Source organism: Cricetulus griseus, chromosome 2 (genome assembly GCF_003668045.3).
Source record: "Cricetulus griseus strain 17A/GY chromosome 2, alternate assembly CriGri-PICRH-1.0, whole genome shotgun sequence".
Lineage (NCBI taxonomy): Eukaryota > Metazoa > Chordata > Mammalia > Rodentia > Cricetidae > Cricetulus > Cricetulus griseus.
This window is the reverse complement of record NC_048595.1, coordinates 166,466,142-166,538,230: the sequence shown is the minus strand read 5'-3', so window position 1 is coordinate 166,538,230 and position 72,089 is coordinate 166,466,142.

Genomic DNA, 72,089 nt, shown 5'->3' with positions numbered 1-72,089 from the left:
ACAGCTGCAAATACCTTATTCTCAAAAGTGGTCACATTCACAGAGACAAGACATCTACAGACATTTGGAGAAACAATTCCACCTCCAACAACTAACACATACATCTCATCTTATGGTTTCCCAAACCTGATGTCCTATGACCTAATCTAACAGCAAAGCTTGGGCTCAGTCTTGAAATAAGTTTCAGACCTTAGTCTCTTGCACATGGCTCCTAGGCTGTTTTTCTCTTGCATTCTCTCAGAACTTGCCCCAGCACCTCCAATCAGAGCAATCCATCCCATCTATCCGAAGACCCCCTAGGTACAGACTCCATCTCTAGATATCAGCCTTCTGCTTACTGCAGAGTGGCCACCTGAGACTGACAGCCCAATCATCTACCCATACACACTACTGCCAGTGGACAGGATTTCCAGTTTGATAAACTATCCCTATGGCCAGTTTCTCATCCAAGAAGAAAAATGTGTTTCTGATCTGAGAAAGAAGTCAGTATACAAAGGAGATTCTATCCCCAGGAAGGTTTGAATAGCTGGTAAAGCTTATCCAGCAGAGCCTAGGATTTGCTACCAGAATGGAAAGTATTATGTAGACACCAGAGTTGGTGTCTGGGTAATTGCCATGAAGCCACAGGGTCTGGCACTAGTAATGGATATATAATTACTAGAGGCCCAAACATACTGTTCTGAAATTCAGGAGATCCATCTCAGACATGGGAGAAGGCCGGTATCTGTGTTAATACTGAGAAAGAGGTTGGGAGTATAGGAACAATATGTCACCAATTTAGATTTTCATACCCAATCATATCCTCAGACAAATCTGGTATGAAGCTGGTTTCCTGTTCAATTTCTTATGCCCTTATATTTGGAGAAAAGATGCATAGATTCCAAATAATAGGCATCTTAAGCCCAGGGAAAAAGACATACATATGAATGGTATCTATTAAAATAGATTCAATTGAGAGTTAACCTAGAAATTATCTTCAACCTCCTTTTTGCACAAATAAAAGACCTACTTCCACCTGTCTCTTATAGTCCAAGAAGAGATATGTTGGCAACAGAAACAGAAATGTTAAGTGAGACGAGAGAGGGAGTGATAGAGAGAGGGAGTATTTTTAATCACCTTCCCGCCTAGGAACAACACACAGATAGAATCCCAGAGTCATGATTTGTTCTCACTGTGGAATGTCCAAGTCCAGATAGTCCAAATATCTGGGGGAGTGAAGCTACATCTTTTACTAGCAGTTGGCCCAACTGCACCTTCCACCTGCACTCTACGAAATCACTATTTCCAAATTATTAGGAAACCATTTAAAGCAAAGACTGAATTATCAATAACAACAAGCCGAAGCCCCTTGACTTGATTGGCCTAGATGCCTCTGAACTCAGTACTGCTTTCCAAGATTCACTCAAAGCAGAAGAATCCCCCAAATAGAGGCAACAGGCCAGCCTCAGAGGTTGAGCTATAGCCAGCCCAACCCTGAGGACTGTTGGAGCCAAGGAATTTTCAGGCTCCAATCTGTATTGCCTGTCCTGTTTAGCAATCACTAGGACAAGGTTGTTAGATTCTCCATCACAGTGGGGCTAAAGCTGGCTGCACCAAATCCTTCTTGTGAGGAACATCTGCAAAAAGAAAAAGGCAAAATAAGGAAACAAAACCTAGCAAACTGTGTCAGTACCAACAATACACAACCACTTGTAACTGAGGGCTGCTTTTCAGAAGTAAAATGAGGAGGTATGCCAAGTCACTCCTCAAGTCTGGCTCTTGGAGCCCCTGAGGCAACCTGCCACCTGCTCTTGAAAGAAATGTGGCATTCCCATAGTCCATATACTTTGCACAACTGTGTTTATTACACTATTCACAATAGCTGAAAAATGCAACCAGTCTAGTTCTCCATCAGCATGTGGGAAATATGGTATACACACAATGAAAAATTTTCAACTGAAAGGAAAACTGAAATCAGTGCATTTGTATGAAAATGGATGAAACTAGAAATCATTATGTTAAGCAAAATAAGCTGGACTCAGAAACACAAACAATTTCTGGGTTTTTCTTATATGCAGAACCCAAATTTAACATTATAGGGGCTGGGGAGATAGATGGCTTAGTGGCTAAAGTGCTTGCCATATAATCTTGAGGACCAGAGATCATATCCCCAGTAACTATGTAATACTGGGTGGTTCAGCTGTTAATTCCAGCTTTGGAAGATAGAGACACTGCAAGCTGGCTAGCAAGACTAGTCTTATCAGTGAGATCTTGGTTGGATTGAGAGCCCCTGACTCAATGAATAAGGATGATTCCATACATTAAACTTAAGCTCGCTCTCTCTCTGTCTCTGTCTCTGTCTCTGTCTCTGTCTCTCTCTCTCTCTCTCTCTCTCTCTCTCTCTCTCACACACACACACACACACACCTATACACATGCACACACACACACACATGTATAAACATGTACACCATGCACACAATAATGGAAAAAGGAAAATAAATAAATAGAAGTACAGGTGTTCTGTGCACAAGCGTATGTGTGCATATGAATTATAAAACAACAACAAAAAAAGATCATGAGAATGAAGAAAACAACCTTAAGGTAGGGGTGGAGAAGAGCAGGGAAGTAATGGGGAAGACGACAGCCAGCTGACACAGTGAGAGCCATTACTTTGTGTGTTAACTCAAAACAAATTTTTAAAAAGAGAGCTGTGGTGAGCCTAGCCTTTAACGGCTGAAACACCAATGATAGTTTATGCTGGAGAGGATGTAGAGAAAGGGGAACACTTCTCCAATGCTGGTAGGAGTGCCAACTTGTACAGCCACTTTGGAAATCAGTATGGTGACTCCTCAAGAAAATGGGAATCAGTCTACCACAAGATCCAGAAATTCCACTCTTAGACATATACCCAAAAGAAGCACATTCATACAAGGACATCTGATCAACGATGTTCACAGCAGCACTATTTGTAATAGCCAGAAACTGGAAGCGGCCTAGATGCCCCCTCTAACGAAGAATGGATAGAGAAAATTTTCACAATGGAGTACTACTCAGTGGAAAAAAACAATGGAATCTTGAAATTTGCAGGAAAATGGATGGAACTAGAAGAAACCATTCTGAGCGAGGAAACCCAATCACAAAAAGACAAACATGGTAAGTACTCACTCATATGTGGATTTTAGACATAGAGTAAAGGATTACCAGCCTATAATCCACACTGCCAGAGAAACTAGTAAACAAGGAGGACCCTAAGAGAGACATACATGGTCCCTTGGAGAAGGGGAAAGGTCAAGATCCCCTGAACAAATTGAGAGCCTGGGAAGAGGGGGAAGGGAGCTACGTGAATGAGAAGGGAAGAAGAGGAAGGATGCAGAGGTCATGAAGGAGCAGAAAGGTTGAGTCAGATGAAGAATAGAAGAAAGGATTTGTGATAGGTAGGGTTTTAGTTGGGGGGGTGGTAGGGGAGGAAGGGAGGGAGAAGGGAACTGGGATTGTCATGTAAATCAATCTTGTTTCTAATTCAAATAAAAAAATGATGAGAGAGAGAGAGAGAGAGAGAGAGAGAGAGAGAGAGAGAGAGAGAGAGAGAGAGAGAGAGAGAGAGCTGTGGTAATCAAACATGCTGTACTCCTCCGGGAGGCATACCTAGATGAAGGCACCCTACCATCTCTGCACAGGATGGACCCTTCAAATGCTGACTCCTCACCATGTGACCAACAACCCTGCATCCAATGATATTCAGTTTCCTGGGAGCACTGTTTGAAACTAGTCACTCTGCAGATCCTTGATTTCATTTCTAACAAACACCATTCCAGAATTTTGCTATGGTGAGTAGTAGGATCAGAGGACCTGCAAAATGAGCCTTTGCATCAAGTTCAGCCCCAGCATTTCTGAGAAGAGAAAAATCAGAATACTATCTTGAGTGTTAAATCCATGTGAAAAGCCTATTATACTATATATCATATTAAAACCATAACTCTAAAATAATAATAGTGATACAAAAGTTGGTTGCTAATACTACCTTATGACCTTTGGCTATAAAAGGAAGGTACTGTGACAGTTATATATGGTTTGTCACCTAAAGGTTTATGCAATAGAAACTTGCCCCTGCCCTATGATGGAGCAACCTCTAAGAGGTGGAGCTAGTAAAAGCTAGGTCAGATTTCCACCTTCATGAATACATTAATGCCAGTCTGGTGACATGGGTTGTGTTGTATTTACTGGAGCAGGATGTTACAAAAAGTGCAGGTCTGGCTACTCCCCGACCTTGCTTCTTTGTTCCTGTTCCTGCCACTTCTGCACACTACAGGCTTCCTTTACACTTCTCTGCCACGTTGTGACCCAGCCACAGGTCCTTCAGAAATCTCATGATTTGGGACCTTCCAACCAACAGAACCATGATCTAAATTAATTTCTCTATAAAGTTCCTGGTCTCAAATATTAAATTACGCACCTCAAAACAGATGAAGACAGTTATAATATTCAGTTTTCTAGGACTGCCTGATGAAGTACCACAAACGGGGCATCTTGGAATACCAGAAATGTGTTACTTTGCAATTCTGGAGGCTTAAAGTCTGAAAAAAAATGTGGCCACGGGACACAATATTGTTTCTCTCTCAGGGCTGTGAGGGAGGGTCTGTTGTGTGCCTCTCTCCATCTATTCTCGTGATAGCTGGCAGCTCCTTTCTTACAGGATTCAACCAATCCCTGTATCCATGGTCACTTGGTGTTTCCCAGTGTCTTTTCATGTGTCTCTCCCTCTGTGCATGACTCTCCTCCCTTCACACCAGAACAGCAGTTGTATTGGATTTAGAGTCCCAGCCTAATCAAATGTGACCTCATTTGCACTTGGTTACATCTGCAAAGATCCTGTTTTTCAATAAGCAGACATTCATGGAAACCACAGGTCAAGATACTAGCACATCTTTTGGGGGACAAAAGTTCAACCCACTGTACACAATGATCTCTTTTTGTCTACTTACTCTTGAGGATAACAGAATGTAAAGAGTTCTGAAAAGGATCGCTTATACACAAATGCTTAAACTATGCATAAAGCTTGTTTCAAAATGTTTTAATACATTTTTTTCTTAAAAAGAAATATAAAACATATGCTCTGAGCCCCATTCCAGCCCCTCTCCAGAATCTGTTATTTCTTCTGAAACCCAAGCTGTGCAAATGTCATGACCAGCTGTGTCTGGAGAACAGCTCTCCTGAGGACAAATGTAAACATCACATTTCTCCAAACTCACAGCAAGCAGAACTATTCTTCTCTACCCCACCCCCACCTAGTAGGGTGTATGTATTCATCCTCTCTCTCTCTCTCTCTCTCTCTCTCTCTCTCTCTCTCTCTCTCTCTGTGTGTGTGTGTGTGGTGTGTGGTGTGTGTGTGTGTGTGTGTGTGTGTGTGTGTGTGTGGTGTGGTGTGGTGTGGTGTGAAATAATGGAGAGGAATCCAAAGAAGCTGGGAGTAAATTTTTAAGAACTTTAAAAGATAGACTATCCTAGTCACCATACTCTTGTGATATCTCACCCTCAACCCTGAATCTAAGTCCCAATATAGCTTCTATGATAAAATTGCTGAATCTCAGAGGCCACCTCCCTCACTCAAGATTACTCAAAGTTCTGCTCCCCAAAGCACAACTCAAGTGCTTGTAGAATGTCCACTGTTGATATCTAGAGCTCTTTCACATGTCTCAACCTTGAAGAGAGCTAAAAATTCCAAGAGATGTCATTGGAAAGGTGAGGTTGGGCTGGTTTCTGGTTCTAAAATGTTTTGAGGTCTACAGAGAGCCTATGCCCAGGAGATGAGCAAAGAGATCTTGTAACGTGTTCGGTGAGTCTATTATCTATGAGTTTGTGTTTTAGCTTACAGATTTTCTGGCCACACAATGAAGCCTTTCTTAGATGGAGCAAAATCTAAGATCCAGTCTCTGTCATTTCCCAGAGCAAACAAGGCCTGGAACATCAGGTTTAATTGAAAGATCAGGAAGCTACATGCTACACCTAATTCTTATGTACAGACCACCCAGCAACCAGCATCCCTGTCCCATGAGAACTGTAAAAGTGAAAAGCAGCAACCTGGGATATGCTTCTCCCCTCCAGAATTTCAGAATGATACCATAAGGGGCATATTTTGACCTTGAAACAAAGACTTTGGGCATATATATATAGGGTCTACCATTCAAGCCATTGCACTTGGTCACCTGACAAACATGTTAGCCCTTTGCAGAGTTTATTCCTATGTGTTCAATATGGATAGATTCTCAAATCCACAGAAATTGCAGCCACCTCATTAGATGGAACACTGTGGTCAAAAGACTACTTTATGTGGCCAACCACGAGGAGCAACACCCGTGGATAACAGCACCAAGAAGATCAAGTTTCAGGATCATGGGCATTTGCTCATGTCATTTGGAAAATAATGTCTTAAAGTGCTTTTCTGGAAATAGCCAATTTTTTTTTTCATTTTCCCAGTGGGTTGTCTCGTGGAGGCATAAGGCATTAAAATGCCAATAAAGGAAGACGGACCCTGAAAAGTGAGAAGCGTTTGAAAAATGAGAGGATGAGTGAGCAGGTAGTTCAGCACCGAGTCCTTTCATCTGCTCACAATGGCAGGCAGTAAGGTCCGCTCTGCAGTTCTGTGAGAACCAGGGGAGCATCTGTCTCATGTGACTCAAAATTCCTGGGATGCTGTACTCTGACACTGAAAAAAAAAATCCCTCCATAAAATTAAAAAGTGCTATTGACTTCTTTCAAAGATCATTTCATCTGAAGAGTCTTTCTCTGTGTTCTATGAAGAGGCATTGGGGCCTGCCTATTCTCCCTGCCAGGGACAAGGCTCTGCACACGAGCCTGTGCTGTGACCTGACTTTGTAGCACAGGCCAGCAGAGACACAGTGTAAAGCAAATGGCTGCATGATTGTTATTCTGCATCACATTGTTTGAATTTCAGAATGAGTACATTTTGCAATCTCAATAATCTATTCCGTGTTTACTATACATTGAGCCTGGAAGCCTCTGATAATGAATGGACACTGACTGCTGAATACTGAACAAAGGAAAATAGCCTTAGTGAATCCTCAGATTGCTGGTAGTTGAAAAAAAGCTGTAGTTTTTCATTTGTCCAGCTGACAGTTTCCATAAGTAAATGACGTTCATTCCCTGGGTTTCTGAACCACTTACATTAGCTTTATGGGGCCCTTTTCTTTCATAAAATGCAATAGCCACCTAAGATGTGCAACATTTGCCTTGGAAATGCTTCCACCCTGCTCCTCCTGACTGGTCATTTGCAGTGTTGCAAAGTGATACAAATAACACAGCAGGAGTGAAGTCAGCTTTGACACTGAAGGTATGGATTTGCATCTGGGGCTTTTCACCTGCTATCTGATAAACCTTGACTGGCCACTTGGCTGCCCTCAGAGCATCTGCTTTCTCACTATAATCTAAGAATAATACCAAACTTGGATTTACTAGGAAAGTTAAGTGAGAAAATTCAAATCATTTACTGAACAACAGTTGTGTGCCAGGCACAGCTCTCATCAATACAGTACATTGAGCAAGCCATCTAAAATAGTCTAGGCCACAATGAGATTACTTTTTAGTGACAGAGCTCTGTAACAAACTGCAAATATACTAAATTAATGCATATTAAAAAGTGCTAGAATGATAAAACTTGAGCTCACAGGACCAACATTTTACAATACCTGTATCTTCTTTTTCTTCCCATCTTATTTCCTTCTCTCACTTCCTGCTATCAAAGTTCTCACAACTTCATTAATGAACAATTAATGAACAAATGCCATTCATTCATTTGTTCAGCAGATGTTACATAATTATTAGTTGTATCCAAGGTTTTGAAAACCGAATAAAACAACGTCAGCTATGTTCTTGAAAATCTAACAATACAGCAAAGAGATTGGCTCATAAACCAATTCCATGCAACAGAACAAGTGACATAAACGAGAAAATGCACAACTATCCATGCGGCTCAGAAAGTAGGCTGAGCTTCAGATTAGGACAGTATATTAGTGGCTTTTCTATTGTGATAAAACACCACAGCCAAGGCAATTTATAGAAGAAAGTGTTTATTTGGGCTTGTAGTTCCAGATAGATAAGAGTTTATCACGGCATGGTGGCAGGCATGATAGATGGGGCAGAAAGATGAGAACTCACATCTTGAAGCACAAGCAGGAAGCCAAGAGACAACACTGAAAATGGTCCAAGGCTTTGAAACTTAAAAGCCTAATCCTAGCAACATACTTCCTTCTTCAAGGCCACACCTTCTAAAACTAGACAAACACTGCCAACAACTAGGGACTAAGTATTCTAACATTTGAGACTATGGAGAAAATTCTCATTTTAGATTAACATCTTGATTCACAATAGGAATCTTTCCCTTTGATCAAAGGGCCCTGTATTTTTCTCATGCTCAAGTACAGAAAAATAAAATCATCTGGACTGTAAATTTAGAGTAACCAAAGGATAGTTTTGTACTAAACTTGTTGACTTAAGCATTGAAAACAATAAACACTCCTCCCCATGAGTAAGCATCTCACATCCAAGGAGGAGAACAATGAGGAGTGAGTCTTTAGATTTGGCACCCTGTAACCCAGTGAAGCTTCACTCTATATCCTTGGGGGAATACTAGTCTCTAAATGTTTAGGTGTGCTATAATACATTATTTATTTGCAAACAAATGGTTTATTAAATAAATAAATAAAACACTACAAGAAGGAGCATTAATATAGAAGGGCAGAGCTAAAAGAGAATCTCAAATGGTAGAAATTTAGAATAGACAAAATAAAGTACAATGCAGATGCCATGCAAGAAACTATAAGAATTTGAAAGAAAGGCTATTCAAAGGAAGCAGAAGCAGTTAAAGATGCTGAGAGTACAAGAATAGCAAAGTCTGTCGGAACCTGCAGAATGACTGGGAGGCAATAGCCAATATATGACTGCCGGAAAAGATAGGTATAGAATTCACTAGTTTCATAGCAATTGGTAAGGGAGATTGTCCAAGGAGTTACATGTAAGATCAAATGGGGAGACCATGAAAATTAAATCACTGGGCATGAAGAGATTGAATGGAAAATCAGATACATGGTTATCCCTGGTGGGTAACTGAATGTCAACAAACCTCTGGGCTCCACGTAGAACAAACACAAAAGTGGATTACTGAGATTATAATACTGTTTGTGTACATGTGCTTTATTTTTTAGGACAGAGAAAGAGCATGAAGTTGGGAGAGTACGAAGGTGAAGGAGGATCTGGAAGAAGTTGAGGTGGGGGAGAATATGATAAAAATACACTATATGGAATTGTTGAAAAATAAAAAATAACAAAAATTAAAACCTTCATGGGTCATTAGACTAACAGTAAAATATTCATGTGTTTATCAGAAAATGGCTACTTTGTAAATGACAAAATACAGGTGTTGATGAAAAAACAGTGTCACAAGTCAAGAAAGTCAGGAAATGGCAGGATAAGAAAATACGGAATTACAGTGGGAACAGTCATCATGAAACTGCCTAAGATAGGAATTAATAGTATGTTTTAGATGTGGGTCATCCCTGATGCTCTCTAGTAGTAGTGGTGGCGAAAACTTATTTTAGTAACAATAAAATAGAACAAACTGTGGATGTCATACAAGAAACCATTTATAAGAATCTGACTATAAAAGGAGGCAAGAGTATGTTCTACCAGGTCATTACAAAGCACAGTTACATTTTTCAAAACCAGAGAGGCATGAGCATGTTCACAGGTGATGACAGAGAGGGAGAGTTAATGAGGCAATAAAACAAGAAACAGATAAAAAGAAAGAGGGAACTGAATGTCTACTCTTCATGAAACGTGCATTGTCTGTGGTTCTATGTTTCTATCTTGTGTTCTATGCTTCTGCTATTGACCCCCAAAGCAATGATGAAAGATTAATGTCAAGGTCTCTTAACAGCTGTATGAATGATATAAGTATTAAAGCTGTTTCCACAGCCCTCTAGCATAGGTACAAGTGCAGTATACATAGTGTACAGGGTAAGAAGATGCCAGCTACACACCAGAGTTTTTCTACTCAGGGGAACTCCCAAAATAATAATCAGAAGAATCTCAAAAGAAAGAAAACCAATGTGACAAAGTATTATGATAAAAATATCTCTTCTATTCTGAGAGACTGAAATTTTTTGCTGGACCCCACAGCCAGACATAATAACACACCGAAGGTCACTTAAGACTTATGAATGCTATAGAACTGTATCCTCAGACTGTTTGTTTCACCTGCCTTTAAGAAAATAATGTAACAATCAACCTTCCTACCTTGAATTTCCCAGGTAATAACTTTTACAACCTAAGCTAATGCATAGCTGTAATTATAAGTTATCTACTTGCCCATGCCCTTGACCCAGAGTAGTGTGTGTGTGTGTGTGTGTGTGTGTGTGTGTGTGTGTGTGTATACATGTGCATGTTTTATGATAATCATTTGCTGAAAACAGCAAATAAAGATTGAAAACAATCTTATAAAATGAACATCCACCATAAATGCTGAGCACGACATGTGGATAATGCTTTTTTTTGAAATATTGTTTGTTGTCTGGGTCAGTTGTCAATGACTTAATCCCTTGTAACACTGTTAAAGATTCCTGTTAACTGTCCCTCATTCCTTCTCTATTTGATGCTTTCTGGGATGTTCAATAGAGTTCAAGCCCTTTGTTAGGGACAGATACACAGGGACAAAAAGACACACTCAGAAACAGGGACAGAGGCAGAGTCAGAGTCACAAGACAGCCTTCATGTAGGCACAAATTCCGACTCATAACATAGATAGGCAGGATGGATGGAAGACATAAGGAGGGCAAAGCAGAAAATTCATCCTAGGCTCACTTTTGGTTAAATGACCAAGGACAAGTGCTTTGATTTCTGCCCTTAATGTGGCCTGGACTTTTTATCAGTGTTAAGTTTATTATTAATGTGCTCAAACTAATTACAAGTCAGAAATGGGGTCTCCAAGTGCTTTCTATATACATCGCTAACTAACTTGAGTCACACATTTGCAAAAGATAACTCAAAGCTTTGCAGCTAAAGATAAAATATGTCAACAGAGTCCCTAGACACATGTGAGAGTTGGCAGTATAAGACCAGCCAAGGGTGCTGATTCTTAAAGCAAAAGAAACAGTAGTCATTAAAGAAAAATGATGGAATTCAGGACACGGGCTAAGATTATATTCATAATATTAAGTAAATAACCTAAAATTATGCAGCATGTAAGGGATCCACCAAATGGAGCACAGTCCCAAAAGGAAATAAAATCAAGTGAGATTGATCCTGATTCTGCAGTGTTGAAGCTGATAGCAAACTAGCCTAACTGCTCCAAGTAAAGCAAAATAAACTATGTCTCAATGCAAGCAAAGTCTCTGAAGATCAGTGGACCTGCTACAAAAGAAGCAAATAAATATTTCAGGACTGGAGTCTAGAATTGAATCCTAGAATTAGAGTAGTATACTTCCAAGGGTTTTACTTTCTGTTTCTCTGGTGCTGATTGAAACCAGAACCTCATATATGCTATGCCAGCACTCTACCATTGACCTATACCCTCAGCTCACTAGAGAGGCTTTTGTGTTGTTTGAGAGATGGTACAATTTCAGCCTCAAATTGACTATGAAAATTATAATCTTATAGCAGCAGTTTTGTTTTGTTTTTTGGTTTTTCAAAACAGGGTTTCTCTGTATTGTTTTGGAGCTTATCCTGGAACTTGCTCTATAGACCAGTCTGGCCTTGAAGTCACAGAGATCCACCTGCCTCAGCCTCCCGAGTACTGGGATTTAAGGCGTGTGCCACCAATGCCTGACCTTTATAGCAGCAATTTTAAATGCAAAAGAATGTTTAAAAAGGAGAAAAATAAAAAGTAGAATTCTAAGCTATATTCTAATAATAGAAAGGGGGTAAGGAGAAAGGAAAGTTGGAAGGAAAAAAACAGACAAAATAATAATTAAATGTAAACTCAAATACAAACATATCAATACCTCAATACCTGATGAGCTAGTAATAAATAGTCTAAAAGCACCATTGAAAACAAATTGTTAAAGTCAACTAAAAAAAGGAAATTCAACTATTTACATATGACTATATATATATATATATATATATATGATATACAGATAGACTAAAAGTAAACAGAAGGAACAAAAATTTTGAGGCCCTAAAGTAGATTCTATTGTTGATATAATTTAGGGAAATTAAATTAAGAAAACCCAGCCAGCATGGGCCACTCAGCCCAATATCTAGCTATTTTATTTCTGATTAACTCCTATTGCCCAAAGGGAAATTCCCAACCCAGTCATGGATTCTTCGGTTGTTTTCTCTGACTCTGGGAAGCTGCCAAAAGTACAGGAGCTCAGAGTTTCTATTAGCCCAATAAGAAAAAAGAAACCATCCTATATATTTCTAACAAAGAGGAACTTCATAGCTTGTAATCAGAGACTTATTTGTTAAAATGTTCTCCAATGGAAGAACCAGACACGGGAAGCAAAAGGAAATAACTCCATCCCCCTGGAGTGGAGCCCACTCCATACCATTGGTCGTGCTTCTTTGCTGCCCTTGAAACTGCCTGGCCACTTTTAGTCAGAAACTGGGGAATTAATCTCTGGGTACCAGAAAAACCAACAGCAAGACCAGCCATCAGCACCTATAGTTAGTCAATGTCAGAAATATAGAAACAGCTCCTTCGACTTCTGGCCACACACATTTGAAACCACCAGAGACAAACGTACTAGGTCAGGTTTACTGGCCTGGTAGGACAGGTGAAGTCTAGAGGAACCATAAAGTGTCTCCTGAAACAATAGGAAAAATAGTTACTATAGGATTTGGGAAGGGAGAAGCATCGGTGGGATTTAAGGGAAGCAGTTGTTTAGTCAGCTCAAGTCAAAGCAAGACTGGGTATAAAAAAGTCATCATCATCTCAGGACAGCACAGGGACCTGCATCCTAAGAACCAAACATTTGAATTTGATGCATAATGAGATGTGCAGAAATCACTTATTAGACTCTCTGCATGTGGATTGGGTATCAAGGTTGTCTTTCTGTATCAGAGTGGTTAATACATCAAAAAACTGAGATGTTTCATTCTTACAGATTTAACTTCAGACTATAAGTGATTTTTAGAAGGAAACGCATCCACTTAGTAATATAGTGGGAGTCAATGAAAAAGGGATGATGGCATATTGCAAAGGCAGCAGGGTTTTCAGGAAATACCATTCTCCCGTTAACTTTAAAAATGGCATTATCTGTGGCTAGTGTCAGTGTCATTAATATTTGGACAGATCTTTGCCTTCTTGGCCTGAGCTAGTTTCCATATTCTCATCTGTTTCTTCCACTCTTCCAATAGTGCTACCCACTGACACATCCTAACTGTAACTCAGCTAGCAAGGAAGCTGAAAGTAAATAAATAAACACTGAGAAAAAGACAGAAATGAAGCTGAAAGCCCAGAGAGAAAACAACCCACAGAAGTGTCTCTTCAAGTTCAGCTGATGCCCCCAGAAACAAAGTGGTGCCCACTGGTGAGCTCACCTCCCCAGCCTCTCTTCTCTAGTAGGGTTTTAGCTGACAGCTACCAACCATCTTTTCAGTTCTTCAAGGCTTCAGGGAAAATGGTTTTTCCACTTTGCAGTTATTTCAGACATTGAACAAATGGGTTATTTTAGCAAAAGTATCTAGTCCACCATTACCCAGCCCCCTCTACTTTCTAACCCATCTTGAATGTAACTACAATGACATCTTCCCTAGAGTCCGTTTTGACTGGGTCACAATCCTGGTCAAATAGCTCTGCTTCCTGCAAAGCCCATCTTCTTTACCCGACTTTCAGGGGTGTTTACAATCTGTGTTTACTGTAACTCCACTTTCTTATCTTCTTCTGCTTCCTGGTAAGGACAGAATAAAGCACTTTTACAGGAGACCACAAGAAATAATTCACTGAAACCCCCACGGCATTTACCAGGATCATCATAATGTACCAAGACTTTTGCATGTGAATTAGTAGCTCAGTTTACCAAATGTGCTATTGCAAACTATGTGACTAGCCACAAAAGCTCAACATGAAACAGTTTAAGCTAAAAGTGAGAATTACCTAACAACAAAAAGTATAGAAAACATGCACAGAACCGAACTAAAGGAAGGTTATATCCAGGTCAAAGAACAGCAGGGATGATCGTAGACAGACCATGTCATTAAGGGGCTGAATAAGAGCACATAGCAATATGTATATGTAAATATGTCACATTAAAGTCCATTACTGTACATGCTCAGTAAAACAACAGTAATAATAATAAATATTGTGTTAGGCAGATGTTTCAGGGGGAGAAATACTTGTGTAAGTATGAAGATCTGAGTTCAGATCCCCAGCACCCACAGAAAAGCTGTATTCAGCAGTATGCACCTTTACCCCTAGCCCTAGGAAGGTAGAAATGATAGACTCTTAGAAGCCTGCTGGGCAGCCAGGTATAAAAAAAAAAAAAGGTGAGCTCCAGGTTCAGCGAGAGACCCCATCTCAAAAAAGGTGGAGAATGATGGGGACATTCTTAGTGTTGATTTCTTGCCTCTATATGTGCATGCACATGCATATGTGTGTGCACATGCCCACCACAAAAAGAAATGAGTGTCACACACACACACACACACACACACACACACACACACACACACACACACACACACACACACACACAAAGAGAGAGAGAGAGAGAGAGAGCACCAGTTCTTCTCATTTTTGTTCTTCTCTCCCCTCTCCAGTCTTCTTCCATCTTTTCTTCTCCCTTGACCTCTCTGTCTCTCTGTGTCTCTGTCTCTGTCTCTCTCTCTCTCTCTCTCTCTCTCTCTCTCTCTCTCTCTCCCTGCTCCTTCTCTTATTTCTTCTTCCTCAGTCTCTCTCCCTCTCTTTTCTCATGTTCTCTGTGCATTTTGTAAGTGATAGAATTCTAAGTGCTTCTACCTACTGCATTTCAGTGTTAGGGGACAAAGAAAAAAACATCCTAACAAGAGCTAGAATGAATAACACCTTCACATGGGAAAATAGAGTAAGAGCCACTTAAATAATGGATTCAGCTTTCCACAACCATCAGGTTGATCCTAGCAGCCCATGAAGGGCAAATGACCTACCTAGACTCCTCTGTGTTGCAGGAGAGGGATCTTATTGCCTCCCTAGGGACCATATGTAATACAGGATGTCAGCCAGGTAACATAAGACATGCATGTTTAAGCAGAACACACAATGAGTCAGAAATATGGATTCCCCCACAAGGTGATTGTGGTGGTTTGAATAGAAATGGCCCCCAAAGACTCATATGTTTGAATGCTTGCCCCACAGGGAGTGGCACTATTAGGAGGTGAGGCCTTGTTGGAGTAGTTGTGGTCTACTATTAGAATGTGTGTCACCGTGACAGCAGGCTTTGAAGTCTCGTATGCTCAGCTACATCCAGTGTGGTACACAGACTCCTGCTGCCTGTGGATCAAGATGTAGAACTCTCAGCTCCTTCTCCAGCACCATGTCTGCCTGCAGGACACCATGTCCTGCCATGGCGATAATGACTAAACCTCTGAAAGTGTAAGCAAGGCCCAACTAAACGTTTTCCTTTATAAGAGTTGTCATGGTCATAGTTGTCTCTTCGCAGCAATAGAAACCTCAACTAAGACAGTGATAAACCCAACACAAAGTATGAGGACTTTATTTCTTTGTAAGAAGAAAGGCCTTTTTATGAAACCTAGAAAGGGTCAAAATACTAATCACTTATGACTACTTTTCCAATTTCAACCGTTCAGCTCAGCATCTTCAACACAGAACACATGGGCCTGGGAACCCTTGTGTCAAGAAATAGGGATTCACTCTGTTCCAAGCTTATTTAAAAACTAGGGCTACAATGAATCTCCCTTGCTGCAAAAGCCCATACTTGTTTCCTGTGTCAATAGTGAGGACCCACTGACTAAACTAAATTAAATTACAGGGTCATCTCTGACACTATATTGTAGATGGTCCTCTATAAGATATATGTCACCTCACTGTGACATATGTCACAAAACTGAGTAGAATAGAAGAGGACCTATTTAGTCCCCTCCTTCCTAGTCTGTACTGAAATACAGAATGTATACCCTCTACCAAGGCTCTTCTCTGTGGACCTTGCCTTGTTTTCCAGCTAACAGCTTATTTCAGTTCTAGCTATTTCACATGGAATTAAAATAAGCTCAGGCCAAGCCACACAAATCTCAGCACAGATTCTCTGATACTTTCCCTTTTTCTCTCCCATCAACATAAAGCCTATTTAAAACACATATTTAAACATATTTACCTATTGATACTTATATGTGTCTCTGAGTGTTTAGACATGTGTGCATATTCAAGTGCCTGAGCGCACACACAGAGGCCAGAGGAGTATGTTCTGCATCCTTATGTACCACTGTCTGCATCTTGCTTTGTGCAGTCTCCTTCTTAACTAAGGATTCATAATTTCTCATTAGGCTAAAAGCCAGCATGCCCCAGCAATCTGGGGCTTACAGGCATGTACAGGATGCCAAGCTTGTTAAATTGATGCTGAGCTCAGAAGTTCAGGCCCCATGATTGTGAAGCAAGAACCCCTAACCACTGATCCATGTCTCCAGCCTCCTAAAGCCAGTATATTATCACATCTATGATTTTTACAAAGAAGCCTTTGCAGAACCAGAGACCAAAGAGATCAACTGGTTTTCCCTTTCAACCTTCTCTCTAATCCATAAGACTGGAATCATTGCTCTGGACAAACGTGTCAAACTTATGGATTCTTGAGTTCCAAGAATGTTGATATCAATAATCATGGAGTCTAAGACAAATGTATATTGATTCCTAAAGTCTGATATTTGGAAATAGCTACTGAAAGTCCAAGATAGACAGAAGATAATCAGCCATCAGCAATTGATTACGTTTAGATAGTGGACAAGGAAAGATGAGAAAGCCACCACCAAGGTCACCAGTGCATCTAGGAATGTGGAAGTAGGATGCCACAAAATATTACAAGATAAGGTGGAATGATAGACTGTTTTGAAATGTAAATTCTGGTCCCTTGTCTTGATCTATTTCATGATGCCTCTGGGAAACCTCATGAACTGTCATGGGCTCTTATAGCAATCTTGGAGGCTGTCCAGTACACAATGTTACCAGCTTTGGCTTCTTCTGGGGCTACTCTCCTTGACTTACAGATGGCAGCTATCTTGCCACCTTTCACGTGGTCATTCTTCCTTGTAGCTACAGTCTTAATATCCTGATATCTGATTCCACTTCTTATAAGGCTGCCTGTCATTTTATGCTTGAATTCATTTTGAGTTGATTTTTAAAGACCTCTAACTTAATCTACAAAGGTTTTACCTCTAAATATGGTCACATCACAAGATTAAAGCATCCGCACATGGATTTAAGGAGACACAAATTATGCTCATAACACTCCAGTCTGCAGAAAGAGAAGCTGAGGTACTTAATGGAGCTGCCAATGAAAACACAGGACTTTTCTCACACAGCCCCAGGAATCCTGGATGTTCCTTGAATATGATTTGAATTTTACCTGTTTTTCTCTCAAGCACTAAGTACATCACTTTCTTCATTGTATAAAAAATATGATCATACAATTCTAGTAGTAGAGAGAACCACTGAGAACTATAATTGTGGGGATACAAAGAATATAGAGGCCATAGAAATAAGTTAAAGTGTGAGTACTGGAAAATATATCATGGTTGTAAGTTGTTGTTGGGGATCTAGGGGTTTCAGATGGGTTCAACACACAACTCCAGCATCTGGTTCTCATTTTCACTGTCAACTATATCTGTGTGGCAACACAGAGGTGGGTCCTACATGAGAGATGACCCAGCCAGTCTATGCTCAAGAACATGATTGCCTGTGATGGCTAAGACCTGACATGGACCTGAGAGAGCATAAGTGAGCTCAGGGTACAGGAGAAGATTTCACTCTCTCACAATGTTCAATGTCTCAACTTTCCACACAGCCCAAGTTCTACTCATCATAGTGAATCAAATTCACATGGTTTTAATTTGTGGACAACTGACTAATTTACAAATTTTACACTGCAAGTAAGTATATTCCTTCAATCTTGTCAAACATTGAAATAAGGCTATTTCTCAACTTATTTTCTTTAGAAACAAAGTGTTTGTTGTGAAAATAAATAAATCAGCTAAATGTTTGAACCCTAAACTCCACATGCTCTCAATCTGCCAAATACAAAGGAGCTTTCGTATATAAGAGGTAGCCATGAGTTTTTTGTTGTTATTGTTTTGAGTTTTGTTTTGTTTTGGGTTTCTCTCTCTCTCTCTCTCTCTCTCTCTCTCTCTCTCTCTCTTTCTCTCTCTCTCTCTCTGTGTGTGTGTGTGTGTGTGTTTGAACTCTCCACTTTCTTTGACTCTTTGTCACCTCCAGAATCTTGATATCATATCTTAAATTCAATATGTTTTCTACTTTACAAAGAGCTTTCTTATCCATTATCACACTAGCTCTTCAGTAAAATTGCATGAACTCGTTATTTCTAACCCAGGGTCAGCGGGGAGAGATGCATATCCCAAGATCTCATTGGCAGGATGGTTTAGCCAAAATAGTAAGTTCCAGGTTCAATGAGAGAGCTAGTGTCAAAAATAAGGCAGAGAGCAATAGAGAAAAACAAATGACATGGACACCCTGGGACCCACACATCCGCACACAGTCCAGCACACATAAGACATACATGGTCACAAAACAATGGATGAACGCATTAATTAATTAATTAAATGATGCAGCCTTAGTCTTCAGATCTTGATAACCACCACCCTTTCTACATTCAGACTGGAGTTATCTTACCATAAGACCACTCAGTGAAACTATAGATGCACCACATAGTAAGGAACTGAAGGTTACTACAAAAAGTACCTGCCAAAAGCCACATGAATGTGTGTGGAAGTGGACTTTTCAGCCTCTGCCAAGCCATCTGACCATCTCAGCTTACCTTCACCATCATTAAAGATAATGGACCAGGACAGTGGGCAGGGACCACTCTGCTACACCATTCCATAATTGCTCACTCAAGCACTTATCAGTGGTAAGAGTGGTCGATGACGTTAATATAGGACTTTCCAGCTATAATATCAGGTTATTAATTAAGGGATTTTTTACTTTTTATTTTTTATCTCCCCTCGTGTGTGTGTGTGTGTGTGTGTGTGTGTGTGTGTGTGTGTGTAGTTGTCATCAGAGGCCATCAGAGGGCAGCCATTACTCCTGGAACTGGAATCGGAGGTTGAACATCTTCTGGGTGCTAGGAACCCAACCCAAGTCCTCTGAAAGAGCTACAAGTGCTCTTAACCACTGAGCCATCTCTCCAACCCCCAGTATCTATCCAATAATAAATATTTGCTGGGTTACACTATTAAGTTTAAGGATAATCTGCCATACAACAGTAAATAATTCATACCCAAGACTACATATATTGCATAATAACATGACACATAGTAATAATACATTCATATCTCTTTCATACCTATGTTACTTTGTTTTTTGTCAAATTGATAAGCTAGGATCATCTGAGAATAGAAATCTTCAATTGAAAAATAATCTCCCCCCCTGCAAAAGAATCTTCCTTGTGGTTTACAGTTAGTGACAACATGGATCATGGACTTCTACATGGTTTCTGGCAACAGCATGGGTCACGAACATCCACATGGCCTCCAGTATTAGCATGGACCACAGACCTCAGCCTAGTCTCAGACAGGAGCATGGACTATGGACATCATTAAGGTCCTCAGCAGCAGGACTAGCCAGACATCACTGTGGCTTCAGGTGTCAGCACAGACCATGGACATCCACATGGCCCCCAGATGGATGACTACAACATCACAATTGAAAATGAGAAATAGAAAACTTTTGTTACAACGTCTCTCCCCACTCCACCTCCACCTGCCAAAAAGAAACAGTCTAGACAGGAAGCCATTAAAGACAACTCTTAAAAATAGTGACAGGGTTCCTGAAGTGTATGTCTTCACAGCTGATGGCTTCTAGCAGGGGTAAGGGTAGAAAAGAACTCAGTTTTCTTTAAGGGGTTGGCCACTGAGAGTTTGACCATGTTCCACTGAGTATATGGGCAACACAAATTAGATGTGGTTTTTTTTTATTATGTGTGTGCTTTTTTTAATTGTATAATTCATTTATACAAAGAAATCACTAGATTGATCTATTTACAGCCTTTTCCAATTTTCATTTTCACTGGAGATATATTTCACATGATGGGTAACAATGACTTGAACTGATGGCCAGTCAGGCCAGTATAAATCTGGGCTGACACAGGATCTCAGTCCTCCTCCCTCTTTTAAAGAGCATGACTCCATTTCTAACACAAACATTTTGGAGTGAAGAATCACCAGCTTTTTTTAATAATAAAGAAATCCAATCAGAATTAACCTAATATGTTCAAATTCTCAACACATTTTATGGTTTCCTTTCAAATTCAGTATTTGCAGGCATGAGAAACCAAAGCAAATACAGTTCCCACCCCCTCTGGCCTTCTACAACTTCCTACACACTCTCAAATCAGGCTTTCCTGTCTCCACTCCTTTGGTTCAACCAGACATTTTTACATTAGACAAACTCCCTTTTCCCTTCCCTGCTCTTCACTATTCCAGTCTCCTGCCTTCTCTCTTGCTTTCCAGACAACACAAAAACTTTTCCCAAAGTCCTTCTTGTGGTTTCTTTCAGTAGTCTAGAATATACTAAGTCATCTCATGGGTCTTCACTACCCTGACATGATACTGTAAAAACTGCAGTTTTCTTAATTGGCTCAACATTATGGCTTGTTTTCACTTAGTAAAATTAATGTGATTAACACACACACACACACACACACACACACACACACACACACACACACACACACACACACACACTGGAAGACCTGTAGGATAGGGATGTGTGCATGGGTGGTTCCTTCTGAGGGGCTTTTGGCAACTCAGACAAAGCTAAAAATATCTTTAGAGTTGGCTTCCAAGACCCCTCTCTAGGCCAGTCCCACACACTGCAAGCCAATGACGTGTTCCATAAGCAGCAGTGGTTCAACTGTATTCGTACTGCCATCACCCCTTTCCAGCGGGCTGCCAGCCCCCTAGAGCTGCAGGGCTTACCAGGAAAGAGACTCTGGTGTAAATGTGTTCCTGGTGGGAGGCTGTTTATTTATAAATTTGTACAGTTTTTTTTTTCTTGTAATGGGAGCATCCTAGGGTTACTCTGTACCAGCTGTAATGTGTTCATGGTTTGGGTTTCTCTCTCTCTTATTCTCTTCCCCCTCCCTTCCCTCCTTGTTATTGTTGTCGTCGTCATTGTTGTTAATGGCAGCCAAATATATACAGATTACTGTTAAACTGCAGACTTTAAAGAGGTATTTTCATAGGCTATTTGGAACATACCCACCTGGTATTTTTTATCAGAAGGAATATGTGTGAAACGAGCGTTGTCCTAACTGTGCTCACCATGACTTTCCAATTCCAACCAAATGTGATATTTGCAGTATTTCCCAAACTTAAAGTTTTGTTAATGCTGAAATTCTATCAGTGTTCCTTGTTAAACCTCAAATGATGAATGAAATTTTAATAAAGACATCTACAATCTACATGGAAGATTTTTGAGTTTGAAATACTTCAATTTTACAGTGAAGCACCACTTCCTTGGAAAACAATCATAAAACTCGGTGTGTTCTCCATTTTTATCAACTGGAATGCCTTGATCGGTTTTTCACTGCATATTCCTCATTTTTCATTCATTTATTCTGCCAACTATTTAATTTTAAACTGTAGTTTTTAGAATTTTCTTTCTTTCTTTTTTTTTTTTACGTTGATGCCTTTTTTAAATTGGCATGTCCTTAAAGTTTTTCTTTCAGACATGGTATTTTTTTATTACGTTTTATTTTCTTCTTTTTTGGTGGGGGGGGGAGGTGGTGGTGTTACAGGGGTAAGAGTGGACCTAGGAGGACTAGGTGGGTGTGTTTGGGGTGCATTGTATGAAGCTCCCAAGTGATCAATGTCATATTAGGGGAAAAAAGGGGGAAAAGATAGAGAAAGAAAAAAGGAAGAAATACAGGAGAAGGGAAGAAAAGAAAAAGAATTGGCCTGTGGGATATTTTCTTGATTACTGATTGATGTGCGAAGGCCCAACTGATAACCATAGGCAGTGCCACCTTGGGAAGGCAGTCCTGAGTTGTATAAGCAAACAGGCTGATTAAGTCACAGAAAGCAAGCCTGCAAGCAATGCTGTTCCACTGTCTTGCCTACAGTTCCTGCCCTGACTTCCCTCAGTGATGGACTGTGATGTAAAAAATGTAAGATGGAGAAAACTTTCCCCCTCCCCAAGTTGCTTTAGTCTGTGCTTTATCCCAATAATAGGAAAACCTAGTGAGGAAAATTCCCAAGGCATGCCATATTGTCATCGGGATGAGTAAACAGCTTTTAAACAAAAGAGACACAAGTTTTACTTCTTCTTGAGGTTTAAAAAAGAAAAAATACTTTGCATAAAACAATACACAACACATTGGTAACTTCATACAGCATGCTTTCATTCTCAGGAGCCTTTGGTAATAATTCTAAATAATTTGACAGCAACTAAATAATGTCAAGTTGGAGCCAAGTATAGCCTTTACCATCCACATTCTGGGTCTAGCCAGATCTCAACAGGCACTAGGGCTTCCACTGCCTTGCAGGCTTCCTGTTCCTGAAAAGGTATATGGATCATTGCATAACCGCTTCCTCAAATTCCCCTCATTTCAAACTCATGAAATCATACCCATCAGGCTCACATCAATCTATGTTAGTGGAAGTGTAGCCACCAGGAAGCTTAAGGTCTGAAGAAGGGAGCTGCTTTCACTTTGGACTAAGGCTTTTGATATTTACTTGACAAACCCTCTGCACTAACAGATTCACCTATTCGCTCTACCAATACCAGCATCTGTTTTCAGTGACTTCTTTTTTTTTTCACTCTTCCTAGTATGTGGACATATAATTATTCATTCTTTACTCTCTACATCCTATCAGCAATGTATCATCCCCTCAAGGCTTGTCAAAAACCTAGCAAGCATAAGAGCTTCTGGGGAGTATTTCACATCCACACTGTAACATGAGACCAAGATTCAACCCACTCCCAGTCTAGGGTTCTGCTATTCCTTTGCCACCACACAGTTCTTTTTGTGGTTTGTTTCCCAGAGCAGGTAGAACAGGAAAACAACAGAGATCAGTAATGTCACTCTACCAAGCACCTATCCAGTGGATTCCGAGGGAGGTGGGGGTGGGTCTTGTTAAGATCTCAGGCAAGTATAGGGAAAGAGAGAAATGCTGATGCTGTATTTAAGGAGCTGCATCAAAGACACCAAGAAAGAAATGATGAAATTACTGGTTCTTCAGTTTAAAATATAATTCATCCACATCTTAAAAGCATCACAAGAAGGACTGTTTGTCAATGCTCCCATAAAAATATGAAATTAGTCTATTAATAAAAGAAAGATATAGCAACTTCTTGGAGCAGTTCTGCAGATTCAGCAGAACTGAGTGTAGAATGTCCTTATTACATATATCCTCACTACAACGTACCCACTTAGTAATCTAGAGCATGGGACCATCAAAATTATTTTGTGTTACAGTAGATTAGATTTACAGTAATGGAGAGAAGTATCATTACTGGTTCATCTCCCCGAACACTATAGTATATTTAATACTTTACTATCACAGCCATTAAATAAAAATATTCTTGACGTATGTTTGCTAAGACTAAGCTATTGAAATGTTGAGCCAAAGAAAAATGAAATTCAGGTGAGGGAAACATTGGAATATTATAATTTTACTGAAAGGCTAAGAAATGTAGAGAAAAGGAAATAGTCCAAAAATTAACCCACAATTATTGATAAATAGGCCTAAAAGCCCAGGCTCATTGGGGGTGGAAAGGGAAATGATAGTACATGACCTCAGCAACAGGAACCATCCCTAATAGCACATTTGAGTGCATGCGCTCTGCTAAACAGGGGGTTAGCACTTCATGTGAACCATTTCACATGCCTCATGAGAATTCTGTGAAATGGGACTTCTTTTTACTTTCTGCATTTAATAAATAAGAGTTGCTGGACTTGGGAAAAGCAACTCATTTTTACCAGTCTCTACCAGCTAATAAAGAGTAAGAGTCATATGTGATATCTCAGTCCTTTCTTTCTGCATCTCATTGCTGTTCCATTCTGATGAAAACATTCTTTAGACCTCGTGTGTCAGAAGATAGGTAAAAAGACTTCTGGAGTGACACTTGTACACTTACTGATTCTGGAGAAAAGTCTCTAGTTCACACATGAAAATCTCAGATAGGTCCTTTTGGCATGGCTTAGATTACATGTACACTGCTGGACCAATCATGTTCCAGGATGTTCTGCCACTTGTCCATATATGGATCATACGCCCAATCCTATAATCAATAAAATGCATCCTGAAGAGAGCATTGCTAGAATTCCATTATCATAGTGGATCAGAATTCCTACAGGAGATGGTGAATGCTAGGCAGACAGGAAGTAGACACTGGCTACTGTAGCATGGAGGGACAGATGGGAAAAGAATGTTCAGACAGCGATCACTCCAGGGGAATTCCAGAAAGATGACTCCAGGGAGAGGAAAAGACAGGGCGTGAAAAAAGGCATGGAGATGTTCAGAAAGCTGCAATGTTTCAGATGTGTGTGGAGGACACACTGTGTGTGGCAAGAGGATTGAAATCAACTGTATGTGGTAGAGAATTCTGTGCATGGCTCTGCAAGGAACTCAGGCATTATCCTGAAGGCAGTGGTGAGTCGCAGGAGTTCAATCAAAGAATAGTATGATGAGTCCCGATTGTGAGAAAGATCAACCTGCAGAGCCCATATAAAAGAAAGGTTAGAAGTAGAAAATTCCATAGAGAAACTGGCAATAGTTCAAGCAAGAGAAAAATGAGTCAGTGAACAAAAGCAGTGGTCCTAGGGCGGTGATCAAATGGTAAGGAGGAATGATGCTGGGCAGTGGGTTCAGAAGGGAAGTCTGGACTCCTACTGGGAATCTGACTGCCCCAGCTGCCCGCTGATGCTCAACCACCTTCACAGCTGCTCCAACAGGATCTCCCTCTCAAGACAGCAAGGAGATGAAACTGCACAAGCAGTAGCAACTGTATTCCCAGGAAGTACAAGTCTCAAGTCCAAGCAGCTAGTTTTGTAATTGACAAAAGTCTCATTAACCCCTTAGCCTGGAAATAGGAATATGGGCACCAAGTTTTGTGTTGTTGTTGGTGGTGTTATTTGTTGTTGTTGTTGTTATTATTATTATTTTTCTGAAGAGGCTTTCAACAAATAGAATTTAACGGATGGATATCCAGAGCTACTGAAGGTATAATAGGATATAGAAACATCTGGGCCAGTGGGACGGGAAGAAATGATCCCTGTCCCTGGCATGCTCTACATTCCTTTGAATAAGTTGCTTGAGCTCTTATAAAGATCTCAAATTCACAGATGTTCCTCTGGCAATAATGTTGTTTTCATTTACAAGGGCTAAAATTAATAACACATGTGATAACAAATGAACATCACAGTGATGTTGTAAATGAATCTGTCTTAATCACCAATTTACTTTACTCAAGAGAACATAAAAAGAAAATGTGATGTTAATGCTTTCAAATAAGTAAATTCATGAATGTTCTTATGTCCTCAGGTAGCAGAATAAAGCTAATGTCATAAGCAGCAATCTAATTTTGGTGCATATATTAAAATGGACATATATTTTCAATACTTTAAAAATTATCCCTTCTTCTGGAACTTACAATGAATAAAGGGTTCTAAAAGTTTTATGATAAACACAGACATGGAAGAGAATGATAAATATTTCTACTTAAATGGCCAAAAAAAATCACAAAAAGCATATTCTTTTCACAAATACATTAGTGAGAAATACAGTTAATACAGCAGAATATGCATATACATATTTTTAAGGACACTGACTCACCTGCCTAAAGCTCTTTTGTTTGCCAATTTATAGTAATTAATTTGTTACCATTCGTCAACCTCTTCAATTTATGACAAATTATAATGAAATAGACTTGGGCTTTATATTCCCATCATTACAATCTTCCCTCCTATTTTCTTTAAGTGTAGTGAAATATATAGCAGTAGTTAAATCATATCTGCAACCTAGAAAAATTGCTAAGTTGGAAAATAGGAAAATGACTGCACTACTTATAAGTTTATCAAAATTATATTGCAACAGCAGAGAAAGTTTAATCCATAAAGTGCTTTGCCACACAAGCATGAGGACCCAAGTTCAATCCTCAGAAGCCACATAAAAAGCCAGATGTAAAAGCGCACACTTGTAACCCTTGCATTGGAGAGACTCAGACAGGAGAACCTCTGGGGCTCACTGGCTAACTTGGCTAACCTCCTTGGTGAGCCCCAGGTCCCAATAAGAGATCTTGTCAAAAAAAAAATCAATATGTGTAGTCATCCTGAAAAACAATAGCAGAATTTGAACTTTGACCTCCACCTGAATGTGCATGTGTGTGTACATTTATCTTTGTACACGTGTACCTACACATACAGGGACACACACACACACACACACACACACACACGTATATTATATATATATATATATACATATATATATATATATATTGTACAGAAACACATAGATGTACACACACAAAAAAAGATGACTATAATACACACTAGCCACTCACAGTGGTGTAAAAGTAAATGTAATCTCATCCCTTTAGAAGCTGAGCTAGGTAGATTACAGTTAGAGGCCAGCCTGGGCTATCTAGCAGGGTCTTGTCTCAAAACAAAAGACCAAAATACCGTGTTGTATTATTGGGAAGTAAGCCCACAGGAGCCTGCCACATGGACACCCTTAAGGCCAAATAGAAAGTCTATTATTGCCAGCTGCCAGCTGCATTGAGAAGTTCCCAACTCATGCAGCCCCAGCCCCATCACTCTGTCTTTTATGCACAAAACTTAGCTCTCTGTTTTTTATTTATAAAACTCACACTTTGGTTGATACATTTCAGTTAGCAAGAAGTGGAACCACAGAAATTCTTATAAGGAAAATATTTAATTGGGGAGGCTCACTTACAGTTTCAGAGGTTCAGTCCATTATCATCATGATGGGGAGCATGGCAACGTGGAAGCAGACATGGTGTCGGAGCTGAGAGTGCTGCATCTTCACTAGAAGGTAACAGGAAGTTGACCGACAGTCACACTGAGTGAAGCCTGAGAAAAAGAAATCTCAAAGCCCACCCCCACAGTGACACACTTCCTCCAACAAGGTCACAGCTCCTAATAGTGCCACTCTCTATGGGGGCCATTGTCTTTCAAACCACCACAGTCTCCTTGATTGAGCTGTATACCATAACGCTGCCTCTCTGTTCAAATGTCTATAATAAAGTGCTGAGATTCCCAGATTCTGGGGTTCTCCATCAAGGACCCAGTCCACCCAAGCCTGGCCTTCTGTCCGCATGTCTGTGTGTATTTGCTGTTTCTTCATTCCCTTGTGACTACAGTCAGGTCCATTTCTAGAATCCTTCAAGGATTCACAAGAGCCAGACAGCATGGAACTAAACACCAGCTGTTCTCTGTATGTCATCAGCAAAATATGGATAATAGTAAAACCAGCTTCATCCAACTGTGGAGATTAATTGAAAAGTGTTCAGCATAGCGCCTAACATGAACTTAAGTGCAAAGTGTTTAATTTCCAAAGAAATTTTAAATATACATACTTGCTCGTCTATAAAATATTTTCTTTGCAGGCTTCAAGAAACTGCTAAGTTTGATGGCATAGTGAATTCAGCCTGGGGACTGTGTGGAGGATGCAGGAATCAGATGTTACTAAAGGTAGCATTTATTACACATTTGGAATTTTATACCAAGTATCGTATGTTACATGTGTTGAAATTAAATTAAAAATTGATTAGAAATAAACCATACTTTAGTGGAAACCTTAAAGTAGTCTATCAGGATTGACTACTTGAACTTGACTCTAGGATCAGACAGAACAACTTGAAACCAACTCCTGGCAGCAATCCTAACCTCAGAGGCATGCCTGCTATCCATATGGGCACCACACAGGTGTGCTGGAAGCTACACAGCAAGGAAACCTGTGTTGCAACAAACAGATTTATTGTGTCAGGTAGAAATCTGATGATACAGAATTACAGAAGCATGGAGGTGTGGTGGGCAGGAGGGCAAAATGTGACAGCAGAGAGCTCAGCTTGAATTTCAGCTCAGGTGCTCATAAACTAGGTCTTGACTTTCAGCTTCCCTGGGCCTCAGTGCACTTATCTACAACTTGGACACATTATCATGGGGCTTTGTGAGACCTGAAGGAAAAAAAAAAACAGACAAAAACCTGGTACAAAAAAATGCTATGTAAATGTTAGCAATTAGGTCTGGGGCTTAATAGTAGAACACTTGGCCAGCATGCACAAAAACCTGGATTCCAGCCTAGCACAAAGGTTGCTAATGTAATTATTGCTGGGGTTTAGAGGAAATTTCCAGAATTATCATTAGAAACTTGCCTGAAAATTTAAGCATGGAAAAGTTGCCTCACACTGACAAAGAAGTGTCTTAGAGGTAGATATCTTGGAGGGGTGATACATGGAGGGGAAAAAAAGCAAATGGCAACTATAAGGCAACAATTATTAATAATATTGTTGGCATTAAAGAGAAAAGAAAATGTTGCCAGTCAAAGATTTCTCCATCTGTTACTAGTGAGAATTTCAGAGGCATTTGTGAGTAGTGGCACCAGAAGCATCCATCTGACCCTGGAGATGGCTACAAGATGCACAGAGAAGAAAGAATTTCCATGTTGCTAGGAGAAAGCGCCAGTGAAAACGAGATCTCTTTTGTTAAAGTTCACTGAGCATTTATTGTAAGACTTTATTTCTCCTATATATCTTTGGAGAAGCATATTAAGATGTATTGCCTGTTAGTCAAAAGCATGAAGCAAAAAGCCCTTGAGTAACACAGGCTTCATATAGTACAAGGGTTCTCAGCCTGTGGGTCAAAACCCCTTTGGGAGTCGAACAACCTTTTCACAGGGGTTGCTGAAGACCACTGGAAAATGCAGACATTTATATTACGACTCACAACAATAGCAAAATTACAGTTATGAGGTATAATGAAATACTTGTATGGTTGGGGTCACCACAACATGAGGAACTGGATTAAAATGTCGAAGCTTTAGGAAGGTTGAGAACCACTTATATAGCAGCACGAGTTACAGGAGGAACTGACAGGAGTCACTGACCAACCAGTGTCCTGCCTACTCCTCAGTATGCTCTCCATTGTTCCCATCTATGTACTTTCAAAGTGGGGTGGTTCTGAATGTAACCCCATGGTTTATTTTGACTCTCAGAGTCTTATTTTTTCAATATTAATTCAGTCACCTGAGAGGTCCATTTGTTTTTCCCTAATGAATCTATGCATATAAGGATAGTCTACGGCTATATTCCCATCAGAATACATTTTTATTATCTTAGATTCTTGATGTTATTAACAGGGCCACTATTAGCATTGTCACAGGTGTTTAACTATGTTTTTTTAGAATTTCTACATGACAGCCAGTCACACAATTATTCTGTTGTAGAACAAGGAAATGTCCCCCTTTGCAAGAGAATGAACAATTGCTTTCTCCTGTCTCACAGCCTCTTGTAAGGCCATGGGACTTCCCGTTGACACGCACTCTAACTGTAATCACTTGTTTTTTATGGATCTTTTAATTGGGGGTTACATATGTATTTAGTTTGCATTTCCTTGGTAACTAATGATGTAGCTTTTCTTAGCTATTAGCTATTTATGAAATGGCTATGGTATTTCCCCCATGAATTGCCTTATTTTCAGTTGTCATTTTTACTTCCAGGTATGTGTTTCTTTTCAAACTACGGACATTGCTGTGTGTGGCATATCTTTCCATACTCTGACAAGTATTTGGTTTCTTAATTTTAGTGTAATACTAGACCACCAATTGTTTACTTTCTTTTTTAAAAAAAAAGTCATTATCAAAGCTCCCAGTGAAGTTGTAAAGTTTTTGACCTTCATATGTAGGTCATTAATCAATTGGAAATCAACTTTGTGTACAGAACAGAGAGCTACATTCAAAATGGTTCTAAAAACAAATTCTCCCAGCACTATTCTTGACTATGTTGACTCAGTTATCTGCAGTACTCCCTTTATCAAACACAGAATTTCTACACATTGTTGGGGCCATTTCTGAACCTTTTTCTACTTCTAACTGCCACTTTATCTAACACAGCAGCAATGCCTTGTTATTTTAATTACATCACCTTTACAAGGGAACTTTATACAAAAGGAAAATCTTCCTATCGCTTCACCTAAGACTCTTTGGGGGAATTGTGTTTGTTTTTAAGGCAGGAACTGGGACTCTGTATCTTACACTTGGAATGCTTCTGCCTCTATCTCCTAAATTCTGGGATTATGACCAGTGTTTCTTGAACCTGGATATTCTTGTAATATTCTTACAAGCAATATTAGCCCACAGCTAGGTTATTCTACAATAACACTAATGGTTAAATCTTAGTTGTTTCAGATACTCCCCTCTAAAAACATTTTGGCTTCTTCCTCACTTTTCTGTAACACTACATTCAATGAACCAGACTATCAGAATAGCTATTTAAAGCATTGCTTTTCTTCAGTAGCAGAGAGTGCAGGAACTCAGAGGAGAATGTGCTTTAAAGGGAAGTAACACACACACTTCCAAACTGATGGAGCGTTCCTTGACCAGAAACATTCAAATGGCCCCAACAAACTCTAAAGACAACAGAAAGTGCAGTCTAGTGTATTTCTGGAAGGTGATCAAACGCATGTGATGACCTAGTGAGTACCACATGCACACTGCCACTAGCATCTGCTGCAGGAGCCTTCCAAAGAGCTTGGATGGTAGAGGGTTGAGAGCTTGGATTCAGCATCTGAAGAACTCAGCTTTGTAATTTTCTTTCTTTTTTTGTTTTTGTTTTTGTTTTTCAAGACAGGATTTTCCTGTGTAGCTTTGGAGCCTGTCATAGAACTAGCTCTTGTAGACCAGGCTGTTCTCAAACTCACAGAGATCTGCCTGCCTCTGCCTCCCAAGTGCTGGGATTAAAGGTGTGCACCACCACCACCACCCGGCTCAGTTTAGTAATTTTCCAAGGCATACACTGCCATTTATTTTGTGGAATTCTAGATTTATATCAAGACTGAACTAAATCAATTTCTGGAAAATTCTGTGAAAACACAGTAAGTTACCTCCTTCATAATGGAAACTACTGAGTCAGAAAATGGATTCATTCTCTGTTAAAAGAAAACTGAAAGGCAGTTGATTAAACGTCCTAGGTTGCAGAGGCTGTTCCCCCAAACCTCTCTGTTGACTAGTCTAGAGAAGATGATTTTGCAAAAAGGCTGGCATTTGACAAGTTCTAACTTTTGTTCTAGTTTGCAAGCCCACTTCCTGGCTTTCCTGACCTTTGACATAAAGAGAAATGAGAAATCTGTCACTGGTTTTTGGCAGAATGAGACTAGTTTGATGCTAACGATGTAACCCAGGACTTGAGCATGCTCAACAAGTGCTCTACCACGGATCTATACCCTCAGCCTCTCCTGTTCTTCTGATATGTCTTGTCTACCTGTGCCCCAAATATAAACTGCCTGAGGTGACTTTAGAAAGTCAAAATTATAATGTGTACTTCTTTAATACTGTACCTAGAGTTGACAAGTTCATTTTAAGTAAGACAGAATGGAAAATGATCTCACTCCATCGTGTGTGTGTGTGTGTGTGTGTGTGTGTGTGTGTGTTCATATTCACATTTTTAGAACTGTGTCTATAGTTACAAAGAGTCTGAAAAAGGCTAAATTTCCTAGGGTTTGCAATAAATGTAGGTACAATCTCTTCATCATATTGATTTTTAAGTGTATCTATTTTTACATATCAATGCAATACAAGGTCATATTCTCTTATAAATGCATATAACCAGTCTGTACTGTTAGTACATAGCTCCTAAGCCTCAAGCCATGCTCCTCTTGTCCTTAAGAAACCAGTCAGTTCAGTACACCTGGTGGAAATATGTATAAACACAGTGAACATAGTGCCATGAGAAAGTGTGAGGTCCCAAGTCAGCTGTGTGGACTCAGTTTCCTTTCCTGTATTTTTTATCTATTCGAAATTGGATAATTTTAATATTAAAGACTATGATAGCTTAATTTTAAGCTGACATAACCTAGTATCATTTGGGAAGAGGGTCTTGGTGAGGGATTGTCTTAATTACTAATTTTAAAAGATGTGGGAAGACCCAGCTAATGGTAGGTGGCACCATTCCCTAAGCAGTGAGTCCTAGACCACATAAATGTAGAAATGAAGCTTATCATAAAGAAACATGCATTCATTTATTTTCTCTCTTCTCTTGGCTGTGAATGTGACTAGCTGTCTCAACTCTCTGCAGTCTTGACTTCCATGAAATTATGGACTGTAACCTGAAACTGTGAGCCAAAATAACCCTTTTCTCCCCTAAGTGACTTTTTGCAGGATATTTTATCGCACCAACTGTAATAAATTTAGAATATAAACTAAGAACTTAGATTCTAGAATTAGGTTGGCAGACTCTTGCTGGCTACTACTCTTTGGAAAGGTTGCTTAAACTAAACCTCACACTTTCTAAAACAAAGATGGCATTACTAGTTACTTACATTACTCTTTCAAATTCCTTAGCATATTGCTAGGTACATTGTAAGTGCTTAACAAATGAAAGAAGCAAATTCATGTAATAATATTGGTATTGCTGCATACATTTATATACGTTAGGATATATATATATATGTATATATATATATATATATATATGTGTGTGTGTGTGTGTGTGTGTATCCTAACGTATATATATATATATATATAATATATATATATATATATATATGTCTCTGTGTGTTTACTACATAGAGATTTTTATCATGCTCGTAATTATAGACCATCACATGTCCAGTGATGGTACATATAGATTTCTCCTTACCTTCCAAAGAATATTTTTTCAATTGCTTCAGCACAATGTTATAAACAATACTAGAAAAATAGGCACATAATCCTAGAAATGGAATCACTCTGCATTGATGGATATATACAATATGGTATTCTGATAGACCAAACCATCATGGTAAAGGCTTCATGTACACAGGATTGAAAACTCACAGGACAAACAAGCCCATTGAACAATCACTGGCTGCACGATTCTTTCCTTAAAGTACTCCTACCCAGGTGTCTGCAGGTTGTCACAAAGCAAGACCTCAAGCTTCCTGGAGGCTACAGCAGTTGACTTCTTTGTAAAAGGGTATATGGATTTAACATAGGATAAGCAAATTTAAGCACCGGTACAGCCCTCCTGACTTCAAAGCCTGTGAGTCCACCATGAGCAGATGCAAGAAGTGTCATCAAGTTACCAAGCCAGGCTGGCTGCCACCTTGTCCTCTATGAACTTAAAAACACACACAGCAAACAGAAACTGGTTGGCTTCCTGTTTCAGTGGCGCTTGAGTGTCCTGAGGAAGAAGCTGTCATCATCTGGGAATATTATTTCTATTACTGTTACAGCACTCCAAGCATCAGATGTTTACTCTCAGGACTGAAAATTCTTGGGAATGTCAAGGGTGGTGATGAAGTAAAGGAACCACTAAAATTCATCTGTCATGTCCCGCATCAGAGATGGGTCACATTAGTGGAGGACTCAGTAATGAGTGTCATGCAGGATGCTAATAACCCACAGTTCAGCACTGTCATCTTTCCAACCCATGCTAATTAGTAATAGGTTACAACTCTTCATTTCCTTCTCACTTACCTCCTAAAAGCACCTCTGGCCTTTGCCCCCACCCTCCCTGATGCTCATTTGTTCTGATGACAGATTTCCCTTCTACTCTCAGGGACTAGGCTGGTAGGGTCAGTCTCAGTGCCTCCACTTCCTGCCCAGGTGCCCTTTGATGAGTAACCCTATTCATCCTGTGCATGAGAGAAATTGGCTGGCTCTGAGAACTAATTAATTCAACCTCCAACATGAGCTTTCTTCTAGCCAAGTAACCTGTTTTCCCAGAAGACCAGCCCTTGAACTCTAAAGGGGTGTGTGTGTGTGTGTGTGTGTGTGTGTGTGTGTGTGTGTGTGTGTGTGTGTGTGTGTGTGTTAAACCAGGGCAGCTTCCTGCTTCCATCTTTTCTACCATTTATTTGATTCATTGGTAGTACTCTCCTCCTGAGTGGTAAAACTTCAAGCTATAATCAGTTAAGTTGATTTTGTACTGTTTTTTTTTTTATAAAGTGGGAAAGTAACTTTCACAGCTCAGATGGACCCATAGACGCAGTTAATTCCTGAAGGGGTCCCAGCTGCTGAGAATGTAGAAATCCCCTCCTTCCTTCTGAATAGGTCACAGTGAGGTCATGACCTTGGAAGACTACAGACTATGTGGGGAAAACACCAAGTTGGTGTGTATTGAGGATTCATTATCAAGACTACAAATTGGTTTAATTCAAGCTATTTACCAGTTTCATAGAATTGTTAGGAACGTTGCTATTGAAGAAAAAAAATTCCCTTGTCACTAATGAATTTACAGTCTCTGATGGAGCAGAACTACAAAGAAATCCAATTCGTGGGGGAACTGACATACATGTCTTAGATGTGCAAAATAAAGAAGCCACGAGTTAATTTGCAGGAAAGAAATGAAGACAACTGGGGATCTTGTGAAAGAAGCTGGGCTTGAGCAAGACTTAGCTGTGGGTTTAAATTACACAGAAACAAAAATCTGAGCCTTGCTGTATTCATCTTCCTAAGGTGACTTATGGGGAGACACAGTATTTCACATTCATGTATTTACCTATCATCTCCCTGCCCCAGTGGAATACGAGCCCCAGAAGACAGAAACTCAATGTGCAGCAACTCCAACAGTACCTGCCACATAGTAAGCACATGAGGGACCTATGTTAAATACACAGAAATGGGGGGAAACCTCGGGGGCTCTGGAAAGATGAGACAAAGGAAGAAAAGGGAGATGGGAAATGAAAAATCAGCCCTCACCTTGATTGACCATGTGCTCTCTGTTAGGAAGCATGTAAGTATACTCAGCGTATTATCACCTAATTCCTTTACATAGAGCATCCTGTTCTGCACAGGGCCAGGCAGGAAGCTTCATGGGTTTTGCAGACCTTGTGGTCTCTGAGGCCACTCATCATTTCTGCTGTTGTAGCATGAAAGTGTCCACAAGCAGCATGCCAGCCAGCAAGTGTCACAGTGCTCCAGCAAAGCTCCGTTACCAAAATACCCAGGGAACTACGTCTGCCCTACAGCCAATCTTTGCCTTCACACGTCAAAGGCAAAGAAGTGGTTGTATTGTGTATTGTTCTCTAGTTCATATAACTGTGTAGTTAAATTCAGAGGAAGACACATTAATTACCATTGTGCTCTCCAATAAATGTTTATGTCCCCACAAAATTCATGTGTTGACGTTTACCCCATGTGATGACGTTAGGAGCGGGCTCTGGAATGGTGACCAGATCATGAGGATGTTGCTGGCATGAATGAGGTTACCATCTTTAAAGAAGGACCCAGTCAAGTGAAAACATCTGACAGGTCAACAGTCTGGGACCTGAGAGAGCCCTCACCACAACCTGCTCATGTGGGCACCACCATCTTAGACATCCAGCCTCCTGAATTACATAATTTTTGTTTGTTAAGAAGCCAAACAGTGCATACTACACTTTTTTTTTTCAGAAGCCAAAACTAAGACACATATTTGTAGCATTGTTTGACTATCTGGTTGCTTACAGTTTAGTCCCTGGAAACTCTGAGAAGCAGTGTCTTTGTTCAGTTCCTCTACTTTCCTAGGCCTGAGATGAAAAATTCAGCTCAGTTCACACCAGAGCATTTTGAACAATTATCAAATATGATAAGCAAATTCCTAAACACATGGAACAAGTATCCCCAGATGTTCCTTTCATGTTCCAAATTTGAGTTTTTATTTGTGATCTCTAAGTGCCTCAGAACCTTTTTCCTGAGGTAGAAACATGTTCAGGGATATTCAGGATATCTAGTGCAGAATTCATGTAGAAAGCTCAACAGTCACACTAAGATAAAGAGAGTTACAGAGCAGGACTATATCTGTATGAATATCTAGATAACTGATAGAGTATCTGTGCATAACCTTTTTAAATCAGTGAGGAAGTGAAAAGACACTAGGAAACATGTGGTTAAATATGCCAAACACATGCAATTACATGAAAAGTGTACTTCCCACCATCTCCATCATTCCCCATTTTATATATCTGCTACAACTAAAAGTTGGTGGTAATGAATATGTAAATGACAGTTGTGTCATTGATCCATCTTCTCAGGGGTATGAGAATGGAGGTAAATCACATTTTCCAACCTTTCTGTTAGTCATAGGACCCAGTCTAGCCAATAGGGTAGGGTAAGAAGTGATGAGCTGCCACCTGTTCAATCTTCCTAAGCAAGGTCTTTCATCTTTTCTCTTCCAGGGGGCTCTATGAGGTCAGGTGATGTTTGCAGAAATGTTTTCTGTGGCGAAGTGAGCTGTTCTGAACTCATGGAGCCTGAGGACCATAAAACTCACAGAGAAAAAGAAAACTCACTAAGAAAAAGTGAGTGTAAGAAATATGCCATTAACTTTAATATTTTCTTCACTTAAATTTAAATCATATAGCCTATATGTAAGGAAAATAAGAAAAAAACTGTCCATGGAGGTTGAAATGATGAAGACCCAACCTGGTACTTACCTCTATGGACCACAGAACAAATCATGAAAATAAGAGACTTCTAAAGGGGACCACCTGGTGGAACGCATCTGAAGACCACAGCCAATCCAAAAGACATATGTCTTTTCTGTACCCTTTGCCTTATGGTTTCTTTCTTTTCTCTCTTTTGTCTCTAAGCTTTACACTGTTTACTGCAGCTCTTCATCTATCATTTAGTTACATAATGTATTTTCTTATTTAGATAATGTGTGTAGCCCCAAGTCAATGACAGTTCCATAAAAGCAAGGATCAGACTTGAAAACTTTTTCCTTTTTGTCCTTCAGAGATCAAAAACTGAATGTATCATACTCCTTGGCTCAAGATCCACAATCAACACTGATCTAGGCCAAGGTCCCTGCTGTGTTTTGCTTTGTTTTATTATTTTCCCCTTCATTTTCCATCCTCAATCTTAGTTTCTCTTTTCCCCAAATAATCACTAAAATTCATCTATTTAATGCATATACTTCTATTCCACTTTTTATATTTTCATTGATGTGTGTACACAGTCTTTGAAATTGAGTAGAATTAATTTGTCTGTGCAAGCTATAGATAGATGGTATAAAGATAAGGAGATAGATGATAGGTACATACATACATACATACATACATACATACATATGGATGATAGATTGATGATGGGTAGCATTTTTCTATAAATGTAATTCTGCATCTTACATTTTTTACTCAATCTTTTAAAAGACTCATGCATGCTGTTACACATTAATTTGTATTTCTTCTGATTGTGTAGTATTCTCTAGCATGCTAATTAACTTTAAATCCATCAACATATTATAAAACTCCAACAAAAGAACTTGATGAGAAATTTGCCCATTGGCCACCAATTGTCTGAGAAGTTTATTAAATTTAACTATTTGGCTAATGACTAGAACATAGTGTTCCATTTTACTCACAAATGAGAATTGCTTTGGAAATAATGCAGGGTGACACCTACCCCTTTCTTCCCAGCCATTATGGCCTGTGTCTTCATTGGATTGCAGTTTTGTTAAGAATGAACTGCAATGCTTCCTGTTTTTCTCAGCTCCCAGAAAACTGACATGCTTAGGCAGTTCGTGGGGAAAGAGAAACTACATTCAGTAGCATTTTCCTTTAGAAAACAAGAGTACCATCGTATCTCATCAGTGCCCTGCACCCTAAATCACTTCTCTTCTCCATGCCAAAGATCTCCTGTCATGATCTCCTGAGACATAAAACCCTTGTTCAGCATTCCTCAAGGTGTAGCCCATAGAGTAATGAGCACATCAGAATGCCCTGAGCATTTGTTACAGTGAAAATTCAGAATTCTTCCCTAAATCAGCCTGACTGGGGATGGAATGCAAACTTTACAAGTTTTTAAAACCGACTTGGGTTATTCAGTTTTTAAAAATAACTTGGGGGATCCCTAAGCATACTAAGGTTCAAATTCCTCTGTTATAATGACTGGTTATTTTTTTACGTGGTGGTGGTGGTGTTGTGTGTGTGTGTGGGGGGGAGTGTTCTGTGTGAGCACAGACACACACATGTCATAATGCATGTAAGAGGTCAAGAGCCAGATGTTAGCCTTTACCTTCTACCTTGTTTGAGCAGGAAAACCTATTGATCAAATCATTCACCAGGTTAGGGGGCCCATTCTCCTGCTTTCAATTCCCATGTCCTCACAGGCATGCTGGAATTACAGATGCATTCTACCATGCCTGGATTCATATGGGTTCTGAGTATTAGAACTCCAGTCCTCACTGTGTGACAAATGTTTTATCTACTGGGCTATCTCTGCAGCAACATTGCTTGGTTATATAAGGGAGAACCTGATAATATTTCATATCTCATGTGGCAACAGACTTCATGGCTATAAAATGCTAGAATAGGAGCCATCCCCTTGGCTTTACCTTTCAAGGCACTTGATCTTAAAATAAATGGCAAGAAGGCTGCATCTAGTTTGGGCCTTTATACAAAACAATGCCCCCAAATGATTTTGCTTGGGCCTTTATGAAGGTAAGAGATTACTTCAAGATAACACTTCAAGTTTTGTGTTCTTCACAGCATAGTATACCATCCTATACCATAACATTCTTATAGCCAACCAAGCTCTAAACAAGGGCAAAGAATAAAGCTCACTCAATCTAACTCTTTTCTGATGTATGACACAAACTCCATAGACAGCTTAGACTTGGGACACTCATCTCTGTACATTTTTGCCAACACTCTAAAAAGTGAAGTCTGCCTGGAATGAGCCTATTTTTTTTTCTTCCAAGCTGACTGTTTCAAGCAGGGATCCTTCCTACTGAAAGCAATACAGAATCAGGATTCCCCCACTGCTCAGAAAATGGAAATGACTTATTGGTAAGTCCTGCTCATCACTGTGTTGATGAGCCCACAACACTGACACTCAGGAGAAGCCCTGGCATTCTCAGCTCTGTGCCCTATATAAGAACCATCTTTTGCTACACAGTAGCAGGGCATAGAAGCACTGATAATGGGGGCCAAGACACAGGTCCAGGGCCCTTGCAATGCCAGGTATATGGTGAGCCACGAAAAATAGACCAGGCATTTCCATGCCTCCAGCTGCCACAGACAAGCTAGGTGCCGAGCACCTAATGACACAATTCAGTGAAGTGATCTTGGAGGACGGAGATGCATTTTGCACTATAATACCCAGGCTCACAATAGGACATTATATTTTGAGTGATTAACATATTACAATCATGATTTCTGATTATCAATAAATTACTTGGAAAGTATTATAATTACTTGATTTGGACAACTTATAGATCAATTTTGCAACACACGTATATGTATTATAAATTACATAAATACTTTTTTATGATTTGAGTATTTTTAACACTGCTTTTGAGTGAACATGCAGGTATGTATGTTTGTGGGAGATGGGAGGGCAAACCAGAGTTTAGATTTGTTATGCTTGGTTTGGTATAAGAAAAATTTGACTGTGGGTCATATTTAAATTCAGGCTTTGGTAGAGCATGGGTCTCAGCTTGATCCCAATAAAATATAGAGAATGTGGTTCTGATCACTTCCTCTAATTTGAAAGTGAAAAGAATGAAATGTCTTCTGTGGGTTTGTAACTTAGGAAATTAGCTTCAATTAAAAAAATCCACCGTACCAGAGAAACCCATAGAAACAGTTGACCTGATCTAGTGAGACCACAGAGACTCTAGACAGAAAGCTGAGGAACCAGCAGTATACTGAACCAAGCCCTCTGACTATGGGTGCCAGCTAGGAGGCCTGGGAAGTCTATGGGGGCCTGGGAAGTCTATGTCCCTAACAGTGGAGCCAATGTTTATCCCTAGTGCACAAATGGACTTTGGGAGCCCATTCCCTATGGAGGGATACTATTGCAGCTCAAGTACACAAAAGAGTGCCTAGGCCCTCCCCCAAATGATGCCACAGACTTTGATGGCCCCCTGTGGAGGGCCTCACTATCCTCTGGGAGTGGGGGTGGATGGGTTGGAGGGTCAATGGTGGACATGGGAGAATGGGAGGTCGAGGGAATGGGGGGATTGATATGTAAAATAAGATTATTTCTAAAATCAAAAAAAATCAAAAAAGAAAAAAAACATACTGTGTTTAGTCCTTTGATAAACTTAACAAATGTCTGAAGCACCCAAGATTTATTTAAGATGCTAATTACCCAGACATTGTAGATTAAATACCTTGAGCAGTAAGAGTCTCCCCAATATTCTTCTTCTTCTTTTTAAATTTGCTTTTATTGTTGTGTGTGTGTGTGTGTGTGTGTGTGTGTTTATTGCATATATGTATTGCACCATTTGTGTAGGTACCCATGAAAGACATAAGAGGGTGCCAGATTCTCTGAAACTAGAGCTGCAGGTAGATGTGAGCTTCTGTATAGGAGCTGGGAATGGAAATCGTGTGTCCTCTGCAGGAGCACCAAATGCTCTTAACCACTGAGCCATCTCCCCGGCTCCCATCACCTAGCACACTCTACCAACACACACCTAACTCTATTCCAATGAAACATTTCTGCTTGCTTTTCTAAGACACACTTCATGCTGTGTTGTGCTTCCTTGCCTCTTTCCTTTGGCACCCCATTAAAAGAAAAGTGGATTGCAGTCCCCACCACTTTCAGCTTTTCCAAATCCTGCCCAACCATCAGGGTCTCAAACAATTGCAACTGCATATCATATATGATCTTCCCTCAGAATTCACTTTAATACCCCACACTCCCCCAGAGCTTGGGTAGCATCCTGAGCCTATCACATCTCCATTTTGCACTTACCAAACATATGGAGATGTCCCACACCTGCCCTGCATTCTGATGCTGTTCTTCTTGCTGTACCTGTCCTTATACTAGTAGGTTTTCAGCTGTGGTACCTTTTGCATATGTGAGATTGTAAGTTCAGGTGGATAGGACAGTGCCTCATTATCTTTAAAGTCAACAGCATCCCTGGGTTCAGGCTCCTGCCCAGAGAAGTTGCACATCAAAGTCCTCTTGCTGGATTTCTCTTGAAAGGCTTCCTTGCTGCTCCAGGCATCCCTTTTGTCAGCAGCCTCTCAGGCATGAATAAGACACCATCTTTGCCATTCAATTCCTCCAGTAGTCAGCCTCCTCTCACAGGAGATGTCTTTCTCATTCATGACTCTTTTTTTAGTAGAAAATATGTGAGCTATTCACTTTAAAATACATTGGATATGGCCCCTTTCAGAGAGGCAAAAATAGTCATTCTTGGCTAAAATAGATATTGAAAACTGTTGCCTAAGGTCAAAGATTCACCACTATAAACCCTGCTAGATAGAGCAGGCATTTTCAGAATAAAAGCATTCCCCAAAGTGAAACCTTTTAATTCATGATTCCTTTCTTGAACATATCTCACAGGCACGATTCAATCTGCAGCAAAGGCACCTTAACTTTAAAAAATAGCAGTTTAGTGAATGATTTCCAAAGACGCTCGGCTCACTGGCATAGTTCAGGAATTCATGGGAACGTTAATCCGCTTTGGGATACACAAGTAGTTTTAGCTGAGGTGCAAGTTTTTTCATTCATTCTCCTCTTAATGCAAACACACTCAGGAACAGAATGTCTGGGGAATTGGTGGTTCTTTCTGCCCAACACTCTGAGGACTGACAGAGGAAGGGAAAGCTTGTTTCATTCAAGTGTAGGTCCTTCATGTGATTTTACAGACTATCGTATCTCCCTGAAATGGTCCGGAAAGAAGCTGGCACAAGTTAGTGTTTCCATTCATTGAATTTACCTCGTCTCTATAGCAAATACCTTCGTATCATCCCTGTGGCATCGTCCATTCTAAAAGAGGAAACAGCATCATCTGGATCTGGGAGTAGTTCAGGCTCGGGTTTTTGGTTCCTGGACGATGTTATCTTTTGTATTTATTTTACTTCAACCAATCACAATTCACACTTTCCTGTGATTTACAATATGCTTTTTGAAAGCTTATCCCTCAGGAAAACCCCCTCAATGCCAGTGTGAATTTTGTTCCAAGTCCCAAATTAAATGGTGAAATTCTGAACTCATAAAAGTAGGTAAGAGGCAAAAGCTAGGTCGATAAAGGGCATCAGTTCTTATTGGAGTGAAATTCAGTTCGAGTTTCTTTAGCTGTAAGACTTCTGAGACTCTTGTCTGAGATGTGAGGCCTTGAGATTTTGAAGAATTGGGGGAGAAAACTGTCGAACAAAGAAAACACAGCTTTTACATCTTGAGCACAGACTTGAACGTGGGGCACTGTCTTAGTTATGGTTTCTATTGCTGCAGTGAAACAGCATGACCACAAAGCTTACACTTCCATGTTCTGTTCATCATCAAAGGAAGTCAGGACAGGAACTCAAACAGGGCAGGAACCCAGAGGAAGGAGCTGATGCAGAAGCCATAGAGGGGAACTGCTTACTGGCTTGTTTCCCTGGCTTGCTCAGCCTGCTTTCTTATAGAACCCAGGGCCACCAACCCAGAGATGGCACCACTCACAGTGGGCTGAGTCCTCCCCCATTGATTATTAACTGAGAAAATGCCTTACAGCTGGATCTCATGGAGGCATTTCCTTAACTGAGGCTCCTTCCTCTCTGATGACTCTAGCTTGTGTCACACTGACACTTAACCAGCCAGTACAGGCACCAGCTTAACTGCTGCCTGTTGCGTTCCAGCATGAACTAAAGTTCCTAGGACAAAGTCTCACTGTGCTGAACATCCCACAAAGGGAAGTCTCACCACTGTTGAACAGCCTGCAAAGGGAAGGCACACCTCCTCTGAACACCTCACCAGGCTAGCTGACTGGTTAATGACTTGACTATGGAGAGGTTGGAATATCCCCAGTTCAGAGTTAAGTATCTTGGCTATTTTACCCCTTAAATAGTCATTTTATTGCTTACTTCTCTGTGTTACCTAACATCCTTGTGATGATTAGGTGAATCCTTTTAGAATGTAAGGACAGAATCTTAACTTCCACCACCCCAAAAGCTAAGAATGTCACCAGATAATATCTGACTGCCCAGTTTTGCTATACCCTGCCTACCTGATGTTTCTACCAATACATGTAAAACGTTCTTTTGACTTATATCTTTGTTCTACTACCATAAAAACTTCATGAATCTGTTATCATGTTAGAACATGAAATTTGGGTTAACTTAAATCTGTGTTCCTGGGCCACAGTCCCTCAATTTTAACTCCAAAACAAACTATGTCTTACCCCTTTGGGGTGATAACTTGCAAACCATCTCAAAACTTAATGTATTAAATGTAACCGCCCTTCTATTTGCTCATAGTTCTATGGGTTTATCATGTGACCATGGCCAGTCTGGCTGATTCTTCTGCTGGTCTCTCTTGAGGACATGCATTTGGCAGCAGTTATCTGGTGTCTCAACTATAGCTTGATGGTCTAATGTGGCCTCATTCACATAGCCAGTAGGGCTATAGGCCTGCCACAAGGTCGAGTGATCTTTGCATGTGGCAGATAATTTCTAAAATGTTAAGACAAGAACCCTAGGATTAAGCTTAAAAGTCTCACAAGGTCCCTTGTGATACTGCCACAAATCCTGCTCTAACTCAAGGCTAGGGGTGGATATAGGGACCACTCTGGGAGAAATTACCAAGATGAAGATGCTCACAAATCAACCAAAGTGTGTTCAATTTCCATAACATAGGAGCAGATGAGACTGAATATTTTGAGCAGAGCCCAGTTTTCCTTTCTTCATAAGAAAGAAATATTTGTTTAGGTTTGACAGCAGGAACACAGGTATTAAAATGACTTAAAGTAAAGGTACACTCAATATGGAATCAGAAAACCAATACTGAAAAGCCCAACAGTTATAAAGTGTCGGTGTTTGTTTGATTTGTATTTTATTTTGGTGGTTTTTGTTTGTTTGCTTGTTTGTTTGTTTGGATTGGTTTATTTTGTTTGGTTGGTAGTTGTTTGGGGTTTTAGTTTTGAATGGTGTGTATGTGTGTGTGTGTGTGTGTGTGTGTGTGTGTGTGTGTGTGTGTGTGTGAGAGAGAGAGAGAGAGAGAGAGAGAGAGAGAGAAGAGAGAGAGAGAGAGAGAGAGAGAGAGAGAGAGAGAGAGAGAGAGAGAGAGAGAGAGAGAGAGAGAGAGAGAGACTAAATGACTCCTGATACATAAGTGAATCTAGAAGAACAAAATGATTAAGTTGCCAAGATTCTTGGCTTTTTGGTTAAATTCAAGAGAGCTTGTAAAAACATTCCTGCATACTGTTCACCCCAGGTGTACTAAATAAGAGTTCCCTAACCAACATTTCCCTTTTATGATCATGTTACACATTAATGTGAACAGTTCTTAAGAAAGAACAGAGGAGAGTGTTTTATAATTTATAAGGGTATGGGTAGCGGTGCCTATTTTTTCATATAGAAGAGAAGAGCGGGAAGAAGAAAATGAAGGCAGAACAGAAATGAGAAGAAACTGTGCCTTCCTTCCTTTTGTCTTTTTTGAGACAGTTTTTCTGTGTAATAGCCCTAGCTCTCCTAGAACTTGCTTTGTAGACAAAGCTGGCCTCGAACTCAGAGATCCACCAGCCTTTGCATCCCAAATGCTTTGATTAAAAGCTTGTGTCACCACTGCCTGGAAAAACTGTCTATTTCTAAGGAGCCAGATTTACTGAAGACTAATGGAAAAGCTAGAAGAAGCTGACAATTTTAACTTCAACTTATTTTAAAATAATTAAATTAAGACAAGCCTAAGTAGTGTGTGAAAATGAAATACACAATCATGTCTTTTAAAAGAAAACCCAAGGATTTTAGTTCTTTTTAAATTTGTTTGCACTTTTGCAAAGTTCATCTCTGAGTTGTAATCTTGGGGGAATTCTGCATTTATCTCTGTCCACAGAGGAGCCCATGGCTGAGAGGTTTAATGAGATATTTTTAAACAGAAAGAAACCAGTGAGGAAAGGAGCCTACAGGAGCATGAAACCCATGAGGGAAGTCACTGTGAGAAGGAAGGAACAGTGTGCTTGGGGCAGGAGAGGCAGCCACCTGAATACCTGGACTCTAAAAGCAATCACAGGAAAGCCCAGGGCAAGCTGGCTGGTTAGGCTAGCTGGACCAGAAAGCTCTGGGTTCAAGTGAGAAACCCTGACTCAATAATAAAATGGGAATAGATCAAGAAAGTTGTTCAGTGTCCACTGCAGGCCTCCACACTCACACACACACACATTCATGTGCAACCATACATACATACACACATACATACATACATACATACATACATACATACATACATACACTTATGTCATGCCCATAGACACATGAATATCAAGATACATATATACGCATACCACACACATATATGCACAAAAATGGGAAATTAAGAAAATAATGCTAGTCAATCTTAATGAAAGATAAATTTAATTTGAATTGTAAGTTCAGTGTTTAGATATTTTATTTTTAGGGGCTGGAGAGATGAATTTGTGGTTTACAGCACTGCTGTTCCTTCAAAGGACCTGATTTCAGTGTCCATCATCCACATGGAGGCTCACAGCATCTATAATTACAGTTCCAGACGATCTTTACTCCAAAGGCACCAGGTCTGCAAGTGTATACATGTACTCATACAGGCAAAACACTCACACACATAAGAATATTCTAAAGATTTACTTTTAATTATGTCTATGTGTGTATACAAAAGTGGACTTGTGTATATAAGTACAGATGCCTACGGAGGTGACTATGAGTTGTCCATCATGAGTGCTAGGAACCAAATTGAAGGGCTCTGTAGGAGCAGCATGTGTTCTTAACATCTGAGCCATCTCTCCAGGCCCTATACACTGTGTTTAAATTAGATATTGAATGTTCTCGACACAGGCATGCACACTGACAGGCACAACAACAACAACAACAACAACAACACACACACACACACACACACACACACACACACGAAGTAATAAAGATGTTAATTATAATTTTTAAAGATGAAAGAAGACTCTATTGGTCGGAGAGGTTGGTGCTTCCAAACCCTACAGCTCAGTCTCTGGGGATACAGGAGAACTTACCCTGTAGAGTCTGAATCATGTAGTGGAAAGTAAGGAGCTGTAAGAGATGGCTCACCAGGCCCAGAAATTGCTTCATTTTTTATGAGATAAACTGCAGGGTAGGTGATAAGTTAAGTTACCTGTCTTTGCAATATCCAGGCTACAGGGTAAGAGAAATTGCCAATTTCTTTTTTCCTTCCTTCCTTCCTTTCTTCCTTCCTTCCTTCCTTCCTTCCTTCCTTCTTCCTTTCTTTTTTCCATTCAGGCTCGGGGAATGTGACCATGCTGTCAGTTTTCTGGAACTCCATGGGTGGTAGGTTTCTTGAAGCCTTGGACCTGTTTCTTGCACCTGATTTGGGGTTGAGGGATTTTCATTATTGCAGACCCTTCATAATAATATAAAGGATGCAGGCTCAATAAAAGAGATGGGGGCTCTGTTTTCTGTCTGACTACTTCCTGCTGGCAGAGAGGTTATTGTTTGGAAGTTTGAGGGTCTAGGGTGACCCTAAAAGAAATAGTATTTTCATTTCTTTCTATGTGGTAGACTAATAGATGTTGGTGACTTGATCCTGAAGGAGCTTCAGTAAAAAGTGTGAAAGATAGGAAAAAAGAAACCCTAAGTATAAGGATGATAAGCAGCAAAAGTATAAGGGGAGGATTAGGAATAGGAAAGCCAAGCATCCACTCGAGGGAGGATGCTTGTTGACATTTTTTCAGCTGGTCTGTAAATCTTTGAGCCCAATTTCAGAACAGTTTGGATTTGTTCCTATAGAAGCAGTATTGTTCCCAGAGGAGGGAACAAATCTCTCCACTGGCAACATTCAGGGGGTTCTAGTCCTCTTCGACTCTGGCATACCACAGCAGCCAAAGAATGCAGCCCTGAAGAATGACATTAATCTTAATGTATTGGTAACTATAACCTGGATGAATTAGACTTAATTATTGAAATGATCATACTTGATGTTTTTTTAAGAATGCACAGTGTTTACAGAAGACAGAAGGAGGCACATGGAAATTAAAAATGGAAAGAATTATTTTAAGAGATACACAGCATAAATATGAATGAAAGGACATTCATGGATAGTTCAAGGACAGAGGAGGTGTAAGTCTCCCAGGGTTCCAGGATGAAGCCGTGACCCTACTCTAATCAGACTGGAGAAATGCTGAGAGTGAGAGAAAATAATCTTCCCCAGGGAAGATTTCCCCAGGTGTTATGAAATACCAAGAGGTCAGCCCTGAAATCATATGCATACAAGTAACATTATACAGACTGAGAAAATTGCACACACACACACACACACACACACACACACACACACACACACACACACACAATTAAAGAGAACATAGTAATAAGAACAAGTAAGGGGGATATATGGTAGAAGTTGGTGGGTATAAAGAGAAAGGGGTATGACATAAAGAGAAATGAGGTGATTATATTTTCCTTTTAAAAACATGTAAAAAGGTATGTTAAGTAATCAAGGCTGCTTGTTGACTAATGGGTACCTATTAGAAAACATACACTTTAAATTTTATTCAGGGTCCATCTGAGCTGTGAGAGCAAGCATGAGTTAAAGGCACAGCTCTCAGAAAATCAAACAGTGAGCTTCTCCCAGGAACCTAGTAATGTACTTATCTAATTCCCTTGCCTCTCCAAGCCTTCTTCTCTTGACAATTGATCTATACATACAACATGGCGATGTGGAGCAAAGGGCATATAGAAAGCATGGCTTGCAGGTAAGCTACTAGTATTCAGAACAGGAATGTTACAGAACAGAATGTCAGAAGAGAACAAAGTTTTACCATAAGGTCCAGTACACAAACTAGGCAGTAATGGCAAGCTTGCCTTTAGCCTGTGGGTGGGAATAACAAACAATGATTCATTTGGTAGATTGCTCCAACCTGCATTTAAGCCTTCAAGTCATGGCATGAACTTAGGATACTTCCTTCATTTTATAATGGGCATCTGCACATTGTACTCAGAACACTGGACTGACACCTTACCCACCCTCCTGTCTACACTTCTGGTTTTTGCCTGTCTATGGCAATTGTATGGTACTCAGCACATTTTGTCTTTAGCACCTGTGGTTCTTGCTCTTAATCTAAATAGCAAGAAGGTTAAAACCTGCTGTTTCTAGACATCCTTCCACTCTTATCTGGTCCTCCCAAGCAAACCTGCCTGACTGGGTAGTTCACCATTACTCCTAAGCCCTACAGGAAATGACCAACGTGATATATTATTCATTAAAACCAAGGCCACCCACCTAGTAGGACAATGTGGGTCAAGCGAGAAAATATTTTTCAACTCTGAAAAGATCCTGTTCACATAGTAAGATAATAACTACCATTTAAGCAGTTATTGATACATAATAATGTTTACAAAACTTTGTTTTCCCTGTTAACATTTAATCTTTAAAACATATGGAGAGCATAATATTTCTACTGTCTAAAATTAAATTCACCTATGGATTTGGCCCACAGAGTCCTAGGATTAGGGCTACACAGGCTCAAACTTTTCTGATATCTGAATAGCAAACTTTGGATACACGTAACATGATAAACTGTGATGGGCAGACTAGATGTAGCATGTACTTGGCATAAATCTAGAAGATAGCATAAGTCAACATCATAGCATGTTCCTGGGAGATGAGAATGCTTGCATACCTCCTTGATAGGTTAGATGCATAGATCTTAAAGATCAAGACAAATTCAACTTATGTGCAATCATGCACCAGTTAAAAAGGAGACAAGTTCATATTTACTAACTTGAAGGAAACTTCAAGACATCTTGATGAGAGCAAATGAAAGTTATAGACTGAAAAATATAGAGAACATCTGGTCTACCCAACAGTACATGAACCTCCTATTTGAGTGTTTCCCTCCATGGAAACAGTAGGAGGGAAGTTCATCTCCTGCTATGGAAGCTCAAAGGGCAGATTTGCCTACTGCCCATTTCTGACACCAAGAATCTTCAGTAAGAACTTCTTGACTGGGACATTCCATCTCAAGGGAGCAGTGCCAAGGAGAGGGACAGCCTGTCATTGTCTAGTCTTGCTTCTTATCTAGACTGTTGTCATAGCTTGGTTTCTAACCTTCAATCCAGTTCCAACCCCTATTCCTTCAATATTTCTTCACAGTAGCTGGAGTAAAGCTCACTAAGCATTCCCTGTCTCCCTGTCAGTGTCTGATAAAACTCCCAAGCCCTGTCACACCTTACCTCTACCTGCCACATTCACATCAGCCTGCTCCTTAGTCCCTCTAAGTCTGTCGTGCCCATCTATCTAGCTGTCGCCTCATTTCCTGATTTGCTCAGCTCTTTGAGTCCCAGCTCGCTAGGATGCCTTCTTCAATAGGAAACCTTCCCAAGTACAAGGCTCAGTCTACTTTGATGCAGCTCTTCTCTCCCACTATTCATTCCACATGCTTCTCTTTCAGCATTAACCACAATGAAATTGTGTGACGTAAGTTCTCAGTGAGTAGTCTGAGGACAAATACCAGGTCTTAGAATTTGATGGGTGTCTCATTTGGTAAAGTGATTGCCATGCAAAAAAAGTCATTCAAAGCAATATGCACCCACAATATAGCACTAGGGAGGAAGGGAAAGGAGGATCCCTGGGGCTTGTAGTCCATCCATCTAGCTAAATCAGTGAACTTTAGATTCAGGAGACCTGTGTCTCAAGAGAAAGAGGGGAGAGAAGAGAGAGGCGGGGAGAAGGAGGAAGAGAGGGAGGGAGGGAGTGAGGGAGGGGAGGGAGTGAGGGAGGGGGGAGGGAGGGAGTGAGGGAGGGAGGGAGGGAGGGAGGGAGAGAGGGAGGGAGGGAGGGAGGAGAGAGAGGGAGGGAGGGAGGGAGGGAGGGAGAGAGAGAGGGAGGAGGGAGGGAGGGAGGGAGGGAGGGAGGGAGAGAAGCTAAAGACACCTGGATTTCCCAGATCTTCACCTCTCCATCAGGAGCCCAGAAGACCACAAGAAGATGTCTTCACCCAATCAGCAGTGAGTCCTTGCCTGTCTGCCTCAACTCACCGTCTCTCCTCTTTCTGCTACAGTCTCTTCAACCAACAAAGCCCCAGTGCATGTCCACATAACCAGCTTCTAGTCAACTGCTAACTTCAACACTGCCTCTCTTTCAAGCATCTTTATCCTGCTTCCTATCTGCATCCAAACAGACTCTATTCTCTCCCATCTTAAAATAAAAACAGAGCACTGAAAACCTTTCACAAGCCAACAGTTTCCCCACTTCTCTTCTTCACTTGACAACCCCACTACATAAAAGAATTTCCTATATGCCTTGTCTCCCAATCTTCTGCCTCATTCTTCAACTTGTTCAAGTCTAGCACCTACTTCCCACACACCATAAAACCTGTCACCATTCAGCACATCAACAATCACCCCACAGATGCAATCTGAGGAGCCCACTCATCATTACACACAGCTGTGTCCTTTCTTTTGCAAGCCTGTCTGCTCGTGGCTTTGTGGCTCCACATCTCATTTTTCCTGGCTTCCCTTCTGCTTTCCTGGCTGTTTCTCCTCTATGTGTTTGGCTGGCTGTCCTCCCATCTGAACATTATTGGAGTTAATTGGGGCTGGGACCTCAGTTTTCTTCACTCCTAATTTATCCTTTCTCTCTTGGCAATCTCAAATAGTCCACAGCCTTTCAAGTGCCAAAAAATCATCTCCAGCCAAGGACTTTTGATAAAAATGTCCAACCACCTCTCTACACTCTCCACTTGGATGTCTTGGGAAAGTTAAGACTTAACAAATATAAAACTGGCTTCCCGGTGTTCTTAGCCCCAAGCCCTCCACTTTCCCAGCTTTCCCATCTCAGTCATTGGCCCTTTCATCCACTCAGTGACTCATGCCAGAAAACCACAAGTCATTGCTGGCCTTTTCCCTCCCTCAGTGAGTCTATCCAACCCTGTAGGTTCTATTTCTAACATAAGCCATTTTACAGTCTCCTACCCCCAGTGAAACAATCATCTTTCCCTGGACTACAAAAAGCACTTCTATTTAGTTTCTCCTCTCTTCATATTTTATATTTGTTGTTGTTGTTACTCTAACAATTATAGATTTATTCATCCAGCAAGCATTAAAGAACAAAAGAATGACAGGACCACTTTAAGAATCCTCCTTATGGGTCAGTGTACCTAGGATGGGTTTAGGGAACTCTACCATGGTCTCCTGCTCTGCAAGGTACACCAATCACCTTCACTCCTATAGACTCAGTGGTTGCTGGAAATGTATGCGGTTTGTGTTGATCTCTAGAATGATTTTTAATTAAGAAACACTGGATTTCAAATGTCCCTGCTTAAAACACAGTAATAACTTTCTATATGACATAAGATAAACCTAATGTCCCTAAAAAAACTCATTAGATGGCTCTTTCATCTTGGCTGCTAACATTCTTTGAACAGAAAGACCTAGAAATGTGGGACCTTGTGAGCTCTGGCTGGAACACATCAAGTCCTGAGTCACCCAGGAGTCAAAAGTCATGCCAGTGGCACCCATCACTGAAGGACCAACGTCAATAAATGTCCCCAGCATTCCCTTAGGAAAGTGGATAGGAAGTATCACCACTTAAAGGAGAGCCGGAGTGTCAAGTCATTATTTATCTAGTAGGTTAAAGTTCATGAGAATAGGAATTGCATTTATGCTGCTCAAAGCTGACACCTAGTGCTTGACACATTTGCCACTATGTAATAGGCACTCACCATACAGTTGTTGCATGAATTATAAACAATGGGAAGCGACACAGGAGTAAGACTATTGGAATTGTCCTTTAATAAGCTGAGTCATGTCAGTAAACAGAGAATAGATTGGAATGAGAAGAGACTAGACGTTGATGACAGTTAATTTGGGCTGGGAATACTTGTAGGGTATAAGAAAATGTGGATGCTCTTTTAAAAGAAAAAACTTTGAATTGACTGTGGTGTCCTATATAAGATATTTAAATAACATCAACAATAAAATAGTTCCCGAAAACAAATATGCATGTTTCCTGTATGTCAGACACCAGTCATCTGGCTGCTAACAATAGAGACAGGAATATTTTCCCTTGCAGTGGCATGATGCCTACATGTCAAAATGAAGGATTTGGTAAAAACCTATGAGATTAAACTGAGCCTCATACAAGAGGCTACAAATTTTATGATTCACTTATTTTAAATACCTGCCACAGAAAATTGATTAAACACAAAAAAGCATATGAATGGCTTATAAAGTCCACAAGGAAGGGAACAAATATGGTTTAAGAGGGGATGATGGGGAGGACAATAGGACACAGAAGATATTAAATCGGAAGACAGAATACTTGTGGTAAACAGTACATTATGAAAGGGGGGTCAGGGAGATGGAGCAGGTAAGTGAAGGGTTGGGCTCAACCGAAATGAAATATGTAAACAAAAGGAACCTTTTAACTTTTCACGTTTACTATAAGAAAAATAAAATTTTAAAAATAGAAAAAAACTAAATGTTCTTGTGGTGTTCTACATGGGACCTAGTGGGGGTCATTTAGACTGCTGGTACCAGTAAGGGGACTGTGAACTGATTATACTGGTGCTTTATTGTGCGAAAAGAAAAAGTGTTAGATACTAAACATCTTCTTTCCACCCACTCCATTCCTTACCTGGTGACTCCACAAATCTAGGAAAAACCTTCCCTTAAACAGATGGATGTCTTTCTGCAGATACACATTCCAGAGATGTAGTGGCTCATGAAAAAGACACACAGCCCAATGCACTGTCTCCAACTTCCATTTGTAAGCCTAAATAAGACTGACACATACATCAAGGGAGGCCTACCCTCCACAGAACTGCCAATTGTAGACAGCCACAAATAAGCAAGCCTTCATCTCTAATCAGTCTCTAGTTACTTGATTGTAAAGGCAGCTGAGAGATACCCCAGGAAGTAAAGCGCCTGCTGTGCAAGCATAAGGACCTGTGTTCAGACTCCCAGCACTCATGCAAACCCTGGGTAAGGAAGCACTCTAGTGCTTGGAGGTGAGCAAGCAAATCCCTGGAGCTCACTGGCCATCAAGCTTCATTGAATAACTGAGTTCCAGGCTTAGTGAGATGACTGCCTCAAAAATAAGATGGAGGGATATCAAGGAAGATACCTAGTGTCAACATCTAGTCTACACAGCCACATGCATGCACATGCAAGAGGGCCCACCTGAACATGTGCCTCCACCCACAAATCTATAATCTGTTTATGAAATAAATATTTAAATTATTCTAGACATGCCCATGCAAGAATTTTAATATAATCCCAATACACACCATTTTCAATTCTGTATTTGGCATGGCATTATAGCATGACTACTTAACATACCTGTTTTCTTAAGCAGTTGAATGATTTTATGATATGCATCCAATAGATATTTAGCTAGGAGCCTAACTAATGCCCCCTAGCAAGGAAATAGGAGGCTGCTATGCAAATGCAGCAATAAATGTATTTGTACATAATGTGGTTTCCGTGTTTGCTTTTATTTCACTAAGATGGACTCCCCAGAGTGTCTTTTCCAATTCCATTTTTATCAGTTCCCTACCAAATGCATGCTGTTTTCTTTACAATGAGTTGAACCGGCTAATATGTAAAGCAGTGGAAGCAATATTTACATCTCCCTGATGCACTGCACACAAGTGAGTGATCCAGAGGGAAAACATCCTGCCTCATATAGCTACTCTGTGCCAGTGTCAGATGCAGTTCTCTGAAACTATTAGCTCGTTAGGCGATTTCAACAGTTCTTAGAGATGGTGGCTACCATCTTCCCTGTGTTGGCACTGAGAACACCAGGCACTAAGTGACAGAACCAGAGTGTTGATGTTCTCTGGGCTCTTGGCTACTAGTTCTGCTCACCCAAAAGTTGGGGTCAGAAATACTCTAAGTTCAGGTTCTAGTCCCACTACTCCATGAATTATCAGCTGTTTGCTAAACTGTCCCCACTCTTTTTATCCTCTCTATTGTTAAACACAAGCACACATGATTTTAAGTCACTGAAAACCTTTTATCAAACCATGCTAGTGTCTTTTTTTTTCCTCGTCCACACTCTCCACACCCACAGATACTCATTACTACCCACATATTCACATATTCCATGATTGCTTTTGTCAGCCAATATGACCTTAGAGAAATCTCTTCAAGTCATCAGGTCTATCTGTAGTACACAGGTTCTCAACCTGTGGGTTTCGACTTCTTTGGGGGGGGGTGTCAAATGACATTTTCACAGGGGTCACATATCAAACATTTACATTGCAATTCATAACAGTAGCAAAAATTGCAGTTATGAGATAATAATGAGACTATTTTTATGGTTGGGAGTCACCACAACATGAGGTACTGTGTTAAAGGGTCACAGCATTAGGAAGGTTGAGAACTGCGCACTGCTTTAGTACATTCTTTTTATGGCTGCTTGTTATTTATGTTACTGTGATGCTCTTAATGAATGTCCATGCTCGCACACTCTTGGGTGGAAATAATATTCCTTTTCCTGATCTACTTCCCTCATTAAAATGAGTGTCATGCCAGTCAATGAATATGAAAGTAGTCTATAAACCAAAAGCATGAGCAGTAGAGTGTGTATCGACATGGGGAGTGGGGGTGTGGGGTGTTCCTGTGGATGTATGTGCTGGTAAGTGTACATTTAAGCTGCCACATATGGTTGGTGAGTGCTCGGTTCCACAGTGTGGCTTCACAGCTATATGTCAATTGTAGAAGGGTATTTCTTATCTGGAGTAGCACATGACAATTAGCTGAAGCATTATCCAGACACATAAACCCAACATTATTCCTGACTTATTAGATATGAAGCTCTGGGACTTCTCGGTAAGAAGAGGAGATAAAGGGTCTATACTGTGATAAGGGGTGTGTAAGGAGGAGTGGTGGAATAAAGAGGTTTGCATCGTGTTGCATTGGATGATCACCTCATCAGATCACTTTTACTTAGTGGAAGTTAGGGTTTTTTTAAAAAAAATAATTTATTATTTCTTATGGTCACCTAGCTGAAAACAATACTCCACAGTGAACAGGGGTGAGTTTTGATAGAGCAGAAGTTTGGCCAAGAGTTTGCTAATTCCCTCTGGTTGTTGTTTGGCATCCTTGGGTAATCTGAGGTCAGCTGGAAGGCATGGGAAGGACAGGCACATTGTTAACAACTTTTACCTACTTCAAATGTTCCCTGGAGTCACCTCAGCAGTGCAGGATCCAATGCCAAGAGATCTACAACTCAATAGGCTGATAATATGAAAAGGGCAGGTGGATGGAGCCAAGGTGCATCCAAACTAATTAGGCAGGCACCTGAGATGCTTGCACAACGGGGCTAGATATGAAGCTGCTGAAAGACAAATGATGAGGTAGAACACTTGTTAAATATAAACACCATGTGGGAGGTGAGGCAGTAGACAGCCCCGTCAGGTCCTGTCCTGTAATTCTATTTTACATTAAATGTATTATAAGCAGTAATATAACAATGTCAATGATTCACCTCTATTCCTCAACAGCGAAAAAATTGATGGTGAGCTCATACAGTTCCATGAAGTTAGAACATGACCTAGGGGGATGAAACTAGAATGAGAAAGTAGGGAAAAATTCAAAATGAATGGTTATAATGCTAACTTGGGCATGATTATTCAATATTGCTAAAGACATGTTAGCACACCCTGCTCTGCTCTGGGTTCTGCCAGCAGCAAGAGAGAAATTTCCCACTCATTGTGATGCCATTACTAAGTTCAAGTGGAGGCTTAAACACTCTGCCTTTCTCACTTCTCCTTGGGGAAAGAGTAAATCCAGTAGACACACCAGGATTAGAAGGAACTAAAGTGGAATTTTGAATGTTAAAGGTGTGTGGTGCAATCCTAAGCTGCTGGATAAAAGATTCCTTCTCACCTAGTTATAACATCATGATTTTCCTTCCCCCAAAGAAACTGAAAAAATCTAATGTGTTTCCACTGCCTCTAAGAGGAACCCATGCTCCCAGTCCAACCCCAAGTGCTTACAAAATGCTGCCCCCCAAAACTTTCCTATCTATCTTCCCTGAATTATTCCTGTCTTCGTCACTGCTATATTGCTATGAAGAGACACAACAACCAAGACAACTTTAATAAAGGAAGTTTTAGAAGTGAAAAAGTTTCAGAGGTACAGTCCATTATCATCGTGGCAGCATGCAGGCAGACATGGTCCTAGAGAAATAGTTGAGCATTCTACATCCTGATCCACAGACAGCAGGCAGGAAGTGAGAAACTGCCCCTGCACTGGACTTTTGAAACCTCAAAGCCCACCCCTGTGGCACACTTCAACAAGCTCTACCATGTCCACTGTCTTACCCTTCCTCTGCAAAGTCAGAATCAGCATCTAGTTTTAAGATGATTAGAACATGGAGACTGGAGGTCACCCAGTCAGCAGGTGAAAACTGAGATCATGAACTCCACACCATGGGCCATCTACCCTTGTACAGAACTCTAGAGAGTCAGGCTCTCCACGATGTTCAACTCCCACAAACCTAGCCACCTGCCAAGTACCTTCAACACTTGACTGACTATCCAACACAGACTAGAGATGTATAAAATGTGTCTTTATTCTTAAGGAGTTTGAGTCCAGAGCAAGCGTCTAAATATAGCAAGAAGGAAGAAAGTTTCAGGGTTTCTACACTGGCAGAGTATTTGAGGAAAATCAAAGAAGCAGCTGTCCCTGTGGGACCGAACATGATCAAAGAACTCTGTCCAGGGACCTACTTTCCAACTGCAGATACCCAGCTCTAGTTTGAAAAAAAAAAAAACTCATAAGCCCTTTTTTATAGCTCCTTCAAATTTACCCTTTGGAAGTTAAAAAAAAAGAAAAAAAAAACTCCTCCTCAGATACAATTCTCTGTAATTTCTCATTGGGAATGTTCTTAAGATAGAATTTTAAATCAGAGTAATAAAATTGGAATATGTAACACCATTTTAAGATGTAAAAACTAATAACATCTTTTATAAGACCATAATATATGGGATAACATAAAACGTTTTCCCTAAATAGACAATAGGATCTCTATTCACAATAAAAGCTGTGTTTACTCCCCTTGATTGGCACTCAGACTAAGATAGAAACAATTTTCCTTAAAACCCTGAGACATTAGAGCTGGGGAGCCTGCTGCTATTGCCCAAATCCTGGATTAGCATACTCCAAGCACAATCTGTCCTCTACCTGTTTTGTTTTGTTTTGTTTTTATTTTCAGACATGAAAGTAAATTATAGGATTTACCTTGAATATTTTTATTAGTTTTTCATCTTTGTGTGTGGGATGAACATTCATGTATTTGCATGCATGTGGAGACATGTATAAGTGCACACACATGCATGCACATGGTTTAGAGTCCAGAGGTTGGCACTGGGGTGTCTTCCTGGATCATTCTTCACTTTATTTATGGAGGCAGGGTCTCTCAGTGAGCCCAGAGCTTGCCAATTCAGGCCACACTAGACATCCAACTTGCTCAGAGAATCGGCTGTCTCTGTCTCATGCCTGCCTGCCTGGCTTATATGTGAGTGCTGGATTGTGAGTACTGGATTGTAGGTCCTGGATTGTGAGTGCTGGATTGTAAACACTGGGATCGAGGTGCTGAATTATGTGTACAGGATTGTGAGTGCCGGGTTGTGTGGATGATGGATTGTGAGTGCTGGATTGTGAGCACTGGGATTGTGGGTGCTGGGTTGTGAGCAATGGGATTGTGGGTGCTGGGTTGTCAGCACTGGGACCGTGAGTGCTGATTGTTGATGCTAGAACTCATGCTCACACAGCAGGCAGTTTATCCCTTGAGCTATCCCCTCAGCCCAAAACCATATGTAAAGAGCTAAAGATGAATAACATTATGTAAACCATGAAAAATAATGTGGAATTCCAATTCCTGGGCCCATAAAGTTTTGGGGTACACAGCCACACATAATCATCTATGTATTATCTATGGGTAAATTTTGTTATCGTAGCAGAGTTGAGGAATCATAACAGAGATCATATGGCCCACAAGCCTAAAATACTTACTGCCAGAAAAAAAAAAGGCCTTATCTTAGAAAACACTAGAAATGTAAGTAGCCCTGGCAGCCTCACACTCTTCAACATGTATATATCTCAGTTATTAGTATGAGTGAGGAATAACTTAAAGAGTTGCCCAAAAATTAGGAGGCTACTCTATTAGGGACTCTGAGGAACACATGGATAGATAGCCAAAGTCTAGCTCCTCTGATTCCATAGCTGCCCAGCATATAGATCCAAGACCTAGATAAGGAGCAGCCCCCTCCCTTCTGCCTTCAACCCACAAAGAGCAATACACAAAGCCCAGGCACTTGTGACCTCAGGAAGATGAACAGAGCTTCTGGTTTTCGTTGCAAGTGTGATTTGTATTAAGTAAGGGAAAAGTGGATGCTGTTTTGCAAGTACCCAGGTACAGCTCAAAGTAAATGGTTGGGGACAACATGATTTACAGTAACCATGTATAAAGTAAAAACATGGCCTCTGGAACAGACACAGAGCACACAGAGATAGTACTCTTTTACCAACATCCAGAAATAAGAGCTAGGCTGTTCCAAGGAAGTCTTCAAGGTCATTGACATAACATCATTTTCTAGGGCAAAATTAGTTTTCTTCCTTTAGTTATTGTATAGTTACCCATTTTATTTCTAGAATTTTCAAGGTTGATCTATGTCGGTGTGGAGCTTGGGCCTCTGGTGACTATTATAAATGGCATAAATGGGGCTGATGGAAGCATGCTGCAAATAGAGACTGAAACATCTGAAAGGTTATGAGTAGACATCCCCTAACTTTCCTTGGGTTCTAGCTACTTTGACTGGCTTTGTTCTCCATGGCTTCCTTACCAGGTAAGTTTTACTTCATTTTCTTCAAAGGAACCACAGCCAGAAAGGGACAAAGTCCTGGTCTATAGTAAAAAACAAAACAAAACAGAAACAAAAAACAAAAAAAAATATTTTTCTTGAATAAAAGAAAAAAATTTAAAGAAAGTTTTAAAGATGTGGGGTTCTTCCCAGCACTCGGGAGGCAGAGGCAGGCAGATCTCTGTGAGTTCGAGGCCAGCCTGGTCTCCAGAGTAAGTGCCAGGATAGGCTCCAAAGCTACACAGAGGAGCCCTGTCTCAAAAAAAAAAAAAAGATGTGGGGTTTTGTCAAATTTGCCAGAAGTCTCCAAGGAGAATTGTAGCCATGCCCACATTTCTCAGTGCCTCATTGTCTTGACATAAAAAGTCTGTGTCCTGTACCACTTAGTATATTGTGTCAAAAACTGTAAACCAAACAATGTAACTAAATCTGAAAGACTCCTCCTAGGGGAGAGATGTACCTTAAGGAGATGGTAACATGAGGATACGCTGCCAGGTCAAGGAAGATAACTAGATAACTCCATACTTTGTCAGCCAAATTGGTAAACCATAGTTGAGGCACAATAATTAATTTCAGTATTTGAGTAAAGCAGAAAGATTGGATCTAGAAAGCACCAAGAGAGGAGGTTTAACTTCTGGGGAGAATACTAATGGGGGAAATAAATACAGACTGAGATGGTTTTAGATCTTGGATGTGTAAAGGGTACCTAGGATGTGAGAAATGGAAAGATGATAGGTAAGACCTGTGTTCCCAGAGATGTGTGACCTGCAAATCAGGTCCCTGGATTCCCAGCCTGTGATCTTTGCACCATGCCCCAAGCTCATCTCTCTCTCGGTCCTTCCCTTGGGTGTACCAGATTGTTCCAGGACACATGCATAGGGAGGGGAAGGAGACCTTTCTGTGGGCTGAATTCCATCCGATGCAGCCACCTGTGGCAGGCTGACAAAACAGCTTACCTTCCCAGGATCAGCTTAGATATTTCCTTATAATCCCATTCTTTTCCCCTTAGACAAGAACAATGATGGATCTTTATGGAACACTTTTTTCTTCTGAGCCCACAAATCCCCATCTCCTTCAGAACTGCCAGGATGTCAGGAAAAAAATGGTAATTTTTACAACTAGTGCTAATAATCAGTCCCACACTGCACATTCAGTTCAGATTCTCTCTCTCTCTCTCTCTCTCTCTCTCTCTCTCTCTCTCTCTCTCTCTCTCTCTCTCTCTCTCTGTGTGTGTGTGTGTGTGTGTGTGTGTTTATGTGTGTTTATGTATGTATGTGATGTGTCTTCTAAGTTTTCCTTTAGAATAAGAAAAGTTACATACATAATTCACACACAAAAGTCAATGCCAATTACTGATTTAAAAAAATAGAATTTCCTATAGGAAATGAGGAAGAAGCAAGACCCAAAGCCCCTGATTCAGGAAGGCAGAATGGTGCCACATGAGTTCAGAAACCTTTGACATAAGCTAAAGCCTCAATTCCCTCATGAAGAGTATGTATCATTCTTCCAATCCTGCAAGATGGGGAACAGTGTCTTGTTATGGTCCGAATTCAAAATGTCCCACAGAGGCTCACGCTTTAGCTTCTTGTTCCCAGATGTTGGTACCTTTGTGGAGAACTGAGGAACTTGCAGGATGTAGGGCCTCTCTTGTGGAAGTAGGCCACAGAGAGTAGGCCATTGTAGGCTACATCTTCCACCGATTCCAACTGCTTTCTGCTTTCTAGTCCCCTACAACATGAACAACTGCCACTGCAGGCTCCTGCTACCATGCCTTCCCTACATGATGGAGTGAAGTATCTTTGAAACCATGGACTAAAATTAACCTCTCCTCCCCTCAGATTCTGTCAGGCATTTTGATTACAGAGAATCAAATGCAATTACTATGCCCCTGTGCCCTGGACTGAGAGAACTGGTTTTATATGGACACCTAAAACACTGACCATGAAAGGACTCACTATTCATTTGTGGTGTGTAAATTTGAATCAAATGGGAATGATGATGGAACACTAGTGAACCAATGACATAAAGCATCTAGAGCTGAGACCCCTCCTCCCTTGCCTTGACACTAACTTCCTCAGTGGTCGCTTGATTTGTTAAGTTGCTGCCTCCTCTCTCCTGGCTCTTCTGGCATAAATGTTAGGCTAATCCCAGAAAGTAGACAGGAGAATAGTGTGCGTGTGTGTGTGTGTGTGTGTGTGTGTGTGTGTGTGTTTCTTTGTGTGTGTTTTATCCATGTGAATTGGTAGACCTGATAAGGTCAATACAACCCACTCACATGACCAGATTTCACCCAGCCCTGGCATGGGCCAGCTGCTCTGCTGTTGAGGCATATAAGACCCAACCCATTGTCCAAGCTGCAGAAGAAGAGGTGTTATTACAGACTCTAAACATTTTAAGGGAAGGGAGGATGAGTCTGGGAAAAATATAGTGTGTACGTATTCAGACACCAAAGAACATGAGGCAGGAAGGGAACAAGAGAAAATGGACTCTAAGAAAGAAGAAATGAAATAGTCTAAGGAGACTATAGCTGATTTGTTGCTTAGCCAAGGGCCCCCAAAGACAAGTTTACTGTAGAGCATTTATGTCATATTGGTTTACATGCTCTCTCAGAACCCCAAAAAATAACCTTTGAAGACTGTAAGAAGGTCACTTGGGGGTCTGAGAAGATGGTGAAATTTCAAACAGCAGTACTTGGGCTTTTAGTACTGTTTCTACTTGTTGGGGGTCTGACACTGGGAAAGTCATGATCATTTCTTTGCACATGAGTGTCACCATGTGTACAATGATGTTAGATGGGGTGACAGATCTTCAAAGTATGGTTCCAATAGTCCCTGGGGACAGCTTAAGATGAGAGAAAGTTTGCTTTCCACAGACTTACATTTAATTGTACATTTAATTGGAGCAGGAAGGACAGCATCTCCTAAGATCCTATCCAGTCAGGCAAACATTAGTACCTGAACCTACATTCTAAAGACTCTGCTGTAATGGTGTCTTCAGACAACTCAAGAAGAGTGGTTGTTTCAGCTGCTTTCGAGTCAGGAATGAGGGAGTTGGCCAGCACCACTGTCTTGTGGTTCTTGGTGCATCTGGGCCCATGTTGGAGAAACATGTGCCCACTCCATGCTTGCTAATTTTCTTGCCTTTCAGCACATGCTCTTGATTCTGGGCTGTTTCATGTCCCAGCTGGTGCTCTTCTCTTCCACAAGCTGCCTCAGAACATACAGCACCACTATCTATCCACCCACCTCCCCCAAACTAAATTATTTCTCCATATAGGACCATATCACGTCATCTGGGAAGTCTGTTATCCCTTATCTAGGGCTAAGAAAGCATGGAGTCAATTCTGGTTCCTTTTTTTATTCTTTCAGTCACTGCACATACAACGGAAGGTGGGTTCAGCAGCCCCTGTGACTGTGTTTCTATAGCCCTTTACTCCTCTTTTCATATGAATTATTCAAAACAAAATCAGTTGGGTTGTAAAATCAGTTGGGTTGTAAAATCAGAGTAGGGATTGTATGTCTCCATCCTGTGCAAACAATAAGATGTTGCACTAATTCAACATGAATTTTTGTTATGCCCAAAATGTGTCAGGCATTATGCTAGTTGGGGTGAATGTAATAGAATGTTAAAAATCAAAGCACTGATCATTGGGGCACAGGAAACTACCTTGAATGAAGTTGTCCAGTGCATTCAAGTTACTGGCCCTCTCAAGGGAATCTTGTCAACAATTGAGTTCTGCTTCTTCCTGAACAGCACATACCACTTTTCTATAACTTTTTTTTTTACCAACATTCTCTGTTCTGCCCATCACTCTGATACAATGTGACATGCCATGTGATGTCGGCTTCTGTTAGTGTGGTCAAAGCACTGAACAGAGTCTAGGAGCCCTAAAGCTCAGCAGCAGCTATGACACTTAACTGATGGGGGAGGTCCTTCTGTGTATATGTTTGTCTTATTGGTTGACAAATAAAGCACTGTTAGCCAATAGGGAAGCAAGTTAGGTGGGACTAGGAGATAAGGAGGATTCTAGGAAACGTAGGGAAGGGGAGAGTCACCGTGTGATCCCAGGAAGAGAGGATGCATAAGGCCAGCACCCTCAGTAAGATAAGTCCTTATTAAAATATATAGATTGGCAGTTACAGTTGAGCTAGCAAGACTGAGCTAGCAAATAAGAAATCCTAGTCATTGGCCAGTGGCACTGTAACTAATACAAGACTCTGTGTGTTATTTGGGTGCCCTAAAGCAGAGGCAGAACCCAGGCAGCTGGCAGAAAGAGTTATCGTTACACTTAACTAGTTTTTCATAGCACTTGATTGTAGGTAAATTCTATTTCTGATGCATATATGACTGAGGGTTACAGCTCATTGCTTCTACTCCTGCCCACCTCCTAAATGGTTTTATGCAATCCCTTACACAATAAGGGAAAGGAGTAAGCAGGGTAATAGAGAGATGGCAGGGAGAGGATCCCTAAGAAACTGCCCATAGTATTCAAACTGAACAGTTGATGGAGGCTTCCTGTGAAGAAGAATTGGAAATCAGATATGGAGCAATCAAGCAAGCAGAGAAATCCTTCCTGGTCAGTTTGGGTTGTACTCAAGAGTTACATTGTCATGTCCTCTGGAAAGCTAAAGGAGAATATGACCTTTTGAAGTAGCACAGAAGACCTGAACATTCAAGTTTTTTGTTTTGGTGTGTGTGTGTGTGTGTGTGTGTGTGTGTGTGTGTGTGTGTGTGTGTGTGTGTGCAATTGTACACTTCCCCATCTGCATTCAGGTACAAGATGACACCTCAAGCTTAGAACATTTACCCTTTTAGAGCCTCACATTTGCTCTTCAATTGTTCTACAGTTCAAGTGCCTTTATTTATTTTGACCTTTGATCACCTCCTCACCTCATTCTTTTCTTTGAACCATTCTCTTTCTTTTTTCCTCTCCCTCTCATAACTGTATGTGATTTTAAAATTTTAAGTTATACAAAATGATAAAAAAATTATGAAATAGTCTTCTCTTTCTTCCTGCTAACTTCTAGACTCTTGATTCCCTCCTCATAGTCATTATGACCATTTTATCACATAAACTCTCAAAATATTATCTACATTAATCTCCACATGTTCATTTATCAAGCCCTCTTCTACCATGGTTTTTATTCTTCATTATTTTGTTTTACTCACTCTCAGTATTAGGGTACCTCATTTTATACAGTATACATCTTTCCAGAAAGCTGCATAAATTCAGTATTCATACAAGTTATCTAAAAGGAAAGCAATGTTCTATGAGGAAAAGTCATCTAATTTTTTAAATTCTTAGGTTAACAAAAGATTCTTTTTTCCTACCCTTTTCATTTAATCAGTTCTTCAGTGGGCTTTCCTCAAAGTAGAATACTCCTGTCTTAAAATTGTTTAAAAACAACACTTATTCATTATTTAATTATATGCACTTTATAGTTTTTCTAATGAGCCAGGAGAACCTATCAGCCTTCAAACCTCCGCAGGATAGTGGTGCCCCAGAAAAGTACCTTGCAAGTGACCTACATGAGGAGCTCAAGCTTAATGTATATTACATAACTGCCAGAAAGATGCTCTCAAGTAGCAAGCAAGGAGCAATGAGGTGCTGAACACTCATTGCCTTAGGCAGGGTGAGAAACTCAAGAGAGGCAGAAGCTTACCCCTTAGGTAAAGTCAGATCTTGAATGAGGTTAAGGAAATCTGAAGGCGGACTGGAATTCCATACTGAACTTAGGCACAGACCTTAACTAATGCTGGAGAACTGAGAAAGAAGGAAGCAATTAGTGTGACTTAAAGACCAGGGAAGACATGTGGGAGGAGACTTGCAATATGGGTAGACTTGGCCCAAGAAGCATGCTTTGGTGGCGTCTTCGGCTATTGCGGCAAAGTTCCACAAACTGTTGGCTTAAAATAGTAGAGAAATTTTGTTGTCATAGTTCTAGAAGCTCAAGGTCAAGATCGATGCCCTTGTAGGCCCATGCTGCTTCTAAAGTCTGTAGGAAAGACTCACCTTTTCCCAGATTCTATGATTGTTGGCAATTCTTGACATTGCCTGGATGCCTTATGCCTCCTCTCTCACCCCTGCCATCAAATGGCCACCTTCTCCCTCTGTCTTTCTGTATCTTCATGTGGTATTCTTAGGACAGCAGTCACAATGGATTAGGAGCCAATACTACTCTAGAATGACCACCTTAATGTATTGCACTTGAAATAACCACAGTCTCATAGTAGGTCACATGTGAGGAAATAGTGATTAAACTTGAACATATCATTTAGTAGGGGCATAACTGAATCTATATCAAATGAAAAAGACTTATTCGTTCATTATACTCTTTCTAGTCCAACTTCCTTCCCACTATCACTCTGGGTGTCCAGTATCCACAGAATCTCAATATCTTCTTTTCCAGGGAGCTTAACCACTCTTAAGAATCCATTCACATAACCTCACCATCTTACCACCTAGAACTTCTGCAAAATGCAAATTCTGCCATGATCCTGTCTAAGATGTTCCCTGCCCTTCCTCTTTATCTGTTCCCTCCCTCCTTCTCCACAGACCCAGTATTTGAGTTTCTTTTTTCAGTATGTTGCCCACCTCCTGGATTCACATTCCTTCCAGCTGCTTGGAGACCCATTAATTCACCTGTGGGCTCACCCACCCTATCAGTGTCCTTCTAGTCTGGACATCCTATGTGCCCAGCTGGTGAAAGATCTGCCTCTTCTACCCAAAGTTCAATTTCATAGGAGTAAACTAGAAAAAAAAAAAAGAATTCTACATACTACTCAAGAAAAGAAGCATTATTTCATTCTAAGCCAATTTGGGATGTACATATTTGTAGAACCATTAACTCTGTCTCCCCCTTCCTCAAACTCTCACCACCTTTCCTAAATCCAGAATGTTCCCGTTCCTTATCACATCTCAAAACAAAAGCATACTTTATGTATGTTACATAAAGTAGATAAAGGCTATCACAGGCAAACTTGTTCATCTTCTTCCTGCTGTAGATCATAGTGTATACCTAGCTCTTTATATCCATCTGTCCTCTGTAGTTTCATGGAATTTTTCATAAGAAGGAAATTCATATTCATAGACTCTTCCAAACTGTCAGACAGTCTGCAAGACATATTTATATGTCTTTTCATTTGTATTTCTACCATGGCATTTAAGTGGCTCCATTTTTTTTTGCTTCTGTGTTCCCCTATAGCAGAAGGGACAAAAAGGCTATCTGGGTTCTCTCACCAGGGCAATAATATCACTAATAATCTAATCTAATCTGAGATCTCCTTAATAATGGTTCCATCTCATGATCTAATCACCTTCCAAATTCCCACCTTCTGAGAGCATTGCAGGGCTAGGTTTTGGCATACGTATTTTGTGGGTGACAGAGGCATTTGGTCTATAGCAATGACACTTGCCCTCGTTTTGATAATGATGTTCTTCCAAAAAACCTATCTTGAAAGTCTATCCTTCACTCAAGGGTCTTAAAAGGTTTGGTCTTCAGAAATAGTGCCATTATAAAAGGAATCATGGTTGAAGATAATTCAGCCAAATGATCAAACCTACAACTGGTCCTTGTACCTACTGAATCTTTCTGGAAACTTCTATCCATGCTTCTATTGCCAGTGCTGCTAGGCTAAACTTAGTTTTACCTAAGATGTCTGGCTCCATTCTTCCAACCCTGGTCAAAGGACATTCTGCTTGCTAAGAGTCTTCTAAAATGCCCCACCCATATATGTCCTCAGAAAAACTGCAAATGGCACAGACCCTACCCTCAACTCTCTGATATAAGCCTGCCATAAAAGCCCTACATCACAAGAAGCGTGAGGCCCCTCACTGTTCCAATAAATAATGTCAGCCTGTTGAGATGGAGACTGTCTTGTTTTCTGTTTCACATCTCTGCCTCACTTTGCTTAAAAAGGCACTGTCTCAAAATGGAAAATATGTGTTGTCCAGGATCACTGCTAGCCTCCAGTGGAAGCTCCATGGCAGGCTTTTCTAGTGGGAGCTATGACCCCACCAGGAAGTGAGAGGGAGGTAGATGAAGAGGGTAGAGGGCTTGCTAACCTACCCATCCTTTTAACCTCTAGAGCATCAGGACTTCCAAAGCCCTGATCTCTGCAACACAAACACATCACACACAGCCAACTTAAACGTGCAGCCCAACAGCCCACCACTTGGAGCTGGCACCCACAAGATAGCTAACAGGCATAGTATGCTAAACACATCATTTTCCAAGTCTACATGAAAAATGTTTCAAATTCCAGAGCTCATACAAATGGAAGGGGCTCCTGAACAGCAGTGTCAGAATTCTGCATAAAAGTATTATGCATTTTGCAAGGAAATTATTTTTAAAAGCTTTTCTACTGACAGTTTCTTCAGAAAGAGACAATTGTTCCTTTTAAAAGTTCCCATTTTCTAACACAGATAAGCAGCTTGCACTGTTTATGGGGTGACTAAGTGCTCCTTCATACTCTTTTATCTGTCCTGGATTATTTCAAACTCTAAACCTTGAAGAAAAAAAAATCAAGTTCCAAGTTTGGCCATTAGGCAGAGGTCTCCTGACCACCAAATTCTCCCATAAGAGCAAGATCCCATTTTTAAAGGGAAAAGTTTATCCATCGGACATTGTAGGAATTGACTCTCAGCTTCATGGCTCCCTCACCCATCATAGTCTTAATCCATGCAGGGACCCTTGAGGGTTAAGGTTCCATAGACATCCTCCCATATAGTTTTAGAGAATTCTCCAATTACAGAGCCTTGCTTTTCCCACAGATCTTTTTGACTCCAGGTAAAATCAGAAAAAAAAAATCCATAGATTATGCTCATTCTCTGTGCTTAAAAAGAGGAGAGAGGGTCCTGGTAACTTCCTAGAACTCCACAATGCTATCAACTGGTACGATTCACTTGGTATGTAACAAAAGTCTGAATCCCATATCTTTACTAGGAAAAGATAGTATAAAAATCCCTGTTCCTTACTGGTCTACAGGCCTAGTTGCAGGGTATGCCTTACAAAACATTTTATTCCTTTGCAGCCTAGTTCTCTAAGTTGTCTTCTTTGATTTCATTCTGTTTCCCAAGGGACCCCCTTTGCCCCTGTTCCTCTCCTTTACTCTACTGAAGGATCTATGCGTATTTTCAGTCCAATGAAAGCAGTTTATATGGCCACTCTCAGTGTTTCCACTGTCTATCCCACAGACCACTCAGTGAATATAAACACCAATCATTTAGTTCTAGATTCCCAGGACTCCAGGCAAAATAGCGATGTTCCCCAGACTTAAAATCAACCAAGTAAAGAGGTTAACTGTCACATTATGGATTAAAATCAAATTAAAAAAAATAATAGCCTTAATCATCTATCTCTCACTTAGCCATAGAATGGGTACTATTCTTTGAAGACTGAGAATATCACAACAAATAATTTTTCTAGAGATAAATCCACTGGTAGCTTCTATCCAATTTTGGGTTGGAGTGGCTCACAATTGAACATTTTTCATCCCACAGAGAGAAAGCAATCTCATGAAAGGTTTGATAGCAGTGTACCCTCCTCCTTCAGGGTACTCAGGAGGAACAAGTGTGCCTCTCAAGGTAAGATGATGCTCCATTATGAATCCTGTCTCCCATGACATTGCATCATCCTGTGCGAGCAATAATCATCCTTTCTTGTCCTTGTCAGATGGGTTTCACAAGAGTCACTGAGATTTGAGAACCAGAGTCAAACTCCAACAGAAAAGAATCAGTATCTGTACAGATAACAACTACAGAATCAAGATACCAAGTCATTTCAAGTAACTAGTATTTGTATGGCAAGGGAGGTAAGAGAAAGGCTGATATCATCTTCAGAGCCTAGAAACTGATCCCAAGATGAAAGTGTGCTAAGGTTCAGTGATAGAATGTTTGCTTAGCGTGTACAAGGTTCTAGGTTCAAAGTTCTAGGTTCTCTATTACAATGAGAAAGAAAGAATGGCGGAAGGAAGGAATGAGGGAGGGAGGGAGGAAGAGCGGGAGGAAGAGGGAGGGAAGGAGGGTAGAAGGGAAGGAGGAAAAGAGGGGAAAAGAAGAAAGAAGAAAAAGAAGAAAAAAGAAAATAAGATGTAAGATAATAGTCCCAGGAACAAGCAAGACAGCGCCGCAGTTAAGAAAAACTGCTACCAAGTCTGACAACATATGTGAGTCTGAACACCCAGACATACATGATACGATGATACGAGAGATTTGATTCTGCACAAGTCATTCCCGGACCTACACACACACACACACACACACACACACACACACACACACACGCACGCACGCACGCACACAAAAGTTAAAAATTAACATGTTAACTTTATGAAAATATCATATATATATATATATATATATATATATATAGTAAATTTCCTTTCCAATTTTATGTCCTTTTTAAGCCCACTAAGTCAAATTAATGCTGTCTATACATCCATGTGTATGAAACCATTTACTGAGGCAGTTCAACACAATGCTGTCCATTGTTACTCTTCCATTACTGTGAGGAGGCACCATGACCAAGGCAATCCATAAAAGAAAGCATTTAATTGGAGACTTGAATACTGTTTTATAGGATTAATCCATGATCATCATGGCAGGAAGCACACACACAGGCTGAGAGTTTTACCACACAGATTCTTACACATCCATTTTTATTGCTGGACTATTAACAGTAACCAATATGTGGAATCTGCCTGGAGTTCCATAAACCTTAACTGAGAGATGGATAAAGAAAATACAGTAGATACACAGGTGTAATTTTACTCAGCTGTTAAAAAAAATGAAAAGTTGATATTTTCATGAAAATAGATAAAATAGGAGATCATTATGTTATGGGAAATAAGCAAGGCTAAGAAAGACAAATAGCTTTATCCCATATGCCAAATTTAGATTTAAATTTCACATAAGTTTAAATTTCACATATAAATTTTATATATATATATATATATATATATAATTTCACATATAGAATATATATATATATATATATATATGCAAAAACAAAAACGTGAAGAGGACTATGAGAGGGGAGAAGCAGCCTGAAGAGTCGGGGAGGCATGAGAAAAGCTGTGGAATATATGTGACATAAAAGCACGGACTATTTGAGGGGAAGAAAACCGATAAAAGGCAGGTTCAGGAAGAAAGCGAGGAGAAAGTTTTAAAAATAAGAAGCAACAATAACAAAAAAAATGTCTGTGGCTGTCAAACATGGAATAATATATACCCAAGTGGCTTCATATATAAAATGGTATGGAAATGTAAGGGGGCGAGTAAAGGTCTTTGGGATGCCAGCAGGTAAGTACACTTAATTGTTCTTCTCATTACAGCTAACGAATCCTCCCCTATTACAGCTGTCTTACAAAGGCAATAAAAGTTCCAAAATTCAAAGAGCATTTTTTTATTAGTTCAAATTAGGAACAAGCTTGCTTCATATGTCAATCCCTTCTCCCTCACCCTCCCCTCCCCCCAAACCCCACCAGCCCATCCCCATCCCATCCCCCCTCTGCTCAGCAGAAAGGGTAGGGCCCTCAACGGGGGCTCCCCAAAGTCCACCACATCATCCTGGACCGGGCCTAGGCCCTCCCCCATGTGTCCAGGCCAAGAGAGCATCCATCCACCTGGGATGGGCTCTCAAAGTATCTTCTTACGCCAGGGATAAATACTCATCCACTACCAGGGGCCCCTCCTCATTGACATCCACATTCAGGGGTCTGGATCACTCACATGCTGGCCTCCCAGACAGCAATCATGGGTCCATGTGCTCTCCCTTGTTCAGTCCAGCTGTTTCTGTGGGTTTCACCAGCCTGGTACTGATCCCTTTGATCTTCATTCCTCCCTCTCTGCATCTGGGTTCCAGAGTTCAGTTCAGTGTATATCTGTGGGTGTCTGCCTCTGCTTCCATCAGCCACTGTATAAGGGCTCTAGAATGGCATATAAAGTAGTCATCAGTCTCATTATAGGGGAAAGGCATTTAGGGTACCCTCTCCAACATTGCATAGGTTGTCAGTTGGTGTCATCTTTGTAGATCTCCGGAAATCTCCATAGTGCCAGATTTCTCCTCGGGCCTATAATGTCTCCCTCTGTTATGGTATCTCTCACCCTGCTCTCCTCTATTCTTCCCCCGACTCAATCTTTCTGCTCCTCCATTTCCTCATCTCCCCTCCTCTTCTCCTGCTCTCATTTGCCAGCTCCCCCTCATGCTAATAATTAGCTCAGGAGATCCTGCTCCTTCCCATTCTCAGAGGTCCATGCATTTTTCTTTTAGAGTCCTTCTTGTTTCCTAGTTTCTTTGGTGAAGAGGATTGTAGGCTGGTAATCCTTTGCTCTATGTCTAAAATTCATATATGAGTGAGTACATACCATATTTGTCTTTTTGTGACTGGGTTACCTCACTCAGGATGGTTTCTTCTAGATCCATCCATTTGCCTGAGCATTTCAAGATTCCATTGCTTTTTTCTGCTGAGTAGTACTCCATTGTGTAAATGTACCACATTTTCTCTATCCATTCTTCAGTTGAGGGGCATCTAGGTTGCTTCCAGGTTCTGGCCATTACAAATAATGCTGCTATGAACATGGTTGAACAGATGTCCTTGTTGTATGAATGTGGTTCTTTTGGGTATATGCCCAAGAGAGGAATTGCTGGATCTTGAGGTAGACTGATCCCCATTTTTCTGAGAAACCTCCATACTGATTTCCAAAGTGGTTCTACAAGTTTGCACTCCCACCAGCAATGAAGGAGTGTTCCTTTTTCTCCACATCCTCTCCAGCATAGACTGTCATTGGTGATTTTGATTCAAAGAGTATTTTAAGATAATCCAAACACTGCAAATTCTCCTGGAAGGAGAAGCTAGTAAACAAGGAGAACCCTAAGAGAGACATACACAGTCCCCTGGAGAAGGGGAAAGGGTCAAGATTCCCTGAGCAAATTGAGAGCATGAGAAGAGGTGGGAGGGAGCAATG